We start from the raw sequence: 68,447 nt of genomic DNA on the forward strand, positions 1-68,447 counted from the left end.
CTCCATTCTGAGATATGGGCACATCTTTGCCTGCTACTGCATTTCTGGCCCATGCTTGGACCCCTGGCCTATTAGACTTATTTGGGCTTAGATGGGAAGATATCATAGGAATTTATCCTGGAAGCTGCCTTCCTGCTATGTCTCGTGTAGTGCTGAATTGCTAACTGCTTGCAGACAAAACTGAAGAGTAAAAGCCAAATATCAATCACTTTCATAATTTTAGTTTTGGTGAATAACTACTGAACAGTTAGAGACACAGCATGCAAGTGATTTAGGCCATTATGAAGTTAGTTATAACTCATGTCATTACATATGTTAACATGGTGAGATTTCACTAAATTTTTCCATTACCCTTGCCTCCTCATCCAAGTTCTCTATTGGACCATAACCACTTTGAAAACCAACATTAGTAGGAAAAATTTGACTTTTACTAACCCAAATAATATTGGCATATGAACTGGTAAGATTTAGGTGCTTGGCTAAAATAAAATGGAAACTGACATGAATTTACAGTGTGAAATATTTTCCATAGATTATTTTTGTTTCATTTAATAGATATTTTGAAAAAAACAAAATTGAAGCAAGTGGTGAATTTTAAACAAAGTTTTAAGTACATTTCAAACGAAATCACTCAGTGTTCCATTCCAAATGGATTCCCTTGTTTCAGTACATTCTGCAGTTGGGCCTCTAGGTGGCACCTGTAAGCTGTAGGAAGATCTAGGGAAACCGATGTCTGGATCTTCAGGTAATAAAAAACATAGTAGAAATTCTGTATTAGGGTCTTATAAAACCAACAGAATACAATTCCTCTTTCTGAAGTCACTTAAAAATGAATACATATAAATTGACATCATGATTAATATTTTCCAGATTTCTGGAGGTAATTTTCCAAACTAAATATTTATAACATGTGATGTGAGTAATTTCTTCTGCAAATAAACTTGAAGAGACTTAAGGAGAAATTTTAGAAGTTTAATTTGACAATGGCATCATAGTCCTCAGAGAAATATTTTTGATACTCTCTTTTACAAAAAATTGAGAAACAGAGGTTGAGTCACAGTGAAAATATGGGAACAGTTCAAACTTTATGTGCACAAAGAAATAGATAATACAGTATATCATACTTTTAAATTATTTCTTTTGAAAGATAACATGTAAAGAGTTTCAGCATTCTTGAACATGTCTATTTTAACTATCTCATTGGAGAAAGCTAAGAAGTCATGACAGGAATAATATTAATTGTATAAGAGATAGGGAGTTCCTTCTATATCTTTTATCCCTCTTCCCAGAGTATCTAGTAAAGTGCTCTATGTGTGATTGGCTTTCAGTAAGAATTGTTTTATTTTTTATTATGCAGAAAACATAGCTTTATTATTGTTTACCCATTGATTTTAAGAAGCAATCCAGATTTTATATTAACTGTGTGACTTAAGCCAGCTGATTAAACACTCTAAGCCTCAATATACTCACTTATAAGACAGGGATAATGATATTTACCTCGAATGATTGATTGTAGGGATTAAAATGATATAGTGTTTGAAAGTGCTTAGCACAGTTCTTAGAACATAGTAGGTGCTCAAAAAATGGTAGCTATTATAACTATTGTAATTAAACTATAATCTTGTTTTAAACAATTGGTACTTGATCATAATAGTTTGAATAAATATTTTTGAAATGAAGAGATAATTAGACTAACAGAATGGACTGGTTTCTTGTTTAATGATGACTCCTCTTGGGAGGCTTCCGTGACTCCCTCAAGTGGATATAACATCCTCTTTTCTGAAATTCCTTACCATCTAAAAAAAAAAAAAAACAAACTTAAAAAATTTTTTTCAGAAAATCATAGATTTACATACAGTTGTAAAATATAATACAGAGAGGTCCTGTGTATCCTTCACCTAGTTTCTCACAATGGTAAACATCTTGCTTAGTTAGAGTATAATATAACAACCAGGAAGTTGACATTGAGATAATCCTTCAATCTATCAATTTTATTCAGATTTCACTGGTTTTAAAAACATGCAATTATATGTGTATGTGTGTATTTAATTCTATGTAATTTTATCATGCGTGGGCTTGTGTAACTACCACCACAGACAAGATACAGCATAGTTTGATCTCGAGGATCTCTCAAGCTACCCACAGCTACCTGGTTTCTCCCTATCCCTGTCCTCAGTCTCTAACTCCTGGTACCACTAATCTGTTCTGTATCTTTATAATTTTGTCTATTTAAGAATGGTATATAAATGGAATCATACAGTATGAAACCTTTAGAGGTTAGCTTTTTAACTCAACATAATTTCATTGACATCAATCCAAGTCTTGTGTCTCAGTGGTTCATTCTTTTATTGCTGAGTAATATTCTATGGTAGGGATGTACCACAATTCGTTTAACCATTCACTCACTGAAGGGCATTTGGGTTGTGTACAATTTTTACTATCATGAATAAAGCTACTATGACATTTGTGTGTTGGTGTGTAGGTTTTTTTTGTGAACATTCATTCCTCTGGGATTAATAGCTGAGAGTGCATTAATGGTCATTTGGTAAGCACATGTTTAGTTTTTTAAGAAACTGCCAAATTCTTTGCAACTGGTTTCTTAACATTTTTTTAATCTCTCTGTACATACACTCTCCCCATGGCTTTTAGATATGTATGAATAGATCTGATTTCAACAACTAGTCCCCTGAGGTAGGGACCATGATCAATTCATTTTTATAACCTTCACAGTTCATAGGAAAGTATATAATTTATGGTGTATACTCAATAAAGATTTATTAAATAAAGAATGAAGGTAGTAATAAAATTAAGCAAACATAGAAATACATGAGAAATTTTTAAAAAGGAATTACTTTGAGTAGAAAAAAAATAGCAGTATGGGGGCGCCTGGGTGGCTCAGTCAGTTGAGCATCTGCCTTTGGCTCAGGTCATGGTCCCGGAGTTCTGGGATCAAACCCCACATTGGGCTCCCTGCTCAGTGGGGAGTCTACTTCTCCCTCTGTCTTTCACCCTGCTCCTGCTCTCTGGCTCTCACTCTCTCAAATAAATAAATAAAATCTTTAAAAAAAATAACAGTATTGCCTTCATGAATGTATTATGCCGTAATTTTTATAATTCTGGGCTTTAACACAGTACCTCCAAGTGTCTCATATTGCTTGGTAAATAATCTTGCTCTCCACACTTTCCCACGTGGTACACAATCAAATACAGATTAAAAGACATGGATTATATGATGATCCTATCCTTGTGACTGTTTATTTCCTGATACATAATGTCTTTAATGGTTTCCTGACACATCTGTATCAATTTCTATGCTGTACTTGTGGAATGGATTTCAGTATAAGGACATACTTCGTAAATATTTGTTGGTCTCAATTTTAATAACCATGACTATCATTTTTTTGTCCTAATAAAGTTTTTAGTGTACAACTCTCAAGGTGGAGTGGAAGACAGAGGCCTGTGACATGCAATTAGGAGATGTTCCTTAGCACTGATCCATTTCCATTAATCAATACCTCTTTGGCACAGCTGTAGCCAGCTTAAATAAATACCACAGTCAATCACTATAATTACTACCCTGCACATACCTTTAACTTCCGTACTTCTCTCTTGCTTCACCAACCTATGACACTTGCTTTTTACCACAACCCTGATAAAACCCAAATCTCCACCTGCCATTGAACGTGTTTGGAGAAAAATACAAAACCACACTGAAAGGTCTAACTTTAAATTCAGGATCACAAACCTCCAGTACACTCAGTGCTTCCCCAGCATCATATGACCCTTCGCTGTTCACCCTCCCATTCTTTTAGATGTCTGTTTCACATCTTTTCTTCTCCTCAATTCCCCTAACACCTCCTTCTCCATCCCCATTCTCCACAGATGATCTTGCTTCTCACCTCCTTCACCCAAAATTGAAACATTCTGAAGAAACCCTCCACCACCTCTATTCTCATGTCAGCAGCTGCTCCTGCACATTTGGCCTTCCTACCTGTTCCCCCAGGTGCTCTGATCGAAAGCCAATCCCTCCATCTATACACTAGATCCCATCTTCTCTCACCTACTTAATTTGTTCCAGCAACTCTTCCCTCCCTTTCCTACTTTGTCATTTTCTTTTTGTTACGTCCTTGATCTTAAACAAACAACAAGCACACATACACCCCAAAAATTGTCTTGACTCCACTTTCTCCACCAGTCGCTGCTCCAAGACTTTGCAGGAAAGCTTTTTGAAGAAATCGGTCTATATTTACTATCTCCTATACCTCTTCTTCCGTTATTCCTTAAGCACATTTCAATCAAACTTTGGCTCCAAAATTTCACTAAAACTGCTCTTTGCAAGGACATTAATAGTCCCCATGTTGCTAAATATAATGGTAGAGTTCTCATCTTAAATGTCTCATCAATAGCATTTGGCACAGTTGATCTCTGCTTCCCCCTTCCTAAGCCTTTTTTTTTTCCAGGGCACTGCATATTTCTGATTTCCTACTACTCTCAGACTTTGTACTCACAGACTAGTCTCATCTTCTGGTTGCCCTCCTTATCCTTGACCCCTAATGTTGGTTGACTCCAAGGCTAAGACCTTGTAACTCTTCTTTGATGATCTCATTCAGTTTCATGTTTTGCTTTTTTGTTTGTTTTTTGTTTTTAAGATTTTATTTATTTATTTGACAGAGAGAGAGAGAGCGCACAAGCAAGGGAAGTGGTGGAGAGAGAGAAGCAGACTCCCCGCTGAGCAGGGAGCCTGACATAAGGCTCAATCCCAGGACTCTGAGATCATGATCTGAGCTGAAGGCAGATGCTTAACCGACTGAGCCACCCAGGCACCCCCAGTTTCATGGTTTTAAATACCATCTACATGATGACATTTCCAGATTTTTATCTCTAGCCTAGACCTCTCTCCTCAAATCCAAATTCCTATGTCCAATTGCCTATTGTATCTCCATTAAGTTATCTAGTAACCACTTCAAATACAATGTTTCTTGTCTCCAAACATGTGATACCCACTATCTTCCTCACCTCAGTCAATGCCATTCTTCCAGTTCTTCAAGCCCTAAAGCTCTTGACTCCTCTCTTTCTCTCATATCCCACATCTAAAAATTTTCTAGTATAATAACATTCTCTAGAATTTTGCCTAAACTCAACCTCACTTGTCAATTGTTTGTAAATTAATCATCTGCTTCCTTTTGAAAAGACTATCATTTGCTACTTATTTCATTCTCTGAAGCTCCAAAATTCCAGAGACATTAGCTTCATTTGTTCAGTAATCATTTTCAACTGTTCTTACTACTGTGGAATAGAGTTCATTCTGGAAAAATAAATGAGAAAACATTTATAGTAGCACAGTAGCTTCCTAAAATCTTTCATTCCATTTGAGCTTCTGCTATTTACAATTAGCTTCCTGTTCATGGTTGTCAAGGCACCTCAGTCTGCAGCTTACTTTGTTTGTTTACTGAAATATAGTTGCCACACAGTGCTACATTAGTTTCACGTGTACAACATAGTGATTTGACAAGTTTATACATCATGCTATGCCTACCATGAGTGTAGCTACCATCTGTCACCACACAACACTATCACAATACCATTGGCTATATTTCCTATGCTGTACCTTTCATTCCTGTGACCTACTTATTTGGTAACTGGAAACCTGTATCTGCAGCTTAGTCTGTTTAGACAGCAATTGGAATAATCAGCTTGTCTGGGCTTTTAGTGACAATAATCGGTCTCTAGTTTTCTCAGCTGCCAAAATTTGTATTTCCAGCTACAACCTTTTCAGTGAATTCCAGTCTCATATAAGCAATTGCCTATTCAACAGCTCCCCATAGACCTAAAAGCCCTCTCTAATGGAGCATGTCTAAAAATGAGGTCTTGATTTCCAACTTCCATTCCACATTTTTTCTGAGTGTTACCATCTCAGGGACATCACCATGCACCCAATTGCTCAGACCCCAAACTTCCCACCCCATTCCATCCATCAGTGGATCCTACCAACTCTACTTTCAAATATACCAGACTTCAACAATTTCTTACTACCTCTGAGCAGTCCCAATAGCCATTTTTCTCACCTGGACAACCACAACAGCCTTTTAACTTTCTGTCTCTTGCTCCTACTCAGCCCTGACATTTAGTTTCTTGCTGCACACAGCTGCCATTTGGAGCCTTTTGAAATATAAGTTTGATCACATCATTTTCTGTTTTAAAACCTTCTAATGGCTTTCCACCAAACTTAGAATAAATTTCAAAGTTCTCATTACATTCTATAAGGTTCAATTAAAAAAATTAAGCCAAAATAAGAAAAGTGACTGTCATCTCTAGATCAGTGCTATCTAAGAGAAATATACTGTAAGCCACACATGTATTTTAATTTTCTAGTAGACACATTTAAAAAAAAGTAAAAAGAAACATGTGAAATTAATTTTAATGATGTATTCTAAATCCAATTGTGTTATTGTGATTTATAATAATCAATATATATTTGGATTCATAAGGGCCAAGGGCAGGTGGTCGCAAGATGGGCCACCTTGGCATGAAGATTATTTTGAATTAAAAAGCAACCAAAACCCAGCAGATTCAAGAAGAGCTCTTTATGTCCCCCCCTCAACTGCCTAAAAAGAATTTAGAAGGATCAACTGAGGTGCCTTGACAACCATGATAGATAGAGAGCTATCACCATAACTTCATTATACTATGAACTAGGTATGGTAGAAAGGGATGAACCTAGAAAAGCCTTCCCTTTATTTCTTCAGACTTGCCTAAGGGGTGCCATAGTTTGCTTATCCTGAATTGCAATTTCTCTACTACTCCTAATAAACTCTTTTTGCTGGTAAAATAACCGGCCATTTTATTTTTAAGATTGACAATACAGCCACAGTACTTCAAAATACTGGGCTTATTTTATTATTTCTGCAATAAGATTTACTGAGGATTATTCAAAGGCTTTAGTAGCTTAAAAAAAAACATTTTATTTCAAATTAATTTTTGACTTATAGAAAGTTGCAAAAATAGTAAAAAGTATTCTCTTGCATTACCCGCCCCACCATGTCTAAGGCAAATATTTTGTATAACCATAGGACAACTACCAAGAACAGGAAATAACATTAGTCCAATATTATTAGTTAAACTACAGACTTTATTTGGATTCGTAAAAAATCTGGCAGCTGGGTACCCAAGGTATACTAATAATTTCTTTTACTACTTGCAGTACCTGTCCAAAACCACTGGTCTCATCCTTTCAGGGTTAAAACCCTTTACAATTTTAAAGGAAATACAGTAACTTCTTTAGCTCCTGGGTTTTTGTTGTTGTTGTTGTTATAACTCATTTGAATACTCTTAGAACAATGTTTTTCACACTTTGGTGTCTATAAACTTACCAGGAATATTTGTCAACAATTTGTCTTGGACCCCATCCCCAAACCCACATACAGTTGGGCTAGGGTGCCTAGGAATGTGCATTTTAAACAATCATTTGCTGGTGGATCACTCTTTGATGAACATGGGCTTGCAGGCAGATTTGGCAGAAATCAATGTAGTACACTGGAGGGGTTTTGGAAGATCTGTCATTAGTTATCTTTCAACTTGATTTTTTTAAAGAATGACTCACTAATACTTTTTAAAAGAAGTTCTAATATCAATTCTTATATTTTACTATTAAAACAGGCATGCATTACCTGGTTGAACACATTACTTATTTTTTTTTCCTGATATAAATTGTCATCCTATCAGGTAGCTACATGATTCAAGAGAGAATGGGGATAAGATACAGGGTAGAACCCCAGTAGCCACAAACCCTGTAAAGTGTCTTCAAGGCAATAAAATCAATCCTGTTGGCAACCCAGCCTCCAGAGGTGGGGAAGAAAATAGCTCACACACAAAAGAAGTTAGTATAGCACCAAAATGTTTGTAGCTTCCCATTTTTTCCTCAATCTTATATAGTCTACTATGCAAGTACACATCAGTTGTTGTGTATTTATGCACCTCCTTTGGTGCATAAATTCTACATCTACATTTTGCTGCATTGTCCTCCTATATACTTACTGGCCACTTAGAAACTTTGTAGGGCCAATCACATATTCGAATACAATAAAGCACCATATTAATAACAGGACTATTATCTTAATATATTTTCATGTAAGCATATATAACTTAATAATTTAACTTTGTGACATTCAAGAAATTCACAAAACATTTTCAAAGAAACAACTTGTGGCAGAAAACACACACAGCAATGATGCCTTTATCAGCACTAGAATATTTCTATTAGTGCTAGCACTTGTGGTGGTGCAAATGAATTGACACTACTGATATTCAGGTTTCTTCCTGAAAAAGGAAGCAGACTGAGGAGAAACACAGAAGCTATTTTATAGTAGATGCTAAAAGACCACATAACACCCATAAATGCAGATCCCTCTTCTCTTAATATTTTAGGTATTTAATTATTTTTCTAATTTAATTTCCATTTCTTAGGCTTCTAAACCATACTAAACATAGGAATAATGAAATAAAAGTTTCCAGGATTTTAAATAAGAAATATATTATTCACTGAAATCTCACATTTTCAGCGGCATCTATATATGATGAAACATGTCTGAAGAGAGTGTGGAGGAGAGTAAAACTGCTGCCTTAAATTGGGAAGACAGTATTGGCAGAAAATGGAGAGAAGGGTAATCTTCACTATTTACTACTGATGTTAATTCTTGACATTAAGAAGCAGATTCTAGAATTCTCTTGGATTTTGTTTGAAGTTGGAAAGTTCTGTTTGTCAGACATGGTTCATTTTAACTTTACCTGGTAATTAGGGTAAATCTGTGTTAGCTAATTGGTTTTATCCAGAGAAAAGTGAAACTTTTCCTATCTTTGTGACAAGATGTTGTTTTGCAAATAGGAGCAAGGTGTCACTGAAGTTAGCCTTCTACCCTCCCACAGAAATTGGGAGATGGCAGTGTCACCTCTTCTATTTACATCTCAGAGATAAGGCTCTCAGGTCTTTGAGAAAGGCATTCCTGGATCATAAACCTGACAAAAAGGCCTATGTAGTTGTCTTATGTAACTTAGGTGTAGAAATGAACCAGCAACTGCTATAATATAAAAAATAAGACAAATGGTACAGTATCTTTAAGCCTTTTTTGTTATTATCTCTTTCCTGAACAAAGGTATGGTTTTTGTTTGGTTTTGTTTTGTTTTTTTTGAGTAGATGAAGATCATGTGGCTACTTTTTTAATCTTCAATTGATCTTCAATGAGGATCAATGGGGCATGTATGTGACGTTTGCTTTGTAAGTGCCATTAGGTAGATTTACTATAATTTATTTAACCACCCCTATATTGATAGATACTTCAGTTCTTTCTGGTTTCCTCTAACTGATAGAATGCTGCAGGGAACATATTGTATTTGCTAGATAACACAAAACTGTTATAACATTCAAAACAAAAATGCATAATGGCTCAAGCATAATAGAATTTTATGTCTTGCTCACATGATTGTCCAAGGCAGGTGTTCCAGATCATCAAGTGGTTTTCTCCAAAAAGTGTTTCAGGGACCCAGGATGCTTCCATCATGGAGCTCTACCATCCATTAGGACACTTGTCATTTTGTATTCAGCCTGCAGAAGAAGAAAGTGATCATGGAGGAGGCACACTTGCTTTTCTTTTCTTTTTTTAAAGATATTTATTTATTTATTTGACAGAGAGAGAGATAGCAAGAGCAGGAACTCAAGCAGGGGGAGTGGGAGAGGGAGAGGGAGAAGCAGGCTCCCCGCCCAGCAGGGAGCCTGATGAGGGGCTCCATGCGGGGCTCCATGCGGGGCTCCATCCCAAGACCCTGGGATCATGACCTGAGCCGAAGGCAGACGCTTAATGACTGAGCCACCCAGGTGCCCCACACTTGCTTTTCTTAAAAGTCCTGCACTAGAAGTGCAGTACACATCCATTCTGCTCACATACCACTGGAGAGTAAATCAGTCACACATTCACACTTAAGTACAACAGTGGCTGGAAATACGCAGCTAGAAAGAGAAAAGGATTTTACTGGGTAGCTATTAGTCTCTGCCATAATACTTGTAATACATTTTTATGCATATTTGAAAACATTTAAATAGGATTGATAGCTATAAATGTCATAAAATAATCCTGTATAGATTTTAACAACCTAAAAATGCATGATAATACTACTTTCCTTGCATTCTCAACATTTTCAATCCCCCCATCTGATGAATAAAAATAATGTCCTAAGCTTTTTCAACTCAATTAAGGCAAAATAATTTCCCAAAATTTTATGGTTCAATGTACTTCTGTGAGTTTTCTGTTTATAGTGCTTACTGGTTTTTTTTTCAACTGGGTTATTTGCCTTTTTCATACTGATGTGTTGAATCCCTTTATATATTATGGAAGTAATCCTTTTTCTTTTTTCTTTTCTTTCTTTCTTTCTTTCTTTCTTTCTTTCTTTCTTTCTTTCTTTCTTCTTTCTTTTCTTCTTTCTTTCTTTCTTCCTTCCTTCCTTCCTTTCTTTCTTTCTTTTGTTCTTTCTTTCTTTCTTCCTTTTCCCTGAGAAAGAAAGAGCACAGGCAGGAGGGGCCGAGGGAGAGGGAGAGAGAATCTTAAGCTGACTCTGCACTGAACATGGATCCCGATGCAGGGCTTAATCTCATGAGCCTGAGATCACCACCTGAGCTGAAACCAAGAGCCCCACACTTAACCAACTACACCACCCAGGCACCCAAATCATCCTTTTTCCTTTACATATGCAGTAAGACTTTTTTTTCCCCCAGTCTGTCATTTCTCTTTTAACTTTGTAAATGATTATTGCAGCTTCCTTTTTTAGGTTGTCAAACTAAGTTATTTTCCTTTATCACTTTTAGGATTTGTGTCTTGCTTAGCAAGTCTTTTACATTAAAAAATGTATAAAGTTTTCTACATTCTTTTCTATTATTTTTATCATTTTACTTTTTACTTACATTTAGCTTCTAAAATTTACTTGTGGTATGAGTAGAGCTCCAAAGTTGGCATTCAGGTGGTAAGAAAAATATATAGGTTTTTTGTTGTTATTGTTAATGAACACTACAAAAACTACCTAGGATCAAAGAAAGAGAGATTATTAAAAGGAAAACCTGGTTAACTTCCAATAATTTTCTTGTATAACATGCAAACAAAAAAGAATTCTGAAATTAAAATCTCAGATTATTATAGTTAACAAAGGGTGCTAAAATTCTTTTATAGATAGTATTCAATCTAGAGAATGATGGAGAAATATGCTTAGATTTTTACTAGAAACTTACAGGTAATTATTACATAAATTGAAATAGGATGTAATTTCTAAGCCACCTAAGAAATTATGAAAAAATAAAGAAATATGCTCAATCCATTATAAAAAAAGAAATAATAAAAGCAAATTAAGCATAGCAAAATCATAAAAATGGCAGAAACAAACTTAGATATATGAGTAATCATAATAAGTATAAATGAATTAAATTCTTTTAAAAGCTAGAGATTCTCTCTCATAAGTCCCCAGAAAATAGACTTTATGACAGAGACTTATGTATATGTGTTTATTGGATAGGCCTCACTGAAATAACACCTCTAAGACAGTGAGGTAAGCAGTACTGGGAAGAGGACAAGTTGCAACAAGGTTTTCAATCAATGTCACAGAGAGCTCTGAAGTTGACATATCTCCTTAGACATACACTGGCCTCTCTAACATGTCCTAAATGGAAACAAAGAATCTAGGGCTTTGAAACCAACTCCTTCTCTGCTCATTGGCCAATCATTGTAGTCCCTTTGGGCTGCCATAACAGAATACCATAGACTGGGTAGCCTATAAACAACAGATAATTATTTTTCACAGCTCTGGAGGCCAGGAAGCCCAAGATCAAGGTGCCAGCAGATTTGGTACTTGGTAGGAACTTGCTTCCTGGTTCATAGACTGCCATCTTCTCATTATGGAATTACATGGTAGAAGGGGCAAGGGAGGTCTTCAGGGTCTCTTTTATAAAAAGGCATTAATCTCATTCATGAGGGCGCCCTCATGACCAAGTAATCTACCTGGACTTCTACAATTACTTTGTAACTGAGCTCTCTATATCCTCTCTTGCTGCCCTCCACACAACAGCCCTTGTCTAGGCAGGGTGATCTCCCTAAAACACAAAATTGATTAGATCATTCACCTGCTTAAAATATCCAATTACTGTACCTTGGCTTTAGGATGAAGAAATCCTAACATGGCCTACCAGGTCTAACAGGATCTAGTCCCTAACTATCTCTTAGCTTTATCTCAGGCCATTGTCCCTTACTCTTAATGCTAAAAGCCACATTAACCTTCCTTCAGAGGCTCTAGGGCGGTATCGACTCCCTTCCTTTTCCAGTTTCTTGTGGTTGCCACACATGTTGGCTTGTGGTCACACTACTCCAATCTCTGTCTCCATCTTCACATGCCTTTCTCCTCTTCTGTGTGTCCAATTTCCCTCTACCTCTCTCTTATAAGGACACTTGCAGCTGGATTTACAGCCCACTTCAATCATCAAGGATGATCTCTGCATGTCAAGATCCTTAACTTACAACTGCAAAGATAACATTTCCAGGTTCCAGGGATTAGGACCTGATATCTATTGGTGGCCATCATTCAGCCTACAACACCTTCCATATGAATCCACAATACATCCCACATGGAGTTATAGTAACATACAATTTGATTTCAGGGAGCAAAGAGGGATAATGATTTGGAATTGGCAATGATGAGCAAGGAAATATCCTCTTCACCTATATGGACAGTGGTAAAAGGAGTTGGAGAGAAAGAATAGCCACCACTTTAAATGGTGGCGAAGAAATCTTTATGCTGGAGGAAAGTCAGGTTCCAGTTAGAGCAAGAAGATGATGTTTGGAGAAGAGATTCATGAAGATTTTGCAGAAATCATACTGTGACTTCCAAAGAACAACCAAGCGGGCTTTTTAGAGAGTTGGAGAAAGGAATGAGAAGGACTCATATTAGAGAATGGGACAAGCCTGAGCTGGGAGTTTAGAGGTTCCTGAGATGAGTGAAGCGAACAGGTATAAAGGGCAAGAGGGGATTAAACATGATGGCTTCCAAGGCAATTTATGGTGAAAGGTCTGTGAGAATTGGGTTAAGGAGAAAGAAGGTGGGAGGCTCTCCAAGAATATAAGAACCAAATGAAGAAAATATCCAGAAAAACTGAGTTGAATCCTTATCCGAATCATGTGGGGAAGAATAATTTCTTTTGTAATTGTTATTAGTTACATATACCATATGAATTTATTAGTTTTGTCTTATTTTTATTGTTTAAATTAGCTACAGTGCCTACAAAGAGTAATCTTATATTTAAAAATAAATATGAGGACAGGACTAAATAAATTGTACTCAATGTGCCATTTAAAAACGGACTTTTTTTTCCAAAAAGAAATATGTAGGTAGGACTCCAGATGGAAATCAGAGTTTAAACCAGGAATGAAAATTTGCCTCTTCAAGTGAAATAATTCTGGGAGCACAATTAGGATATCTATGTTGGAAAAAAACTTATATAAGAAGAGAACTCAATTGCCATTTGTGAAAGCACTCTTCAAAAAAACAAAACAAAACTTGTGAAGTAGTATGAAATATTCACATTTTCAGAAAGCTGAAAATATATTGCAAACTATAATAAAATGTATAGTATCTATAATCTGAGTAGTTCTTTCTACAATACTTGGGAAGTACTTACTACTAAGGAAAATTTAAAATGTTTAATTGTATGAACAAAATCAAATTTATCACATAAATATATTTACAGCTATAAAGATTGAGAATAGAGGTTTGACCATCAACAGCATGTTTAAATTTTATGTTTTGTTAATAAGGAAATAATGAATACTCATTTTCTTTTTATGAAAACTCCATTTGAAAAGTGCATTGGAATATGTTATCTCTTGGACATGTCAGTTTTCTTGGAAAAAGTCATTTAGTTATTATAATATTTACATGTGTTAAAAACATATTTGATTTCTTTTACCACATGTAATCTTTTTAGGTGGCAGATAAATTCTTTTCTCTATCTTTTATATCTACCTCCACAGTACCTTATAAGGTGCTGTGCAGTATAGTAAATTTTCAGTACATATTGTTTGCATGCTCTTTATTTTGCTTTCATACAGAAATAATTCCTTTTTTTAATAACTTACATATTATTCTTTTTCCAGAAATTTGCTGTGGAGGATAACACACATAGAAAAGAATACTGAAGACAAATGTATAGATCAATGAATTGTCACAAAGCCAACACTCATGTAATTACCACCTAATCAAGAAAGAGTGCACAGCCAGCATGCAGAAGCTACATCGCACCCACCCCCTCCAAAAAATTTTCCCCTAAGCAATGTGCCTTTTCCTCCAAAAGGCAAACACTATCCTGGACCTTCTAACTTCATAATTTAGATCTAAGTGTTTGAATATTACAGAAATGGATAGTACATATTATTTTGTGTCTGATTCTTTCACTTGTGAGAGTCATTTATGTTTCTGCATGTCTCTGAAGTTCTTTTACTTGAAGTACTGTAGAATATTTTATTGTATGAAAATACCACAAGTATGTAGCCATTCTGTTGTTGATGGACATTTGGGTTGTTTACACTTTGGAGCTATGGTGAATGCTGTTGCTGGGAATGTTCTTGTACATGGTTTTGGTGCACATGCATATGCCGTTTGTGGTGGGTTTAGAATAGGAATGAAATTGCTGGGTTAAAAGGCATGCACAAATTCTGCTTTAGTAGAAACTGCCAAGCCGTTTCCCAAAGTGGCTACACCAATTTACACTTCCATCAGCAGTTACTTAATAGCTCCTCGTCCCCACCAACCCTATTACTTGTTTTTTTTAACTTAAGCCAAAATGATCAATATATACTGGTTTTAATTTCCATTTCCTTGATGACTAATGAAGTTGAACATCTTTTCATATGATTATGGACATTTATATATCTTATTTTTTTCTGAAGTGTTTAAGTTTTTTTTTCTATTGGGATGTCTGCCTTCTTAAAAAATTGACTTATGGCAGTGCTTTATCTATTCTGCATATAAGTTTTTTTTTGTCAGAAAAATGCACTGCAAAAGGTATTTTCCATTCTATGGCTGCCTTTCACATTCTTAATGGCTCTTTTGATAAATAGGAGTTCTAAATGTGGTCTAATTTATCATTTTTTTTCTTTTATGGTTAATACTTTTTGTGTACTTGTGTAAAGACTGCTTTCTTCAAGATCATAAAGATCTTTTCCTAAATTACCTTCTGGAGAATTATTATTTTACCCTTTACATTAAGATTTATGATCTCCCTAAAGTAGGAATATCTTTTTTTTTCCATAAAGATATCAAATTTTAGGCATAAAGCATATATTTACACTTAGGATGTTGCCTTTCAAAAGTCCAACTCCAATCATGGTGAAGGTACCAACCACTCTTACCCATAGCAGATCCTGGATTCCATTTTTGACCTTGTTTCCTTGATACTGTCAGATGCCCTCTTCAGCTTTTAAGATTCCCAGCATCCGTTTTTCAAAAATAGCAGCTCCAAATAAGAGACTAACTTCTTTGGGTTTATCTTCCCCTAGATCTTGGCCCTGGAATTCTTCATTGTCTTGTTAGGTCTATGATCTCTTCAAAATAATTTTAATTATATGTTTCATTCATCTTTCTTACTATAATTATCAGAAGTGTTGGTCTAAATTGCTTAGTCCATCATTACTGGAAATTCCAGTCCCATTTATTTAAAAAAATTAGTCTTGATTTTACTCTCACTATCTATGTAATCTTTGACAAGTAATTTAAACCCTGTGAAGTTCAAGACTATTTTTTAAAGATTTATTTATTTACTTGAGATAGAGAGAGAGCACATGAGTGGGAGGGAGGGGCAGAGAGAGAGGGTAAAGCAGACTCCTCACTGAGTGCAGAGCCTGATGCAGGGCTCGATCCCAGGACCCTGAGATCATGACCTGAGCCGAAGGCAGATGCTTAACCAACTGAGCCACCCAGGCACACCTAAACTCTGTCAAGTTCAATTTCTTCACTTGTAAATGAGAATGACAGTACTTCTAGAATTGTTGAAAATTTTAATATGAAATGGTGTATATAAAAACATTGGAAGTGATGATACAAGGCTGCTGGTATACCTTTGGTGAGTGGCAGCTATTATTTTTATTATATGAATGATGATAATAATAATTATTAAGATGATGATGAGAATAGCAGTACTTCTGCATAACTCTATCACATTGCCCTAATCTTTTTTTTTAAAGATTTTATTTATTTATTTGAGAGAGAGAGAATGAGAGAGAGCACATGAGAGGGGGGAGGGTCAGAGGGCAAAGCAGACTCCCTGCCGAGCAGGGAGCCTGATGCAGGACTCGATCCAGGGACTCCAGGATCATGACCTGAGCCAAAGGCAGTCGCTTAACCAACTGAGCCACCCAGGCACCCGCCCTAATCTTCTAATCTAAAGGGGATATAGAGTTAATCTGACAACACATAGGCTTCAAGCAATGATTGTTTCCAATTTTTAGATTTGCCCAAGGCAAAATTTCAATAATTTATTCTGGATTTTGTTTTTAACCTAAAATTGATGTCAGACTCAGGGATAAATGATTTTAAATATCAATTTTTCTTGGGTAAAAAAATAAACTGTATCATCTCTGTTCTTATATTTCTCTCATTTTATGATATATCAAAATTCCGTGGACACTAGTTATAACACTGCCACAGTTTCACTTGTAAGTTCTCTTAGTAATTCATCTTACAAGAAGACTGAAACTCATTGAACAGCAGTTTGGTCTTTTATCTTTTTAGTAATGTTGGGCTTCAGTTCACTATATTACAAGGGCTGGCAAGGCATGTCAATTTTCCCTCAATTTTCCTCCATAGGAACAGATTATATAATTAAATTGTATTTTCAGCAGCAAGAATTACCAATGCACAAGAAATGGTGTTTTACTCTAGAGGACTTACAGGAAGTAGGCAGTCAAGTATTAGAATATTTAATTTTGATACATATACATTGCTTATTGAATAAGAGGCCTATTGACTAGGTTACACAGTTTTCTTGAGACTATGTAGCTAGTTTCCTAGTTACAGATTTTATACACAAGGAATAGGGTGGCTCCCATTCTGTTAGCTAAATGACATCTTGGCCAGACATGTATGTCTCATGAGTTTGATAAATATGAAACAATTCCCTACAGCTTGATCATATGGGCTTTATTGGTAAACCTGACTTCTAATTTTGCTGTAATTAAAAAAGATCTGTTAGTTCACCAGCTAAGCTAACCCAAAATATTACTGCAAATGCAAAAGAAAATGGTATTAAGAAGAACCAAATACTATGTAGGAATGAACAAGCAATAGAAAGAAAGGAGAAGTTCTTGCTTTCTGTTCCATGTTGTAAGAATCAGACAACCTGTAAGTGTTTATTCAGAATCTGGAATTGGGATGCCTGCGTGGCTCAGTCAGTTCAGTGTCAGACTCTTCAGCTCAGGTCACTATCTCCTGGTTATGAGATCGAGCTTCCCATCAGGCCCCATGTTCTGTGTGGAGCCTGCTTAAGATTCTCTCTCTCCCTTTCCATCTGCCCCTCTGCCCATGCTCTCTCTCACTTGCTTTCTCAAAAAAAAAAAATCTGGAATGTATGAAAAATTAGTATAAGACATAAACCCTATACTTCAGGTCTTTAAAATCTACTTGGGAAAATAGATATGGCACAAATAGAATAGTAATTAATAATAGAATAGTAATTAATAATTAGTTGTTACTACCTCAGTATGTGAAATTTTATCACAAAAAATAATAAAATTACTATGGGCCAGAGTTTTTGTAGAAGATTCAGTAGAAAGTCTTAAGATGGTTTTGAAGGACTTTGAAAATAAATGGATATAGATGCAAATAACAAGATAAAGCTTTTGGGGAAAATACCCAAAAAATACCCAGGAGGAGGAAGTACCATCATGGGTGGGTAATTCCAGTTGCTGCAAAGCATTTGAATAATTCTTATCCAGGCTGACATTGAGACTTCATGGTTGAATTGAAGCTAGGACATGATGTCTCTGGGAGTGTCCTTGGAACAAATGTACATTCTGTAACTCAGTCATTTAAAGAATGATTCAACAAGACAATAAATATAACATTACATCCTTGCTCTTCCTTTAAGAACTGACAGGACTTTTGTGATTATGGGGCTGAGAAGAGAAAAATGGCATGAGTACTGAAATTTTAGGCCTTGTTCAAAATGGGAGAAAGGTTTATCCTGTTTCAGCAGCAATGCTGTTCATCCATGGAAAGCTGGACACCAGTCCACAGTTTCTATTTCTGATACTAGAAGCAAATCAAAAGGAAGAAGAGATGCATATGAGAGGATTGATATTTAATATAAATACTTTCAAATCTTTAAGTTTTGTTTTAAAACTATAAGTTGATAGTAAATATTATATAACATTTGTATTTGTTACAAATGATATTTCTACTATTAGCTATTTCAAGATTCCTGAATCTCAGTGAGTTGGTAAGATGGAAAGTTTATTTCAAGTTTATGAAAAATCCAAAATGTAGTATACTTGCAAAGGCAGGTAGTAATTCTTATAGTGGTGATTATGTCAGTTTTGGCAACTTAAGGTTCTTTTCTTTTCTAGGAATTTCTTTACTTCATATAAATTTTAAAATTTATTTGCAATAAGTTATTTCCCACCTTGTTTTATAAGGCCAACATAACTTTGAATACAAACTTAACAATGATATTAAAAGACAGGAAAATTGTGCCATCCTGTCTCCAAAGCATGGAGGCAAAAATCCTAAACAAACCAGCATATGAAACCCAGCGATACATAAAATGTATAATAAATTACAATCAAGTTGTGATTATTCCAGAAATACAGAGTTGGTTCAATATTTAAATATCAATCAATGTGACTTACAACATTGATCAAAATAAAGGTAGAAAAGAGGTATGATTTACCTCAATTATGCCAAAAAAAAACATTTGATCAAATTCAAAGTTCCTTTATTATAAAATACATCAAACTAAAAACAGAAGATAACTTCCTTAATCTGATAAAGTGACAGCAAACATCCTATTGAATAGTGAAACACTGAAAACCTCTCCCTGAAATTGAGAACAAAGGAAGGATGCCTGCTATCGTCATTTTTTTTTCAGCAATGTACTAGCGTTCTAGGACACAAGGCTGAAACAATGAATCAGTCAACAATCAACCAAAACAAAATAAAAAATGTAAGCAATGGAAAAGAGGTAGTAATTCTATTCTTATTTGCAGATGACTTGATGATGTAGGTATATGATAAATATTCAAAAGAATGTTCAAATTAAAAAAAATAAATCAAGTTTTCTGGAAAGAAGGTCAATATACAAAAATCAATTTTATTTCTATATGCCATCAACATGTATAACATGAAATTTAAAGAATAATACCATTTACAATAGGACAGAAAAATCAAATACAGTTGATCCTTGAACAACCACAGGTTTGAATTGCACAGGTCCACTTACAGATTTTTTACAGTAGTGTAAATGTATATTCTCTTCCTTAAAATTTTCTTAATAATAATATTTTTTTCTCTAGCTTACTTTATTGTAGGAACATGGTATGTAATATATATAACATACCAAGGTATGTTATGTTCTCAGTAAGGCTTCCAGTCAACATTAGGCTATTAGTAGTTAAGTTTTGGGGGTTCAAGTTATATGCACATTTTCGACTCCACAGGGGAGTCAACACCTCTAAGCCCCTTGCTGTTCAAGGGTCAACTGTATATGCATTCAATGCTATAAATTTCCTTCTATTCACTGCATCCCCCAAATTTTGATAAGTTGTATTTTTGTTTTCATTTAGTTCAAAATATCTTAAAATTTCTCTTGAGAGTTCTCTCAAATGACTGATGTTATTTAGAAGCATGTTATTTAACCTCCACATAAGTTGGGATTTCCAGTTATCTTTCTGTTATTGCTATTTCTGATTTAATTTCACTGTGGCATGAGAGCTGACAATGTATGATTTCTATTCTTTTAAATTTGTCAAAGTGTATTTTGTGATCCAGAATGTAGTCTCTCTTGATGAAAATTCCATGGATCTTGAGAAGAATCTGTATTCTATTGTTGGATGAAGTAGTCTATAGATATCAATTATATTCAGATGATTGATGGTGTTAAATTCAACTATGTTCTTACTGATTTTCCACCTGCTGGATCTGTCCAATTCTGATACAGATGTGTCTCTATGTATGTCTCCAACTATGGTGACAGACTCATCTATTTCTCCTTGCAGTTCTATCGCTTTTTGCCTCATGTGGTTTGACACTATAGTTAGGTACATACACATTAAGTGTTATGTCCCTTCAAAGACATTCTTCATTTCTGTTACAGTGTTATTGAGGGTTTTTTTGTTTTTTTTTTAAATCTCTAGCATTTTGGTTCTTTTGTAGGATTTCCATCTCTCTACTTACATTTCCCATCTATTCTTGCATGCTGTCTACTTTATCCATTAAAGTTGTCAGCATATCAATCATAGTTGTTTTAAATTCCTGGTGTAATAATTCCAACATCCCTGCCATGTCTGGTTCTGATGCTTGCTCTGTCTCTCCAAATTGAGGGGTTTTTTTTTCTTTTGTTTTTTGCCCTTTGGTATGTCTTGCAAATTGTCCCTGATAGCTGGGCATGATGTACCAGGTAAACAGAACTACTATAAACAGGCCTTTAGTAACGTGGTGGTAAGGTGTAGGGAGAAAGAGTGTTCTATAGTCTGATGATTAAGTCTACTCTTTTAGTGAGTCTATGCCTCTAGACTATGAACTTCACAAGTGTTTCTCAGTTTTTTTACCCCATGTTCTCAGGATGGAAGAATGACCTGAGGTTGGGTATTTCCCTTTCCCAGGTCAGTTAGGTTCTGTTAATACCCCAGTATGTTAGGCTTTGATTAACTAGTTGTCTCCAAGGGCAGGCCTTGTTAAGAGAAGAGAGTGCTCTGGAATATTTCAAAATGTTCCCTTTTCTGTCTCCCTGCCAGAAACCCAAATGGACTTTTCCTTCAATATTTACTGTGGGAATCTGGTTGAATTTCTGGAGGTAAGTCTCACAATACTTTGGGCTTCCCCCTATGACTGGGTCCCTCTGGAGTTTTTAACTCTCAGAGTTATCCGTACCAAATCTCCAGCAGTTTATCAATAACACTTTAGGTTTTCCTTTCCTGACACTGGCTCTGCTCTGATGGTTTCTGTTCTTGAGTCTTGACTCAGTTAAGACTTAAGAATACAGTGAGTCTTGACTCACTGTATTAACTGTATTCTCTTGTCTATTTCTCCAGTATTTGGGGCAGTTGTTTGCTCTGTGTTCTCCCCTCTGTTATGGATCCAAAAAAAGAGTTGCTGATTTCATAGTCAGCATTGCAATATCCAGTATATATAGAAAACTCACATATATCCGTAAGAAAAAAAGATAAATAACCTAATAGAAAAAAATAAGCTAGATATATGAACAGAATTCTCAGAAGAGGAAACCTAGAATCAGAATGATAATTATTCTCACTGGTAATTAGGGAAATTTAAATGTAAATCACAATGAAATACAATTTTATTTACATCAGAATGATGGCAATATTAGTTATATTAAAATTGATACCTTGTGAAAAACCATTTGTCAGAAACTTCTGCCTATAGCTGATGTCAACTGAGGAAGAAGAAGCCAGTATAATGGAACTGGTTAAACACAAAGTTAGGATTATCTCAGTTTACCACAAAACTGTTTCCTGGGTATACCTTCTAGGTGACCAATCTAGGAGTAGACTATTATTTTTTTTAAAATAGCCAAGTCAAGGAAGTTTATGGTTCCCTTGATGACTCCTATATTGAAACCATAGAAATATGGTAGTCATTAATACTAGTCAGACAAGTTTCATTATATTTGTTCTCTACATTTCACCCAGCCCGTAAAAACAAACCAATCAACACTGGATGTAGCACATAAACCAGGGAAATACTGATCTCCTTAAAAGCTACACCAGAAGGCCCTTATTTTAATTATCTCTATCATTGTCACCACCACCATCATCATCATCACCATCATTGTCCCTGACAACACCACAGCAATCAGAATATTATGTACAGGTAAATGGGATTTTATTTGGGAAATTAAGTCTACAAAACCTAGCAAGTTCTTAGAATATCTTCTAGCTTTTTGTTAACTGCTTGCTTTCTATAATTTATATTTTTATTTCTGTACACTGCTAAAAAACATGCTATTGTATCTGAGGTCCAAAGGCTCTGAAAAGTCTCTGGGAAAGTCTCCGGCAGTTGGAAAAAAAGAATCCAATTCCAACAAAATTTTGCTTACTTTTTTTTTATAAGAACACTACCATTTTTGTTCTCTAGCAATGTAATTGAAATAATATTTTCTAATATGAAAATATTTTCTTGAAAATAAAAATATAAATTCCATTATAGATTTTTGGAATAATGTCCTTATAATCCAGGTCCTGAATTGGCAGCTGGCAGACTGCAGAGGGTCCTCAAAACTTCATAGATGTTCAAATGAATTCCCTCTGTAGGCTCTCTGCTTTTCCAGAATTCCAGGGGAAAGTTAAAAGTGGAAGCCATTCAACCCATCTGATCATTAATTTCTCTGTTCCTTATTCACGACTCTTTCCCTAATGACTTAAAGTCTTCTATGGAAAAAAAAAGGGTTTTCTTTATAAAATTTGGGGAATTTTGCACTGGAATCTAGCTTTAATACTCTTCACTGTCTAACAGAATTCAGGTGCATCTAATTCAAATGGTCTGTAAATTAAATTCTAATAAATGAAAATTACAATTATTGTAATGCTTTGTAGGTTAACTGCTAATGCAATATCAGAAGGTGGTTATAAGAAAATCTAATCTAGGAAATAATACCTGGTATGGACTGTGGGGATAAATTATAGTGAGATTGATGCTTTAAAATTGTGAATCATGCAGTTACCATTATTTTTATTGACATTATTATTGTAATTTGATTAAGGGGAATGTTTGATTATGCCAGAATAGTGGTAAGACCTTACTTGAATTAGATTCAATACAAAAATGAGGCAGTTATAGTTTAATTAAATATATGGAGTTGATTAAATTCATTGAAGATTAATTTTTAACCTGTTTTCTTTGTTAAATGAGTTCATTCTGGAATGCAGATTTCTGTTTCTTTTTTTTTAAAAAGGCCAAAATTAATTTGGTAAATGAGAAAGTAAATTGTTTCAGGAATGGAACTTTTTAAATATTTAGAACATCATTTAAATAATTTCAGCTATTATTCAAAAATATAATCAATTCCTCGAGTCCATGCATCACATTTACTAGAGGAAGGGGTGAATAAAATATAAACCACTGTGATGTTTTAGATATAAAAGTATCTCCTTAATTGTTTATGATAGGAAGAAATCCATAATGAAGGGAAAAAAACCATCAGTGCTATAGTCAACAAAATGTATTCTCTAGCACTTCCCAGAGCTTCTAAAAGGAACTTTCAGTGAAATATATTTTATAAACTGTAATGTGTTGATTACTTGTATAGAAACCATTTCAGCTACTTTAGAGTCACTATTCAGGCTACATAATGTTAAAGTCCCTCAAATTAATTTGCATGTCTCAGAAAGACTAAGCTACCAGACTAAGTTACAACTGGCTAATCCAAAAAAATTTGAGACCTCAATATCACAGTAAACATTTCTAGTTATTAGAAGAGACTTATTATCAGATAGTCATAAGGTTCTAAATAGCTATTAATTACCTTAATTGCATACTCCTTTTAAAGTGTCATTCACCTAGTGTAAGAAACACAATACCTGAATAGATTTTTGCTCTGAGGATGAGATTAAACAGCAGGATTCCAGTATGGAAGCATACATGGAATGCATCTGAAATAAGGACTTTCTTTGAAGAGCTTTGACAAATAATTTTGGTTCTGGGAAACACTGATTAACAAGTCATCAAAGTGGTATAAAGAGGTAGGATTAAGAATAGAGAACAGAGCAGAGAGCGAATAAGACTGGGTGGAGTTACATAGTTGTGTCATAAGGTAATATTTGTTTTTTAAAGGAACTTCTCTGCCTAAAAATAAATTGGTCTTAGAGGGATCAAAATGAAAAGATTCTCATATTCATACGGAATATCTAATGTGCCAAATATATCCCCTGATTACAAACTCCTCTGTTTTACAAGTTCTGTTTAGGATGATGCAGAATATGGAAGATTGAAGAAACAGCTAAGGCTATTTTTAAATTTGAAATCAGATTTTTTTTTAAGATTTTATTTATTTGTTTGAGAGAGAGAGAGAGAGAGAACGAGCATGAGCAGGGGAGGAGGGGTAGAGGGAGCAGGAGAAACAGGCTCCCCACTGAGCAGAGAGCCCAATGTGGGGCTTGTTCCCAGGACTCTGGTATCATGACCTGAACCTAAGGCAGCCGCTTAACTGACTGAGCCACCCAGGCGCCCCTGAAATCAGAATTTTGTGTGTTTGTTATAGCTCTTCCTCGAAATCAGCAATCTCATGACATCATGTCCTTCAAAATATGCAGGATAGATAACTAGTGTCCAAATTTTATATATATAGATTAGACTGAGGGTAGCCATAAGACCTAATTGTAACCCTAGACCACTCCATTTGGATGATGCCAAGTCACTATATTTTCTGATTATTTGTCATCTAATTGATTGGCTTTGACGATGAAACTTACTTGTCTCTTAATTTATGTGATACAAATAATCCACGTTTATAGTAGAAACATCAGAAAATATAGTTAAGAAAAAAGTAAACAAAAAAGAAAAAAATCTACCTATAATCTCATAACATGGGATAACTGCAGTTGGTATCATGATATTTCCTTCCACATTTAATTAAAACTTATAAATCGTTAATATTATATATTTGTTTATAAATCTATATATGTCCATGTACATGATATGACTATAGTCAAAAATACAATTAGACCACAACTAGTGTTTTGTAACCTGCTTTAGATAAATAAAAAGAGCAAATCGATTTCTCTTCAGAGAAACCATGTGAATCTTGCTCACTGCTATATTTCCAGAAGCTAACACAGCACTTAAATATGATTTGTTTAATGAATGAGCATTAGGGTCTATCCTCTTTGAGATGTTTAAGGCTTCTATGTTTCATGCTAACATAGGGACCTAATCACAAATTATAAATTACGTTGAATGAGTTGAAGGAGAGCCAGGTACATTTAGAATGTCTATCATCTGATTTGATCCATTTTTTTTTTCCTTTCATAGGTATGGCATATCCTCCCAGAGAAGATCTTGGCCAGTATGGATGGTGATCCTTATTTTTCTTGGAGTGACAACCATCTTGGGAGTAACTGTTGGTCTCCTTGTTCATTTTCTGGCAGTTGGTCAGTATTGTCTATTTTTCACTTTCATCCCTACTACTAAATCTCCTTTTATTTTTAGATATTGATAAGAAACAACATGAATATTAAATTTCTTCATGGAAATTTTCTCATCTATTTACTATGTTATTTCAACATAACAATTTTCTATTATTTAATACCAAAGTTTATAAATTTTTTTGAATCAAATGCCTCCTTGAGCCACTCTGTAACTTATATTACCAACAATGAGAGGATGGGCAAGACTGAAAAGTTCAATATTTTGAGGCCCAAATGCATTGTCAATAAAGGAGCTTATGCAGTAGGTTAGTAGTTGAATTGTTATATCTTTTAGTAAATGTACCTAAAAATTTGGAAACTCCTACTCTGACTGGCTCAATTCTGGTTGGTTTATTTTTTTTAAAGATTTTATTTACTTGACAGAGAGAGAGAGACAGCCAGAGAGGGAACACAAGCGGGGGACCAGGAGAGGAGAAGCAGACCTCCTGCCGAGCAGGGAGCCCGATGTGGGGCTTGGTCCCAGGACCTTGGGATCATGACCTGAACCAAAGGCAGACGCTTAACGACTGAGCCACCCAGGCGCCCCTCAATTCTGGTTGTTAAGATATAATTGCTAAATAGCAATGGGTAATCCACAAATGTCTCATCTTTTCTTAAAAATTTAATTCAATTTAATTAACATACAGTGTATTATTAGTTTCAGAGATAATTTAGTGATTGATTCATCAGTTGCATATAACACCCAGTGCTCATTACATCAAGTGCTCTCCTTAATGCCTATCACCCTGTTATCCCATCCCCCCACCCACCTCCTCTCCAGTAACCCTCAGTTTGTTTCCTATAGTTAAGAGACTCATGTTTAGGGGCGCCTTCGGCTCAGGTCATGATCCCAGGGTCCTGGGATCGAGCCCCGCATTGGGCTCCCTGCTCGGCGGGAAGCCTGCTTCTCCCTCTCCCACTCCCCCTGCTTGTGTTCCCTCTCTCGCTGTCTCTCTCTGTCAAATAAATAAATAAAATCTTAAAAAAAAAAGAGAGACTCATGTTTCGTCTCTCTCTCTGTTTTTGTCTTATTTTTTCTTTCCTTCCCCTATATTCATCTGTTTTATTTTTTAAATTGCACATTTGAGTGAAATCTTTGATATTTGTCTTTCTCTGACTGACTTATTTCTCTTAAGGTAATACCCTCTACTTCCATCCATGTATTGCAAATGGCAAGATTTCATTCTTTTGGATGACTGAGTAATATTCCCTCATATATATACCACCTCTTCTTTATGCATTCATTGGTTGATGGACATCTGGTCTCTTTCCATATTTTGGCTATTGTGCACATTGCTGCTATAAACTTTGGGGTTCATGTGTCCCTACAAATCACTATGTTTGTATCCTTTGGATAAATACCTAATGGTACAATTGCTGGGTTGTAGGGTAGCTCTATTTTTAACTTTTTGAAGAACTTGCATACTTTCTTCCAGAGTGGCTGCACCAGTTTGCATTCCCACTAACAGTGTAAGAGGATTCCCCTTTCTCTGCATCTGCCAACATCTGTTGTTTCCTGAGCTGTTAATTTTAGCCATTCTGACCACTATGAGGTGGTATCTTATTGTAATTTTGATTTGTATTTCTCTGATGCTGAGTGATGTTGAGCATTTTTTCATGTGTCTGTTGGCCATTTGTATGTCTTCTTTGGAGAAATGTCTGTTCATGCCTTCTGCCCATTTCTTGACTGGATTTTCTGGGTTTTGGGTGTTGAGTTTGATAAATTCTTTATAGATTTTGGATATTAGCCCTTTATCCGATAAGACATTTGCAAATATCTTCTCCCATTCCGTAGGTTGTCTTTTAGTTTTGTTGACTGTTTCCTTTGCTATGCAAAAGTTTTTTCTCTTGATGAGGTCCCAATAGTTCATATTTGCTTTTGTTTCCCTTGCCTTTGAAGACATGTCTAGCAAGAAGTTGCTGCAGCTAAGGTCAAAGAGGATTTTGATGGATTCCTGTCGCACATTGAGGTCTTTCATCCACACAAATGTCTCATGTAATAGTAGATAGTAGAAGTGACTGTATGTTTATATAAATTTGATCTTATTTTTAAAATTTTTGTTAACACTATTTTCAGAAAGCTTGGTTTTCCAATTTTTTTACCTTTCAGGAAAATAAAACCTTAAATTTGTGTAGCTATTTAGTGTTTTCAAAGAAATTTGACTTCCATTATTCCACTTGATCCTCACAATAATCCTTTGAGCTAGAGAGGGTAGGTTCTACTACTGTCTTTGTTTTCACATGCAAAAAATCAAGATTGAGAAAAGTCAAGTGCTTATTATTATAGGCTTTTTTTTTACATTTTTAAAAAATTTTATTTTATTATATTATGTTAATCCCCATACATTACATCATTAGGTTTTTGATTTAGTGTTCCATGATTCATTGTTTGCATGTAACACCCAGTGCTCCATTTACTACGTGCTCTCTTTAATACCCATCACCAGGTTAACCCATCCCCCCACCCCCCTCCCATCTAGAACTCTCAGTTTGTTTCTCAAGAGTCCATAGTCTCTCATGGTTCATCTCCCCCTCCTATTCCCCCCCTTCATTTTTCCCTTCCTACTATCTTCTTCTTTTTTTTAACATATAATGTATTATTTGTTTCAGAGGTACAGGTCTGTGATTCAACAGTCCTACACAATTTACAGCCCTCAGTGTCATAGATGAGCATAAACCCAGACCTTAACATTCAAGTGTATTATTCTACTTTATCATAAGTTTTTCTGTTTTATTCCTCTGAAATATATTACTCTATACAATAATGAAGTGTAGGATGATTTTCCTAATACTGTGACAATTCTAGCTTTTCCTTCAACCTGGCCTCTCCTTTGTTTTCTCTAACCATCTTTTTTTTTTTTAAAGATTTATTTATTTGAGACAGAGAGCAAGTAGGGGGAGGGACAGAGGGAGAGAATCTTCAAGAAGACTCCCCGCCGAACACAGAGCCTTAAGTAGGGCTTCATCTCACCACCCATGAGATCATGACCTGAGCTAAAACCAAGAGTTAGGCACTTAACCAACTGAGCCACCCAAGTGTCCTATGTTTTCTCTAACCATCTTGGTCTCAAATTTCAAAACTTTTCCTTCAGAAGGGTAATATATGCTTACAGTCCAGTCTCTTGCCTGCCATGTCTGTCCCTGAACTCTCTGTAGTCTGGATCCTTCTGTCGTCTGTTTGATTCTACTCATTAAAAAATAACATCCACTACATAATTTCTCTTTAAGGAAATTTGCTCCAAGTTTACCAAATCAAGCATCGTGAAGAAGCCCAGTAGCTTAATTAGCTATCCTTCCAAAATATAATTTGTATTTTAATAGGTCCCTTCTTCTGGATAAACAATGCATTCATGGACTGGAGTGGTACAAAAGGGAGAACTGCAGACATCCTCGCTCAAGCAGGACATGTGTGGGATGAAAATTTGCCCTTGACTTTCTCTACATGGTCAACCACGTACAATTTCAAATACAAGGCTAGGTGGGCTTATATTACCTGAAATTAAGTTATTTGAACTGGGCTCCTTGTGAAGTAAAAATATGCACTCAAAACTCTGTTGTAAAGGTCGTCTGGAGTCAGCCTGAAAGATGGGTTTGCTCTAGGATTCTGACTTAGGAATGAAATCAGTCTTTGTTAATAATACTAAGGGCAACTTGAGTTGGATGACACCTAGAGTAATCTCTCATTCAAGTGGTATGAAATTAGTTTCTCTGTCTGAATATATCTATTGTTTTTAAGACATTATTTTTGAGTTTCTACTTCTTGGATTAACTCAGAGATAAATATTCCACAAGGATCATTATTCTAGAATGACTGGTTCAGCTCTTTCTTAACTATTTTATTTAACAAAACTATTTCCAAAAGCTTACACAGACATTTACAAACAATTGCAAAATCCTTCAGATAGTTTATCTAGTAGAGCTAAACCCTTGCTTTCTCTCAGAATCACCTGTGGAACTCTTCTAAAGAAGTGTCATCCCTTAGGTTTTCTGTTTCAGTGGAACTGGGGTAAGACCCGCCCATGTATGCCTTTTAGAAGCTCTGTAGTTATTCTAATACATAGATGGTGTTGCAATCCTTGGGTCTAAAGCATTGTTTTATGAGGTAATAAAATATATTTCTATCTTAAGATAGATTTTATTATAAACTTTGGGATGTGGACAGATTACTGTGTAAATACTGATCACTGCTATGTCTGTAAAACTGATTATGATTTTAAAGACCACAGTGTAGGGTACAGATAGATTCCCATTCAATTTATCTAAATAATTGTATTATTCAGCTCAAGCTGCCATAACAGAATACCACACACTAGGTGTCTTAAACAACAAATATTTATTTTCTCACAGTTTTGGAGGCTGGAAGTCCAAGATCAGCATGCCAGCAGGGTCACTATAGCCTCACATGGCCTTTTTTTCTGTGACATATGGGGTTGGAGGGGTATAATTTATGGGAGAGAGAAGGAAGCCTCAGTCTCTTATGTCTCTTCCTATAAGGCTACCAGTCCTATTGGTTTCTGATTTAATTCTATGACCTGATTTATGATCTGATTTAACCTTAATTACCTTGTTAAAGGCCATGTCTCTAAATATAGTCACATAGGGGTTTGGGCTTTAATATATGAATTCTAAGGGGACAATTCAGTTCATAAAAATAATCAAGGGAAAATAAACTTAAAAATCGCACCTCAAATCAATCTAATTTTCCAGTAATATAACTAGAGTCAGATATCTAAACATCATGGTTTCTTTAAATATGGACATGACAGATATTACTTTTGACAAATTAATCTGCCTACCTGGAATGCGTGGGTGGTTCAGATAGTTAAGGGTCTGCCGTTAGCGCAGGTCCTGATCCCAGGGTCCTAGGATCAAGTCCCTGCTTCTCCCTGTCCCTCTGCCTCTCCCTCTTGCTTGTGTTCTCTCTCTCACACTCTCCCTCTCTCTCAAATAAATAAATAAAATCTGCATAAAAAATAAAATAAGATAGTTTCCTAAAAAAAAAAATCTGCCTACCTATATATACCCAAGTTCAGCATACTAGATGTAACACAAAATTAGCAGATTCTAGTTGTTTGCTCTTCTATTTGATGATAGACTTCACAGATCAAAAACATGAAATGATAAGAAAGAAGATCTTTATTTTTGCAATTTAGTCTTTGTGATTAGTGAAAAAAATTGCAGAAGGCTAAAGTGATATACCAACATGGCATAGCCAATTGGTGGCAGCGTTTAAACTACTTCCTCTAACCTCATATGCATTATTCTTTCAGAATGACCTTAGGAAACTTATTAGATAGAACCTAGCATTTGCTTTTCATATATACCAGTTGCCATAAGGAAAAATATAGGAGACCATTGGAAGATAGGAAACTAGTTTTTATTTTAGATTGAAATGATATTCCTGACTTCCAGGATAATGAATTATTTTAGCTCAGAGATCACATTTTTCAGTCTATTACTAGCATTCCTTAGAGGCTCTGTGGTACTTTTTAAGATGAATCAAAAGCACAATTGTTCTCAAAATATATGAATGGCTAATTGCTTAACCAAAACAGGGTACTATTTCATATTAGTTCCTATTTTTATTTATTTTATTTTTTTAATTTTTATTTTAATTCATTTAATTAACATATAATATGTTATTGGTTTCAGAGGTACAGGGCTGTAATTAATCAGTCTTATATAATACCCAGTGCTCATTACATCACCTGCCCTCCTTAATGGCCATCACCCAGTTACCCCATTCTTCCACCCCCCTCCCCTCCAGCAACCCTCAGTTTGTTTCCTATGATTAGAGTCTCTTATGGTTTGTCTCCCTCTCTGGTTTCATCTTGTTTTATTTTTTACTCTCTTCCCCTAAGATCCTCTGTTTTGTTTCTTAAATTCCATGTAAGAGTGAGATCATATGATAATTGTCTTTCTCTGATTGACTTATTTCACTTAGCATAATACCCTGTAGTTCTTCCACATCATGCATGTACTTTTAAAAATAGGAATTAGCCATTTGCAATGACGTGGATGGAACTACCTCTAAGCTTGTCTTGTTTTAAATTACAGTGGCCTAGTATATTAGACAAAGCAGTTTACATTTGGGGACAGGAAGAAATGGGGAATGTGAGACCTTGTGATGCTCACCAAACACCAGACACCACGTGCTGGAGGGAAGTGAAAAGGCAGTTGGGCATTCCTCAAGGAATTACTACAAGAAGTACCAAGCAGGCTGATAGGCAATGAGGCAGAAGAAAAATTATAAGAGGATGTAGATCATCCAGAAAGTGAAGGGGAATGTTTGTAATGTTTCCTGTATCAGAAGTGCTTAGAAAGAGTAATTAGGTAATCACTAGGCTAAGAATTTAGATTACATATGAAAAAGAGGTTTCATCTCTAGTGCACACTAAGGTGGATTTTAGCGGCTGCCTGGATTAATGTTTTGAGATGGATGCTGAGGATATACTTGGCTTCAGTGGGGCAGTGACATCTGTTATCATATGAAGAAAGGAAGAGGATCACTTCATGAATGCTGGGTAGTTGCCATTTCCAGAATGAGTGGATATTCACTACCTTTCATTGCTTTCATCTTCCTTTCTCCCTCCCTCTGATTACTTAAAAATCTGGGTCAAATGTTCATTTTGAGAGAAAGATATGGAGGGACTTGAGGCTACTTGTTATTTTAAAATTCTTTGAGTATTTCTTTGTTTCACAGGAAAGATTTTCTATTACCAAGGTGATTTTCATATTTCTGGAATTACATACAATGATAGTTGTGAAAATGGAGCTTCACAAGCCAGCACAGATCTGAGCAAAAATATAGAGACTAAAGTAAGTCAAAGATTTAATAATTTCATAATGAATTTGATTGAAACAGTTATGGTAGCTACTTTGTTTTTTTCTCTTGACAGATGTCCGATGCTTTTTAAAATTCTAGTATATATAAAGAATATATCAACTCTCAGGTCACCAAAATTCTGTAAGTACAAATTCAATCCAAATCTTATGGAAAGGGAGAGAGATGATATGTCACATCAGCCATGGTTTTAAATAACAACAATAGAAAAAATAGAAAGAGAGAGAGAAGGAAAGAAGGGGAAAAAAGAAGGAAAGAAAGAAAGATCCATAAATTGTCATTACAGTTAACAAATTTCTGTTCAGAGTAGAAACTGTTCTGTACAAATCTGTAATCACCACACTTGAAGAGGAATTATAAGGTTGTTGGTAGCAGCCAGTCCTAACTGACTACTATGATGAAAGATAATTGTAACTCTGTGAAAAACAGAGTCCCATCTGATTGTTTTGCTACTAACTTACTAGCCTTCTCTTCTCCCATCCATACCCATCTGTCCATACCTTTCCTAAAATAATCTTTTGGTGTCTTTAGTAATCACTACCACTATAATGACTGTGAAGCAAAGCGAATTTTAGTGTCATTTAAGATAACATTTGTCTAAATAGGTCTTTGAAGTATGCTTGAGTATGGTGGTGGTCAGGAGGGATGCAGGGAGGAGGGTATCATGGAGCACAGGAGATGAGTGATAAAGGGAGAAGATACTTGTATTTTGGTAATTGCCAATATCCATTTTGGGGAATTCTGAACTTCCAAAACAAAACAAAAAATCCAGAGACCCTTGCACTTCATATGTACTGAGATAATATCTCTGTATTGTTCTTTAATACATGTAAAGGAAATACAATAAAATATAGGAAATTCAATGTGTTCACAAAACGTCTATAAAAATCAAGAAACAGCACTAGAACATTTCTGTTGTTTCTAGTCCTGATCCCAATGGCTCAAGTGTACAGTTACAGCTGACATTCAAATTTCCTCCAGCAAAGAGGGATAACATGAAGACTGAAATTGAAGTTATCTTACATCAGATGCTGAAAGACAACATGGCATTCTGGAATGCAGTCCCTATTTCCATGAGACTCATAGGTATTTCACTTATTTCCATTATTTTCTATTACATAGGTTTCTGGACTACTTGGAAAAAAAAGTACTAGAAAAAAAGTAAACCAGTAGTTTCAGGAATTTGCTTTGGGAGAATAATATACTTCTCAACATCTGGTACTCCTACCAATGAGTTGGCATGAAAGGGGCAGTGCCATAAAATCTTTGAAGAGTGATAAGAACGAGGGCTAAAGTGTGGGCATGCACTTGAGCTTGGAAGGCTTCATGTTTATGTATGAAAAGGGGGGTGAAGGACCCTAACTGAAGCATTATTCCTCCCTTCCCTCTACTCTTGTGAGGATCTCATTATAGAAAACAGGTTTAGGGCTTAGTTGATCACTCAGTGTGGAGACTGCTGGGTAAGAAGGAAGTTGGGGATACGGAGTTCTCACTGCTTCTTGTGGAAGAATGGAAGTGATACTAACAAAGAAGAAAATTGTCTGGAATCATTTCCTAGAAAACAAGGGAAGAAAATGATAGGATTTTGACCCAGTACAGAAAGTCAAGTCTGTAAAGATCTTGAAGATCCTGCAAAGGTCTTGAAACTCTCATTTGGATTATTAAAAGACCTGTTAGGTGATAAGCATGTAGTTCAGAGCCCAGTTTTGTGGTTCTTCCAGACTGAGAGTTGATCCTAGTGTCCTTGAAGGCTATCAAGGCTGACAACTGTCAGTTATAGCTCCTTTGCCTCAGAATACCTGTCACCAATGGACCACTCATGAGAAGTGAGTTTGAGGTAGAGCTCCTCAAAAGAACAATACAATTACTCTGTGGGTAGCTGTAGGGAAAGAAGGCTGCCCCTCTATGTCTTAGGGGTTTAGTCAGCACTTGTTGGTGGGTCTTCTTGTAGTTCCCTACTCTTTCTCTTTCTTTCTAAAGTCTCTTCCCAAGGACACCTGTGTGGCTCAGTAGGTTAAGCATCTGACTCTTGGTTTCACTTAGGTCATGGTCTCAGGGTCATGAGATCAAGCTCTGCATGGGGCTCCATGCTCAGTGGGGAGTTTGCTTGAGATCCTCCCCCCTCCCTCTGCCCTTCCCCCTGCTTGCACGGTTTCTCTCTCTCTCTAATAAATGGGTGAATCTTTAAAAAATAGTAATAATAATAAAAATAAAAATAAAGAATAAAGTCTCTTCCCAATAGAAAAGAGACTTGAATTTAAGTTAAATTCACAAAATTTCATAATTCAGTCATAGTAATGAGATGACTCTAAAGAGATAGGCCCAATGAAATAAAATTTTAATTAGAATTTTTTTCTTTATAGATAACTCTGAGTATTTCAGAGAGATGAGAATTATCATAAGGAAAGAAATCCAAAGATAATTAATGCCCAGTCCCTCTTTTAGTGAGAATGTCAGCTTCTCACCTCAGTAAATATTTTACTGCAACTATCACAAAATTGAGAGCTTTGTTTTTTATTTCTTTTTCCCCTTTCCTATACTACCTGGTAGAGATGTGGAGAGATGGTCAAAGTATAATAAGTAGGAGGGAGAGGGGCTGATAACTGATATGTGAACCAGTCTGAATAATTAAATGTTGGGTGTAATTGGGCTAGGAAAGTTAGCATGTACGTTCCTGGATTGAAGATAATTGCTTGATGATATTTTATTAATTTTATGTTTTTTTTTTAATTTCAGAAATCAGCAAGGCTAATGTTGAAATACTTACCAACAACTGTAATTTTAGAAACTATGATAAATTTAACACATTCACAAATATTTCCCTATCATTAGTCTAAAAAGTGTCTTGAAATATATCATTTGGAAATCCATTAAGTAGTCTTTCAAAATTATTAGATATACCAGATATATATCTGGAATTTCTTTTTGAAAAACACTGGCCTATGAATTTTAACATTTGTAAGGAGTTGTCCAAAGGATGAAATGAAAACTGATCTCAAAGAATGGAATCATGAGTGAAAAATATCACACTGAGTAAGTTAAAAAAAGATTGAAGGGGAAAAAAGACAACTTAAGATAATAAGAAAATATAAAAGTAGGCTATATCAAATACATTTATTATAAGATAAAAAATAGTTCTGTATCTTTTAAATGAATTTTCTTTAGAGTATCATGTTGCACATAAGATATATCCATGCATTCATTCACTCAATGGACACTTATGGTGTATTTATTATCCACATGGGGCTTTAGAGATAGCATTTCATATTCTGTGCAAGATACAGACATAATGAAGTAAAGTCTCCACCTTCAAGGAATTTGCAATCTACTTGGAGAGATGAGAATTATAACAAATAGATAAAATAAAAGTTGAAAGATGATCGAGAGTGAAAAATAAGATAAGTAAGTCACCCAAACCAAGATGGAGTCGGGTACCATGATCACAGTACATTCCAGGAAAGACACAGCGTTGCTTAGTAGCTGCTGGACAATCACTGAAGGGTTTCAAGTAATGTTTTAAGATGTATTTCTTATAAAGCATCATCAAAGATAGCTGCTCTTATATAAAAAAATCCTTTCTTCAGGTTGTGGAAGATCGGCCAACAGTATCATACCAGGCAACCAAATTGTGAATGGGAAGAATGCCCTGGTGGGTGCATGGCCATGGCAAGCCAGCATGCAATGGAAAGGTCAACACTATTGTGGGGCATCTCTGATCAGCAGCCGATGGCTATTATCTGCAACTCACTGCTTTGCTGAGTAAGTGTGAAAGTCTGACTAACTGTAGGATTCTGGGTGCAGGCCTATTTTGGGTCATCTGTGGGGATTGACCTAAATGTGTGAACATTCACCAAGGTCAAATGAAATTTATAATTACCTGCATAACTGAAGGGCAGCAGAAGCATTTAAATTTGTCAAAGAGGAACGGCACCTGGGTGGCACAGTTGGTTGAGCATCCTACTCTTGGTTTCTGCTCAGGTTGTGGTCTCAGGGTGGGATGGAGCTCAGCACGGAGTCTGCTTAAATTTCTCTCTCCCTCTCCCTCTGCCCCCCCCCACCATGTTTGTGCACATTCACCCTCTCCCTCTCACTAAAATTAATAAATAAATCTTAAAAAAAAAATAAATTTGTCAAAGAGGAAAAGGTGAATAGAAGTAATTCACATTTTCCAAATACAGGGTCCTGGGATCGAGCCCCGCATCGGGCTCCCTGCTCGGAGGGAAGCCTGCTTCTCCTTCTCCCACTACCCCCTGCTTGTGTTCTTGCTCTCACTATCTTTTTCTCTGTCAAATAAATAAATAAAATCTTAAAAAAAAAAAGAAATAACAAGTGTTGGTGAGGATGTGGAGAAAAAGGCACTCTCATGCACTGCTGGTGGGAATGCAATTTGGTGCATCGATTGTGGAAACCAGTATGGAAGTTCCTATAAAATTTGAAAATAGAATTATCATATGATCCAGTAAGACCACTACTGGGTATTTACCTAAAGAATACAAAAACACTAATTCAAAAAGGTATATGAACCCCTGTGTTTATTGCAGCATTATTTACAATAGCCAAGATATGGAAGCAACCCAAGTGTCCATCCATAGATGAATAGATAAAGAAGATAAGATAAAAAAGATATAATGGAATATTAACCACAAAAAAGAATGAGATCTTGCCATTTGCAACAACATAGATGGAGCTAGAGAGTATTATACTAAGTGAAATAAGTCAGTCAGAGAAAGACAAATACCATACAATTTCACTCGTATGTGGAATTTAAGAAACAAAGCAAACAAACAAAAAAAGATTCTTAAGTTCAGAGAACAACCTGGCAGTTGCAAGAGGGGAGGTAGGTGGGGAAAGGGTGAAATAGATAAAGGGGATCAAGAGTACACTTATCTTGGTGAGCACTGAGTAATGTGTAGAATTGTTTAATCACTGTATTACACACCTGAAACTAATATAACACTGTATGTTAATTATACTTCAATTAAAAAAAAAGAAAGAAAATATCAGGGTAGAGGTTACTTTTGGGGGAGGGTGGGAGGTTAAGGCTGTGATAGGGTACTGGGGGAGCTTTTGGTGTGGCAGACAAAATTCCATTTCTTAACAGAGATGGCAGATACATTGTGCTTGCCTTATACCAACTCATTAAACTCATTAAGTAATATACAAATAAAAGGAAGGAAGGAAGGAAGGAAGGAAGGAAGGAAGGAAGGAAGGAAGGAAGGAAGGAAGGAAAAGAAAAGAAAGCACAAGTACTGATGACATTGCTGCAGCCTCCTGACACCCACAAGCTGGTCTGGTCTCTGCCTACCCTAAAATTGTTTCTTGGCTTCCAGAAAGCTGAAGAATGGACAGTGAAATGCTGCTACAGGAAACATCATATATCCATGAACTTTTACCAGCATAAATCCACAAGATGCTTTAGAAGGCTTCTGACATGCTTTTCTCTTCTGTTTCTTTTTTTTCTTTTACATCATTAGTTTTTGATATAATGTTCAGTGATTCATTAGTTGTATATAACACCCAGTGCTCATTACATCTCATGCCCTCCTTAATGCCCATCACCCAGTTACCCCATCCCCTCCCCACCTCCCCTCCAGCAACCCTCAGTTTGTTTTCTGGAGTCAAGAATCTCATATGGTTTGTCTCCCTCTCTGATTTCTTCCCCTTCCATTTTCCCTCCCTTCCCCTGTTGTCCTTTGCACTATTCCTTATGTTCCATACTTGAGTGAAACCATATAATTATCTTTCTCTGATTGACTTATTTCACCTAGCATAATCTCCTCCAGTCCCATCCATGTTGATGTAAAAGTTGGGTATTCATCCTTTCTGATGGCTGAGTAATATTCCATTGTATATATGGACCACATTCTTTATCCATTCATCTGTTGAAGGGCATCTCGGCTCCTTCTGCAGTTTGGCTATTGCGGACATTGCTGCTATGAACAGTGGGGTGCACATACCCCTTTGGATCACTACATTTGTATCTTTGGGGTAAATACCTAGTAGTTCAATTGATGGTTCATAGGATAGCTCTATTTTTAACTTCTTGAGGAACCTCCACACTGTTTTCCAGAGTGCATCTAGCTGGCAGAACCTAAACTGCAGCCAGAATTCTAACAGCAAAGGAGTGTGGGAGATGTCATTTTTAGTTTTCCAATTTTCCAATCTCTTCAGCAGAAAAAGGGACCTTAGAATGAAGTATGAGTAAGTCAATCCACCATATTTACTATAATCTCGTTTAACACCTAAATAACATCCCAGAATATTGATATGCCATAGTTTATTTAACCAATCCACTACCAATTAATAATTTGTTTCCATTCTTTTTGCTATTGCAAACTTTGTAATAAACATCCTCATATATTCCTGTTGGATTACCTATGCCAGGATAGAAATCTAGGTGGATACCTAGGAGTGAAACTGTTGATTACAGGAGATATAGGTGTAAAATTAAATAAATGCTCCCTTTAAAGTTTCTGCCTCAATTCTAACTCCTACCATCAACATGAGGGAGCCCATTTCCCCACCTGCTTACCAAATCTTACCATCCACAGGACATATTTAAATAGAAAATCAATACAACATAGCAGATAATTAAATCTAAAATTACTAATTTTATAATTTATAAAAGTACTAATGACAGTAAATATTAAAAACCAGAAAAAAGAGATCAAAGAGAATAATGCCTTATAGGGAAAGCTTCATGAAGGAAGTGGCAATTAAGTTGGACTATGAAGCATGAATAAACATTGAATGGGTAGAAATGACAATCCTGAGAGTATTAAACAGCATGAATAAAAGCATGGATGTAGGAAAACACTTGCCGTTCAAGGAATGGAACTGTGAGAAATGGCTCAACTAAAGTCATACTTTAGACAAAGACATCGTTAAGATAATACACTGTCCTGAATATTGTGCCAAGCACTTGGTATACATGACCTCAGCTGATATAACACCTTACAAGTATGACACCATTAGATTGCATTTTTACCTATAAGAAAGCTGAAGCTCAGATTATATCATGCCCTTTGTTTAACCAACTACCATGGAACAACATAAATAAAAAGAGATGACATTCTAAAGAGCCTTGAATATCAACCAGAGAAGTTTATATTTTATTCTGAAAGCAATTGAAACTTTTGAAGATTTTTAAATAGAGAAATGTCATGAATATGTGTTTTAGGAAGATGAGTCATGCTAATTAATATTATAATCCAGTTCTCTGTTCAACAGCCTCCTCCTCTGAGAGGCCTTTCCTGACCACCCTAAAGATAGCCACCATCTGCCCTCCCAACACACACACCACTCTCTACCCAATTACTCTGCTTCATTTTTTTATGACATATTTCATATCAAATTATGCATTTACTATTTTCTTGAGTGTTTGCCTGTTTTTCTCATTAAAGTGTAAGCTCTGTGATGGCAAGGACTTTATTTTATTCCTTGTTGTATTTTCACTACTAGGCACAATACGTAAATCTCAGGAAGTTTACAACAAATATATATTAAATGAATGAATGGAGTGAATAGATGGTTAAAGATAAGAAAGATGGTGCCAAGAATCTAGATATTTGTATCCAAAATATCTTAGTGACCTCCTGACTTTTTGTTTTTATAAGAATTTGATGTCACCCAAAAACTTAATCCATATTCATTTAGTAAAACAACTCTTGACTAAATTAATTAGTTCCATTTCCTATAAACAATTGCCAAAAGAGAACTGATATTTCTTACACTAAAACTTATCTCCACCTGTAAATCCATTTCTTTTTTTTTTCCGGGCATGATAGCATATCTATTTTTTTAAATGCAAATGTATTTTTAAGTAGGTAATATATTAACATGGTTTAACACTTCATTTTAATTTATTTTTTATTTATTTTGTTCATTTAAAAATTTATTTTATTTCATATTTTTTATTTTTATTCATTTTTAGCACTTCAATATTTTATTTAAATTCAATTAATTACATATAGTGTAAATCCATTTTTACAAAAGTATGTACACAGTTCCAGGAAGAATTTTTAGACTAAGCACAATTCAAATGAGTAATGCTGTAGTAGAATTTAAAATATATATATATATATAAATAATATTAAAAAAATATAAAAAAATAATGTATATTTAAGTCATTTGTCAGAGACTGCTATGGTGGATACAGATGGTTTCAGCAAGGAGGAGTTCTACTACATGAATGGGCTGGATGGGATCTGAGTCAGAACACTGATTCACCAATCTGTGGTGGTATTTCCTGGGTGGACCTCTCAGGCAACCAATCCAAGTTATGTCTATTTTTTTTCTAAGTACTCAACTCAAATGGAATTTTCATTTCTTCCTTTTAACCACAGATCTGCAGATGTCATCAACACTTGTTAAACGAGTTTCCTTTTAATTGCTTTCTGCTATTGCACCCAACCCTTAAAATCCCAAGTATCATTGTGATTAGCACATTTACCTGAGAACCACTGACCAGGACAAAAGAAGTGCAGAAGTTTCCTTTATCTTATTAACACCAACAGCCTAAATTGTATCAGCGCATTATGTATAGGTAAGTGGACATTTGCTTGCCCAAAATTCTTGCCCAAGTGTTGCAGTAAAATAACTGAGTTTAGAGGGGGATTTGTAATTTTTTTACAGCATTTTGGATTTTCTGCATGGAGACACCCCTGTAACACATGTGCATTTGTGTCTGGAATCTGCAGTTTTATATCATGCTTTGGAGAATGTTTCAGAAGGGTGACAAGCAGCTTAACATCCTGTGAATGAAAAATGACTGTGTGACTGTTGTAAAGTACAAAGGAGGAAACAGAGGGAAAAATTCTCTCATAAATCAAATGTTAAATTGTTATCAGTAGTGATAATGATGATGACTCCTTTGTATTTGTTTAATATCTTGTGCTTTCTAAACTGCTTTCATAAATACTGTCTTGAATCTCACAGTACCATTGCTTCATAGGTGTTCTTTATAGAATCGTTTATAAACCATGCATTTTTATTATTCATGAATTAGAAGAGAATCATGTATAGACATGTGCTATTTATTTTTAAAGTATCTAACTAGATAATTATTATGTTAAGTGAACAGTGATTATGAATGCCATTTTATTTATTTATATTTTTTAAGGGTTTTATTTATTTATTTGAGGCAGAGAGAGAGAGAAGCACAAGCAGGGGGTGGGGCAGAAGGAGAAGCAGACTCCCCACTGAGCAGGGAATCTGGTGCGGGGCTCCATCCCAGGACCCTGAGATCATGACCTGAGTCAAAGGCAGACGCTTAACTGACTGAGTCACCCAGGCACCCCAATGCCATTTTAAAAAAACACTTTCAGTTTACAAGACATTTTCATTAAAATATAACAAAATAAAGTGAAACTAATTATAAAATATTTAATGTTCAGATAACTTTAAAATATAAATGCATGCTTTACACAAATATTTCTCTAAAAATTTGCATCTTTAGTCAATTTTTTAGACCTTTAAGACTTACACACGCACATATATAATTTGCAATGTCACTATTCATGTAAAAATGTGACTAGAAAGAGCACACTCACTGTGATGGAATATAATAAGAACATTTTTTTGAACTAAAGTAAATAATTAACTGTTGTGCAAATTCTTTATTAGATATGTCATATTATTCATAACCCTGATGTTTTCTTATTGGCTGCATCTCTGATCTGTCAGTAAAGGAAAGGATGATCATACACATTTAGTAAGTGGAAAGTAAACAGCACAATTATTTTGTTATTGTTTTGTCTATAAGACAGACATCACTTTTATGCTGGATGGATGTGCTTCTTTTTTTTAAATAGGGCCTTCTCCTTCAACATTTTAACACTTGTGTAAAGTCTTCACCTGAAAGATTTCAAAGGATTAATCCACTGTTTCCAAGTACTCCTAGTTACCTAGGAAAGGTTCAAGCCATAATTTAGTGGTTAACTTCACAGGCAGAGGCATTAATCTGCCCAAAAGAGCTTGGAGGGATTTGGAAACATGGTTGACTCTGCAGGTGTTTTTGAGGAGACCTTAGTCAATCTTGTGGTTCCATATGGGTTCCTGAATAATGAATGGCCAAGAGGAAGAACAGGTACACTAGAAGTAGAAATAAAGACTTCAATGCTATATTTTATCAATTTCAATTGTTCTTGGAGTAGTTTTCTAGGACACAATGGAAAAGGTCTCAGGAGAAAGTGGTGTTTTAGATCCTTGCCAAGGTGGCATTGAGATTTCATGGCCAGAAGTTGTTGTTGTTTTGTTCTTAATTTTTATAGCAAGATACAATTGATATTCTATGTCCTCTTCCAGTAATCCCCCTTATGTGAGTTTTCAGAAGAATTTATAGTGTGGAGTACCAAAAATATTGGCTAAATACTTGAGTGGTTTTTATGTGTGGGAAGTCTGTCATTTTTAAACAGATATTTAATCTGTGTCATGGTGTGTAAGATCTTTAGGTTATCAGTTAAAGGTAGCTGCATCTGAGAGAAGCATCTGAGCTGGTGACAAGCAATAATCGAAATGGAAAAGGAGGCTAGGGAATATAACTATAAAATTCTACAGCATTTTCAAAGGAAGACAAATGAAAATGAGGAAGTTATTTCAGTCTTCTTTCAAACCATAGTGTTTGGATGAATTCTAAGATATCTTATTTGATCATATTTTAATAGATTTAGATTTATTTCTGTTCTTATAAGAACACCAACCCTAAAACAAATTGTAAAGATAAAAGAAAAAAATTTGCCCAAATCTATATGAAGTCCTGTCCTAAGGTAAAAACTTAAAAATAAAACTAGACAAAACAAGAAATGTATAAATATATCCCCAGTTGAGAGACTTCTAGGAAAAGAAAAGTAATCAATGACAATTTATGGGAGACAGAAAAGTAAGGAAAGGGTGTGGAGAAAAGATTAGAGAACCAAGTGGTCAACAAGGTAGTCTTGGTGGAGCTGAATGCCTAGGAGATGAGGTAAGTGCTTACCCATCACTGCAAGGTGGACGAGATTTAAAATTTTATAGTTAAGAAACATGCTGACAATATGAAGTCTTTTGAGTGATGTTGAATAACGAGACTGTGAAAATCAAGTAAGGCATGAAAAAATTGAGATAATTAGTTGTAGTTAGAATGGAAACAAATGTTTGCCTCAGAAAGAGAAATATCAATTTTCTACCATATTTTATATAACAAGCACTAAACTTACTAATCCAGTTTCACAGCTTTGGTTGTTCCCTGTTTTTGAATGACACCTAAGTTAAGCCCAACTACGGTGCCTCAGTTAACTACCAGTCTGACATCTCCATTTGTGTATTGGAAATTTAAATGTCTCTTAAATTCCAGATACAAAATATTTATCATTTTTCCCCCAAGTTACCTTTCCTAGACCTCATTTGACTCTCTTTTACTTCTCAAGATAAAATCTTGTGTCATCTTTGACATATCCCTATCCTTTACCAAGATAGTTAATTAACTACCAAGTTCTGACAAATATTCTATTGTAAATGTTCTCAAATTCATCACTTTGTTTCTTTTCTCCCTCCTTTAAACTATCATCATGCGGACTGCGGATTCATCTTCCTAAGCACTGCATGTCCTCATGTTAGTCATTTCCACTAGATAAAGTCAAAAACTCTTTTGATTGGCACTGAAGGCTTTCCATAATTTGTATCCCTCTGATCTATTTATCCTTTATAATCTAGTAGTCCTCAATATCCCTTGGCTTCATTTATTCACTACTTCAACAAACACTATCTATAATGTACTAGGCCCCACAATATGGCCTGGGTATAAAGTAACAACAACATCAGCAATAATTAATGACATGGGCCAGACCATAACATGGCCTCGACTAGAGGTGAAAAGACTGCCATGTAAAAGTACAAAATACCCTCAGTGTAGATCCATATTAGGGTGAGCCATGGAAGACCTCAACAAAGAGGAAACGACAGAGTTGAGTGATAAAGTCTGAGTGGGAGCTCACTGGGTAGACTTGAGGTGGACATTTTAGACAGAAGAACCAGAGTGTGCAAGGACATGGAGGTGTGAAGGAGTTTGGTTGTCCATGGAACTCTGAGTAGTTTGAAATGGCTGGAACATAGATTAGAAGTAGATTGGAGAATGAGATGAGATGATGGCAGGTTGCCTTAAGACAGGGGCACAGTTCATTTACAGAAACATGAGGAAAAAGCAGAGTGTGGGGTACAGATGAGAAGTTCACAAACATGATGATGGAATTGTAAATATTCTCTTCTGATGCCTTTAATTTTCTCAGTGGACCAGGAAGTAAGGTTATCAGCTAAGATTGAGGATGAGGTAAAAGGTGCTGGAGGGTTGAGGAAAAAAGAAGTATGGAATAGTTTTTGAAGAGAGTGGAAAAAAAAAAATCAACAGAGGATGTATTAAACACACACACACACACAAACACAACCTTGTTCTCCTGAAAGCATCAACGCAATTTATTTTTATCTGAGACCTAATACATCCACATACTCCCCTCCAATGCTACTTCTTTTTTTTTAAGATTTTATTTATTTATTTGAGAGAGAACACACTAGAGAGACAGAGGGAGAGCTTGCTTGGGAGCGGGGGGAGGGACAAAGGGAGAGGGAGAAGCAGACTCTCACTGCAGAGCAGGGAACCCAATGCGGGGCTCCATCCCAGGACTCTGGGATCATGACCTGAAGGCAGATGGTTCACTGACTGAGCAACCTAGGCACCCCTTCAATGCCACTTCTAATCTGAAAATCTTGGTGATAGGCCTGGCTAGATTAAAGTTTTCCAATTTTGCTGTGAAGATAGCATATAGTTTAGCAAAAATCTGCATCACTAAGAGTGTTAAACTGCAAATTCTCAGACCCTTTCAGGAATTTGAACTCACTAGATCTGAGGTAGGATACCATAATCTGCGTATGTAATAAGCACTCCCAGGTGATTTTGATAAAAGCTGTCCTCCAATCACACTTGGAGGAGCCTCAATATTTAAGACAAAATCTCAACACCTTTGTGTAGCAACAAAGCCCTTGTTGTTGCCTCTGTATGAGGATTTTCCAGGGAAACAGAAACAATAGGATATATCTTTCTTTCTATTTCCTCTTCCTCCTCCCGTCTCTCTTTCTCTCCTTTTCTCTCTCAATGGATAGCTAGCTAGATAGGCATATAAATATATAGATATATAACCATGGGATCTGTGTATCTAAGATAGAGAGGTTTATTTTAAGGAATTGCTTCATGCAATTGTAAGGTTGATAAGGCTGGAAACTCAGGCAGGAGTTCTACTCCCAAGGCAGAATTTTTTTCTTCTCAGGAAAAGCTCAGTTTTAGCTCTTAAGTCCTTTAACTGATTGGATGAGGCCCACCCACTTATAGAGGGAAATCTTAAAGTCAACTGATTATAAATGTTTATTATAGCTACAGAATACTTTCACAGCAACATGCGGACTCGTGTTTGACCAAACAACTTGTCACTATAGCCTAGCCAAAGTTGACACTTAAAATTAGTCATTATACTGTCCAGTTTCATCTTTGGCCAATCCATGACACAGTTTGCTGCAAGAAAATTGAATTGCTGGCCATTCTTTGAACACTGCTTGTTATTCCCTCTTCCTAGACTGTCTTCTCATGCCTCTTTATCTGGAAAGTTACCCCAAATTCCTATTTCAATTTAGGCAATACCTATTTGTTGTCTAAATGAAGCATGGTGAAAATACCTAACTTACTGTAGGTTGAACACAGCATGCTTCTCTACAAAACATTTCTTTGAACTACAGCCATAAATAAACTAGTAGGAAAGATGGACACTGCTCTCACCCAATATAGCACTTCATATTGTGTGTGTTCTTTGTATATAATAAGGACATAATAAGTAAAATAGAATGATGATCATACTTCAAAAATTATGATAGGCTTTGGCATAAAGAACTTCTAAGAAATCTCTGTTTTCCTCCCTCCTTCCTCCCCAACCTGGCAAGGTCTTCACTTATTGATACTAACTCTGTCACTGGTGAGAGGGAACTAGACACCATCGTACTCCTGAAAAATAATTTCATAGCATAGACCCAGAGAGGTTCAATTTTAAACTTCTTTCCTTCTTTCTCTTCCTCCCCCTCCTCCTTCCTTTTCTTTCCTTTCTTTTCTTCCTTTCTTCCTTTCCTTTCCTCTCCTCATATACCTTTGACTACTATGGTGTCTAAATTGAGCTTCTGGGGGTGAGCAAGAGGAAAGAAATAAAGATTTAGAATGACTGTGACTTATTTCTGATATAGCTTTTATATTTATATCCTTTACTTGCAGACCAGTCACAACCTCCCGTCCATCTTTGCCACTATGGATGATTGCCCTCATTGTGTTTGGTGTGTTGGCAATCCTGGGAATAACTATTGGTCTCCTGGTTCATTTTCTGGCAGTAGGTTGGTAAAGAATACATTTTTATTTATTTATAAAGAGTACAGTTTGTTGTAAACTTCATTTCCATTTCTACCAAAGACAAAGAGATAATTGCAAACAATAAATTAACTATCTTCCTTTAAAATGGCTATCAATGACCCAAGATTCCAGAAATACACATTTGCCAAGCACTCTATTGCAGACATCTTTTGAATATACAAATGTAAAAGAATGTATACAATATAGGGACATGAATGCACAGATAGATAATTTATAGGCAGAAAAAGTAATCTACCAAGATGGTATTATATGACTTTATAATTAAAATATTAGGATAAGAAAGACAAGAAAATCAGCATATACTTATACTTCTCATTTTTCTCCAGACTTCCCAGTGGTTTGTTAGCAGTATTATTCTTTTTATATTGTCAACATTTATAACACTTCATTCTGGTTTGTAATCATAATTACTAGATGTTTTCTAAAGAATACTATGGGAAGTGAATCTGAGGGGTGGACCACAGGGAGTTTGCAGCTTATATTTTTACTTATCTCAAATATTCTCTTATCCAGTGTGATTTTTTTTTTAACATCATGAAACACTTATCTTCAGTTTTTAACACAGAAGCTGGGGTAGCCTTGAAGAAAGCTCCTTAATTTACAGACTCTCTGAATTATGATATAGTGATCTTGATTTCCATCCCGTGTTCATCCCAACTCACCTCTAGAACGTTGCCTCAGCTGTGAGATTAGAACATATACCCAAAAATGGCACATTAGTATGGTTTCACTTTTATTTTCACTGCTGTCATTCTGCAGGGTCAAAATAGGACTCTATGGAAATATTCCTTGTCTTTTTTCCAGATCCTGAAATCTCATTACTCTAATCATAGAATCATTGAGAACTTTCAGAAAGACCTTCACCTGACTCAAGTTGTGAGGAGATGTATCCCTGATCTGTACCATTCTTCACCCTAGTGTATATTTCACATTTAGGGGAATATTTGCTTCATAGTTTTTAGTCTGGGGTTGTCATTTTCTTTTGTTTCCTTGGAAATGAGCTCTTTACCCTTGTCTTTTGGTCTTTTTAAAAACTTAGAGGAAGGAGAATGTAAAAGAAGTGTTTTTACTCTGTCAAATTTAAATAGAACTCTTCCCATAATTCATGCTTAAGCTCTGTTACTACACTCCAGAACACTCTCTGTACAAAAATAAAAACGTGTGTGTGTGTGTGTGTGTTGTGTGTAAGTTGTAAGTTTTCTTTACAGAAATAAGTTCTAAGTCATGGAAACGTCGTAAAACAATTCTTTCTTTCTGTCCCTTATCTATCTTTCTCAATTCATATTGTCATTTGAACCACTTAGAGAAATGGGAATGTTAATCATAAGGTGCAGGTGTGCCTTATGGATATCTCATCCCCAAGGGGTTGTTTTCATTTCACGAGGTACCAACAGAGCTCACTGACTGATTTCACAGTGACCTCAGCATAGTGAGCCATCTCTGTGGCCATTAGGATTGCTGCATACAATTAAATTAATACTCAATTCCTTGTTCTAGGGTGTAGTTTCTTAGTCTTAAATGTCTTAGACATAAAATGTTTAGTTTATCCACTGGCTCTTAGAAAAGTGCCTCATGCAGTTGTAATAAAAAGTTTGCATATTGTCAATTTATTAGTTTACACTGGGGAATATTCATGGCAGCTTGATTATCACAATAGGTAGAAATATCTAGGAATCTAAATAAAGAACTGAAGGATGCACTGTAAACACTGAATTATAAAAAAGAAAGTTGAATAGTTTCAAGATGTATTTTTTACTACTTACGGTAAAGTCTAATAAACTACCATTGCAAAGTTTGGTCTCTATAGTAAAATATCCATGACCCCCAGACAAACAAACTACAATTAACAATGTTGGTTCACAAACTATTATTCATAAACAAATGATTTCCAGCATTTTCTTTAGAACTTTCTAACTGTTTGTCCCATCGCATAGTCTTCAAAGGCAATGATCATATTGCAAAATAGTATTAATATTTATTTAGTGTATACTATATGCTAGATGCTATATAACAGCTTAATATCTATCACATATTAGGGGTAAGACGTATCATATACCAAATGGCTTAGTGTCTATGAAAATTTGGGAAGGAAATATAATGGATTAGGTGTGACTTTGTAGTCAAATCAAATTTGATTCTTGGCTCTTAAGAGTAGCTATATGATATTAGCTAAGTTACTGAATATCTCTGAGACCACATTTCTCCTGAAAAAAAAAAGTTATACTTCATATATGTTTTATAAAGTATCTTCCCATGGTACATAATAAATGGTAACTATTTTTAGTCATAGTCTGATGATTATGGGACAAAAATCTCATTTTTGTATATAGTCCTATCTGTCTCAATTAAGACATTACTCTTTTTTCTTACCTTTGTCTATATCTATATCTGCTGCATTATGGGTCCAATAAGCACTTTTCACAATGCCCAGGATATCTAATCAACTGTGCCAGAAAGATTCACAGGTTATCAATGTCAAATATGAGCACAATATTTACTAGTTGGTATTACTATGTAATCTATATTTGCATTTGAAATCCATTTCATTTAAATAATTCCTGGATCCTGTTTTTATCTCACAGAAAATACAACCTACTATTACCGAGGTAGCTTTAAAGTGTTGGATATCCCATATAACAGAAATTATCAAAGAGAGACATCACTGGAAAATAACCATCTTAGCAAAATTCTTGAGACCAAGGTAAATTAGGATTTTCCTGTATTTATTTCATTGTTAGTTCTCTGAAATATAAATATATTATTGGAATTTGATGCTTGACTCTATGTTCTCTTTAACAGATGGTTGATGCATTTCAAAGTTCTAGCATTTACAGACAATATATCAATTCTCAAGTCATCACACTGGTGTAAGTAACTAATAACAGCAGTTAGAAAAGAGATCAACCCATTCATACATACATACATATTTCAAATACCTTTGTAAAAAGAATTTTGAAATATTATAGTCATTAGTCAATAAATTACTAATAAACAGTATCAACCTCAGCTAAATGTCAGAATAATTGTTCAATATAAAACCAAAGCAAAGATTGGGCTATCTAGTTTTATTCATTAGATCTATTGAGAATTTATTATTTATTAAATGCCTCATCACTCAAATTTCTTAAGTTTTTATGTCCAGCAAATAGCAGATGATCCCTTTGACCAGTGTTTGATAGTCTAACATTTTAGCAGTAGTGTAAGTACAGACCCTGTTTTCTCATGTCTTTCCGCTTGCAAGTCAGCTAAATACCTTGTGGAACTATTCTAGAGTTCTTACAGGCTAAGAAAGAGCATATCTACACCAAACTTTGATGACAAGGAGGTCCTTCTAGTCCACAAGTGAAATAGGCTATGTGTCCTCTGCATGTGGGCTTAGAGTAGCATGGAATAGCAGGGGAGCCCAAGAACAGGAATTACTCAACCTGAGCCCAGCCTTTGCCACTTAGTAGCTCCAGAGCCTTGGGTGAGTTACTATAACACTTTGAGTCTGTGCACCTATCCGTGAAATACTAATAATAGCACCCTCATTGCCTCTCTCATAAAACTGGACTCAGGAGATCAAAGAAGATATGTATGGAAAGATTTGCAAATAAACACATTTCCAATGAAGGCAATTTTTGCTTTTACCTTCATCAATGCCACCAGACCATATGCCTGCCCTTCTTCCCCTGCTCCTGGAACTCATGGGCCTCCTGGAATTGCAGAACACATCAAGATCTCAATTAGAATTAACCTTGAGGGTTGATTTGAGTATTATAAAGGGATGGGAGGCTAAAATTGAAGGGCCCAGGTATCTTTCAGAGATCATTGCAACCACCGGAGAGCTTTTGCTTTGTTTTCCCATGCATGTAACTTTAGGTATCTATAGGAAGTGTGGTCCCAAAGGAAGTGATGGAGAGGCTGCAGGACAGAGGTTTTCATTTTGGTACACCCTCCTGTGATAATCAAACCTGTGTGTGTTGGGTGCTTCCTACTGATTTATATGCCATAATGATAGTCATCTGTTAGGAAGAGCCAAAGCATAATAGTGCCACTTCAGACACTAGCCTCAAAGCTGCTTGACAATTCCTACATGTCCATTGGTCAACCTTGCTCACCCCTTTCTGAATTCCAAACCAATTTTTCCTGGACACCACAGTCAGGTTCATCTTCCTCAAGTATGGTTTTATTCAACAACTTCTCTTTACTGCTACCCCTTGACTAGCATTAAAAGTCCCCCTCCATCTGCATCCCATCTCCTAGACATTGTTGTCTCTGTGACTGGGCATAAAGAGACAGTGCAGTATAAAAATCCTGGGTTATAGAGTCAATTGTACTGAATCTGGTCTGAGTTTAGTAGCTGTGTAATCTTAAGCATATTAGGTAACCTCTCAGAGCTTCCATTTTTCCCTACCTATAAAATGAAGATAATGACACCTATGTTGCAGGGTTGTTATGAAGTCTAAGTGTGATAATAAATCACAGAAGATGCCCAGTAAATGCTAACTAATTATTGCTGTCCAGTTATTCTGGTAGTACTCTTCCTCTCCTCTGCCTGATGAAATTTTCTGCTTCATAATGAAGTAGTGATAACAATACTCTAAGGTCCAGTAGTATATGTCACCTCTTCCATGAAAATTTCTCTGATTCTTTAAGTAAAAAATGACTTACCTTTCTATCTGCAGATAAGATAAAATAAATATCATCGCTTCTGCCTAATATACTATAGTAATTTGTATACATGTCTTATCTCCTAGAAATCTGTAAATTCCTGCAGGGTAGGAACCATGTGTTAGTCATCCTTGCCTCACCTAGTAGCACCTACTCCAGGCACTTGTCTATAGCATTTGCTCAATAAATGATCGGTGAATACATGAATGTGAGCCCAGTTCTTACATGGTACTTCTTTTTTTTTTAAAAAAAATTATTTATTTATTTCTTTTAGAGACAGAGAGAGCGAGCATGAGTGGAAGGGGCAGAGGGAGAGGGAGGGAGAATCCCAAGCAGACTCCGCACTAAGCACAGAGCCTGAGGCAGGGCTTAATCCCTCTTATCTGGTACTTCTACCCTGTGCTTCAGGCCTTTCCTATTTTTCAGATTTATAGAACTATTTGTCCTCTAAGATGAATACTATAGCCGCATGCTTACTGTCACCAAATAAATGTAGGCAGATGGATGATCCTGTGATTAAACAAAAGTGAAGTTACTACACAAACCCATAAAAAGTCAGAAGAAATAAAAATATGAAAGATCAGGGAATGAGGAAGTAAATGTTATTTTTTTAGCAGTGTATGAAATATGTTTATCTCGTTGAAACATATTTCTCTTGTTTCCAGTCCTCATAACAACAGTGTCACTGCACATATATGGCTAGTATTCAAGGCTCCCAGATCAATGAAGGAAAACACAAGAAGAAGAATTGAAAGCATCTTACATCAGATGCTGAGGAACCATGCAGGCTCTCTGACTACAGATCCTAATTCTCTTAGACTCATGGGTAAGCTTATGTTTTAAATAGGAGCAGTGTTACTCTTATCTTTTTATGTCTAACATATATCACAAGTACCATGCACAAAGCTGATATTCAATTTTTTAAATGAATATGTCATTATTTTATATCAGAGTAATAATTTGTGTTCTTTACTATTGAGAACATAATAATCAAATCATAATAATGCCATAACTGAAAGCAGTTCTGGGGGGAAAACTGCTTCTCAGTATAAAGCAAATAGTAAAACTTTGAACAGTCCTTAAAAGTAATGGTGTGTACTGTATATTTTTTCATGATCTCCTATAACATTGAAAAATAGCATACAATCTGCCCTTATAAGACAGATCACTTTTTAAAAGTTATTTTTGTGGACTGACAGGAATCACGTTCACTTGGAGTTCTTCCTGTTCTTCTGAGAAAAGATACTGGCAACCATCCACCTTAGATGATATAGAATACAGTTCCAATTAAATACAAAAGAAGTCTCCCATGTGGAACTATGAAGGTGGTATTTCCATATCATACACTCACATATGGTAAAAGAACAATTCAAATAAACCAATATTCTCTCCTTTCTACTGACATTTTATCCTGAGATTCAAAATTATTTCTGGACCCTCCAGCTCTGCTGAATCTAGCATCTTACTTCATTGGCCCCAGGGTATTAGGTGCTAGGTGTTATATTTACCATGAGCTTTTGTTCTATTTCAGAAATCAATAAGGTTCATGCTGAAAAGATTATCAACAACCGTAAGTTCAGATACTTCTTAATTAAACGTGTGAGATGATCTAAGACATAACAGTCAAGATTTGTTATTGTTAGCTAGGCACAATTCTAATTAGATGCTTTACATACAAATCATTTAATACCACAACGATCCTAAAGATAGATGTTATTATTATCATCCCATTTGAGAGATGGGGAAACTGAAGCACAAAGAAGTGAAATAATCTGCCCAAGTTCATCCAGTTTGTGAATGGTATGGTCAGAATTCAAACCAGGGTTGCAGAGCCCGTGGACTTAACTGTGACTTTATCTGCCTCCCACAGTTCTCATATTCTCCAAATGTTGAAGAATCTTGGAGATACTATGCTGGGTATAGAGGTGATCCAGGGGCTGCTAGTGATTCCCGTGCAAATTACAACCTAGCCCCTTCAGTGCAAGATATTGTCAGATAGAGCTATACAAGAATAACTCAGCTCACTCTCTGCTTTATAATCAAACAAATGTTATATTCCTACTCTCAATGGAACAAAACTGACTCTGACAGGCTGTGGGACACGAGCAAGGATGTCAGCTACGTATGATAGAATCAGGGGGGGTTCCAATGCTCAGAAAGGAGAATGGCCGTGGCAAGCAACTCTCAAAAAGAATGGCCAACACCGCTGCGGGGCATCTTTGATCAGTGAAAGATACCTGGTGACTGCAGCTCACTGCTTTCAAAAGTAAGTTCATCATGTTGCCCAAGGCTAGGGAGACCAAAGACCTTGGAGTTCCCAGCTTCATTATCAGTAGCACTCTCATCTCAAGGGTCTGGGTTCGGAAGACAAATTATATAGGAAGCCAATCTAAGATTTTCCTGCATTACCTTTAAGAATGCAAAGAGTCATTCATTCTTGATACTACATTTTTTTTCTCACATGATTCTTATCTCTCATCACTTTATACTCCAGACATCCCTAACTACTCATAGTTTTTAAAACACGTCATCCTGTTTCATACCCTTCTCCCCCACTGCATATGCCTGTCCCCCTCTCCTTATCTTTTAGGCAACTATGACTCAGCTCTATAGTCTTACCCAAAATGCTACTTTCCCTAAGAAATCTCTTCCCTAGAGCATGCAGATTTAAGTCTACCTGTTTTGTTGTCCCATTAATTATATACAAAGCACTTAAGCAATTATAACTATCTGTGTTTATGTCCATCTTTCATTAGATTTAAGTTTCTTGAAGGTGTAGCTATTAATTTTTATTTCTATATTCCCATTACTTTACATAGTATATGGTATAGGGACTCAAGATTTTTTTAAATGAATTTAAAAAATCAGACTATCACTGCTAATGAGCTATACAGCAAAGGAATATTAATGTCATGAAAAGAGTACAGTAGATGCAGGCTGCATTTCTATTATTTTAAAATAAATACATAATTTTTGCTTCTTTAGGACAAACAATCCAAAAAACTATACTGTCAGCTTTGGCACCAGAGTAAATCCCCCTTATATGCAACGTTATGTTCAACAAATTATTGTTCATGAAGACTACATCCAGGGTGAACATCATGATGATATTGCAGTTATACAGCTCACTGAAAAAGTCTTATTTCAGAATGATGTACATCGAGTTTGTCTTCCTGAAGCCACACAGGTTTTTCCACCAGGTGAAGGAGTTGTTGTTACAGGATGGGGAGCATTTTCATATAATGGTAAGTTCAGTGAAGGCTTAACATAGTGTTTGAGTACAAAAGCAGAAAAAATGGTGACCAAGGTACAGAGTCAAAGGCATCATTTACTTCAGGATGCCTAGTTCTCACAGGCAATGTCTCAGGAAATGATGCATATGGAGTATGGCTTTGCAAATTGCCTTGGTTTGGAATGTTCTGTGGAGACCAACTGGTTGTAGAAACTCCGCGACCTGGAGTAACTAACTGAGCAAGTTCTGGTTCAAAGATACAAGAAGAGAGATAAGGATATAGAAAGGCAGCATTTAAAAGATTTCAAATTATTCTTTGAAGATTTCTGTTTCATTGATTTGGGTGAGGGAACTGAGTGGGTTTTTTAATCTTAAAAATAGTCAAGAGTCAAATGTAAGTTTTAAGCACAGAGGACAAAACAAGTTTTCCATCCTGCTCTATTTCAGAGCAGCTCTTTTACTGGTAATGTTTACTTCCTTTAGGTAAATACCCAGAGGTACTTCAGAAGGCACCTGTGAAGATTATTGACACAAACACTTGTAACGCTAGGGAAGGATATGATGGTTTGGTATCAGATACGATGCTGTGTGCTGGGTACTTGGAAGGAAGTATAGATGCCTGCCAGGTAAGTCTGGACACTAATCATATTGACCACACGGTGTACAAAAAACTGCTGTTATTTTATGAAAATCATCAATATGGAGACAATCCTATGCTTCAGTTAATTTGCACTTTGACAATTCTGTTAAACTCCCTCCAACTTTGGTGCTAAAGTAATTTTCCGCTACATGCAACATATGTTTATAAGTATTTAACAAACACATAAGTTGGACTTACTCTGAGCCAAGCACCTGAATGAAGTCTTTTACAAACAATTCATTTAATCCTCATCACAGCCTTGTGATGTATATACTATCGTTATCATTCTACAGATGGGAAAACTGAGTCAGAGGAAGGTAAAGTGATTTGCACAAGAGCACACAGCTAGTGAGTGGAAGACCTGGCACACAAACCAAGGTAGTCTAGCCTCACAATCCATAGTCTTAACCGTATTTCAAGAAAGGATGAGTCTCAGAGAATTTCCAACTACTTCCAGCCCATTTCTCTTACCTTCTTAGCCTCCTCATGACTAGGGTTCTAGTTACTTTTCTCAGATATGAAGCCCTGTTCTCCAAGTACATCTATAATATTTGTCTCCCAAAAGCTTTCTCATAGAACTAGACCTTATAGGGCGCCTGGGTGGCTCAGTTGGTTAAGCGACTGCCTTCGGCTCAGGTCATGATCCTGGAGTCCCGGGATCGAGCCCCGCATCAGGCTCCCTGCTCTGCAGGGAGTCTGCTCCTCCCTCTGACCCTCCCCCCTCTCATGTGCTCTCTCTCTCATTCTCTCTCTCTCAAATAAAAAAAAAAAAAAAAAAAGAACTAGACCTTATAACTTACCAGTTCATGCCTTCAAGGTTCAAGTCAACACCAAAGAGCCCCAGAGAATATATTCCAGCCAAAGGTGGTGTTAAGGGTGATGCAGGGATTTACACCATACATTTTCCCTATGGTCTGTATGAAGCATGAATCACAAACTTCATCTGGGCTTATCACTTAGTAAAGTATCTGAAAGTTAATTCTCATTATGATTAATATTCTTTGTTTTATTCAGGGTGACTCTGGAGGACCACTAGTTCATCCCAATTCTCGAAATATTTGGTACCTTGTTGGAACAGTGAGCTGGGGAGAAAAATGTGGTGAAGTCAATAAGCCAGGTGTCTATATGCGAGTGACTGCCTACCGCAACTGGATTGCCTCTAAGACTGGTATTTAAGAGAAAAGCATCTTGTAGCAACTATCTGAAGTCATTTTTGCCTAAGGTTACTCCCAGCCTTATCTAGCATGCATTTTAAATTAGTGTGTACAATGGCTGTTTTGAAAGAATTGTGGTCCTGAGGAAATATTTATGAACTTTAATTTCACAAAACAACAAATCTCATGTTTAGTCAAGAAGGCCTAAGCAAAGAAAACACTCCTATCAAAAAAGGACCATTACTATTTCTCTATTGTGTGAGCCCACATCATGGTTGTCTTACCATAGCATAAAACTCTTGGTTTTAGTCACTCAGACTTTCTGGAATTATGAAAGTATGTCCTTTTCCATTGCAAGTTATCTGGCAGAGCTGTGAGAGACTGGAACCAACACTTTCTGAGGGTTGGATTGGAACATGCTCTATCTGCCTTCATTCATAGCATTTGAGGAAAGGGTATGGTTGTAAACTGACTCTGGCCAGAAGTAGGCACTGAATTAGAGTCTCTTATTGTATGGGGATCTTGATCAACTCTTGAAATCACTGTGAAACAATTTCACCATCAGCAAAACTCAGCCAAAAACATTTTAGACCTACAGAAACCAGGTACACTAATTCTTCAGTGTTGATACAGGTTTTTGTGGAAATTCTTCATTTGTAACACATACAAAAAGGAGTAGCTATGAACCATGAAAATGTATAATGTATTTTAATTAAAACAAATTTGAAAGCAGACTGTCTTTGTACAATAACAAATTTCTTTCTTTTTGTGTGTGTGGTTTTCTTGTTTTATTTTTTGGGTTTTTTTTCTTAATGGTCTTTTGCAGGTAGCTTTTTCTTTTTTTCTGTTGTTTCCTCTTGGTCCACGGGTTGAGTGAAGGCTATAACGTAGTTAAAAAGCTACCTTCAGGCTGGAGGGAGAGGCTCAGGCACACCAACAGGGATGCAGTGGGTGGGTCCCTCATAACTAGATGGAGGAGGCTCCCAGTCAGGCATGAGGCCAGCCCAGCCAGGGTTGAGGCCTGCCAGCCTGAGAAGTTTGGTCAGGTGGTTGCTCATCTTTTGAATGAGGAGTAGCAAGGCAAAGGCAGCTGTTTTATATAAAATTTTATTGACTATTTAAAAAAATCAAGTACTGCCAATTAGCATCATGTCCACTCATACACTAATTAAAACAGATAATTTGTGGATTTTTTAAGTGATAGAGTAATGTAGGTAGTCTACTATGTTAACTTTGCCAAGTCCATATCCTGGATCCCAGATTATATCAGTGGTTCTCAAATTTTGAGCTCTTAGGATCCCTTAACATTCTTCAAAATTACTGAGACCCTCAAAGAATGTTTCTATATAGCCTGTACCTAGGCATACTTATCATACTAAGCACTAAACTGAAAATTGTTTAAAATATTTAATCCACTAAAAGTAACAGTATTAAACTCATTACATGTTAACATAAATCACAGAATTTTTATTAAAAAATATTGATATTTGCCAATGGAAAAAATGAGAAATATGGCATTATTTTAAAATATCTGGCTTAATAGAAGATGGTTGGTTTATCATCTCTGCTTCTTCATTCAGTCTGTTGTTTTGGTTGAAGTATATGAAAATATCTAGCATTACCCGGGTACGTAGTTGAGAAAGGGAAGAGAATGTTAATAGTGTTTTCAGATATTTGTAGATGTTCTCCTATGAAAATACACCCAAACTCAACAAGTGGTAGTTTCTTCCATGTGGACTTTTAGTCAGATTGATGAGAGAACAGAAGGCAAGCTGAGGACAAGGCAGAAGCTGACAACCCACAGCCCCCCCCTCCCCATGGGATATATGTGACATTCCTCAGGCACTCCTGGCTGCCCTAAAGCTAAGGAAAGGAAAAACAAATAGTTGACTTATAGAGGTCACAAGTCTGCAAGACGTGAGTCTCCCTCAGTTTACAAATTAGCAATCTACAAGAACAAAGCATTTCTATCAATAACCTGGCTTCCAGAAGGAAATGTAGATACAATTAAATGTCCTTACAACCTTCAGCCCATTGACAGATACTTGAAGAGGGCAGAGTGTAACGTTCCTCCAGGAAGTTCCCAAGTATCTTAATGTTAATACCTCGCTAGAGGGGAAAACAACCTTAACTTGACAATGGCAAGGCCTCTGGTATCTTGCAGGTCCTCTTTAGCATATGAAAGTTCTTTTGAAAACCTCCCTTTTTCCTTCCTCCCCCAACCCCATAGTATATAATCAGCCACACCTCATACCCCGTGCAGCCCCTTTCTGCCCACAGGTCCTGTCCCTGTGCTTTAATAAAACCACCTTTTTGTACCAAAGACACCTCAAGAATTCTCTTTTGGCCATCGGCTCCGGACCCCAGCTCACCAAACATCACCTAATTCCAAAACCATATCAAGATCAATGAACTTTTTATGCTTTGTTATATTAAAAACCATTAGTATGTCTTGAATTTTCAATGAATCTTTTATCTGTGCATGATTTTTTAACAGTATTTATTGGTCATTTTGAGTTATGCAGATGTTCCAAATGTTGACACATAATTAATTAACATAAAAATAATTAGTAATAATTCATTAATATCAAAACTGATCCCATCATAAAGTCATTAAGTATCAAGGGGCACATATAAATTCATCAAAATTTACTTTAATGCTAAATGGTAAATTTTAACATTAGCAACAAATACTATCAGTTGTTTTCCTTAGGACAAGTTTCCTTTACTTATTTTCAAGATAATGTTTGCCAAATACTGATTTTAATAACCAAGTTTTGTCAGTCATTCTTTTCAAATAAAATGCTGCTCCATGACCAAAGTGGTGAGTTCAGCATGTGAGTCATACAATTGTTCAAGGCCTTTATTCAAGACAGCCATTTTAATTCAATATGCAGCAAAAGTGCTTATGTATACTTCTCATTTGGTCATTCAAAATATTACAAAGACATACTCAGCCTCAAGATTTTATAATTTTTAATATTTCATCCAGGGAATTCTTTTTTTTTTTTTAAGATTTTATTTATGTATTTGACAGAGAGAGACACAGCAAGAGAAGGAACACAAGCAGAGGGAGTGGGAGAGGGAGAAGCAGGCTCCCCATGGAGCAGGGAGCCCAATGCGGGGCTCGATCCCAGGACCCTGGGATCAGGACCTGAGCCGAAGGCAGACGCTTAATGACTGAGCCTTCCAGGTGCCCTCATCCAGGGAATTCTTTAATGAAGTTAGATTCTTTCCCCACTGTGAATGTGTGGCAGTGAAGAATATGATGATAGGATGACTCCTGGTAGGGTCTGATGCCAGAACCTTGATTTACTAAGGTGCCAAAAGTTTTACCCACTATTGCTCTTGCACCACTGGTTTGATTTCACAGACCTCTTGAAAGAGTCTGAGAGACCCGCTGGGGTATGCAGGCCAAACTTGAAACCACTAAGCTATGCTAATTTTTCTAAAGAGAAGTATCTATAACAACCACAAAATAATTTTGTCCATCCATAAATAACCAGGAGTCATTCATCCATACATATGCACAAAAGAAGCATGTTGAAGAGGCAACGAACCCAGGAAGAGGGATGGGGGCAGACAAAGCTGAGATAAGCCCTATAAGATGAACAAGAAGAAACCAAAAAAAGACTTCTTGGTGAAGGGGTGAGGTACTTGGGTAGGGCATCCAGAGCAGAGGAAACACACTGTCAAACACCATGACTGAACACAGCATCATTTCTTAGGTTAGGCTAGATTGTATTGTTGTAACACACACCTAAATCTCCGTAGCTTAATGTGTCACAATTTATTTCTCACTCAGACTATTGCCAGTAGGATGACTCATCAAGGCAGCTGTATCAACAATTCAAGGCTGCTTTTATCTGTGGCTATGCTATGTGAACATGTAGCCTCCACAATCTCCATGGCAGAGAAAGAGAAAGCTGCTAATAGATCTACTAACAGAGCTGAAAATATATCCACTGATGGTCTTAGACCATTAGACAGAACTTCTCTAATGACCCCTTAAACTTTAAGGGGGCTGAGAAATGGGAGAGAGCACTTGGATATTTGGAGAGGCATAAATTAAATTGGCCTAACCTAGTTCCCGTAAAACAGACCCTTACTAGTACAAAGAATGGATAGTTTCTATAGATAAACAGTAAAGTGCTCTGTTAATCAACCCAAATGATAACTAGTAGGCAGATTCACACAGAAGTTTTCAGGTCAAAAAGGAGTAGATATAGAGCTGGAGGGCTTAGACAGTAAGCAAGAGATTCTTTATGGTATAGTGATCAAAAGTTCAGTCTGGTATTGGAGAGCTAAATTTTTTCCTTAAGAGGGTAGAAGAGGGAAAAGAAAACAGGTACATGCATTTGCTTTCCACAGATGTGTTCATAAAATTTGTGTTAATGCAATTTTTATAAGCTGAATTACACTTTAAATTCTCTAAAATAGCCTGGTATTTAAATAAATATATTATTTTGAATTATTTTTCTATATAGGATATATATGTATATATGTATATTTACTTAAGTAACAATGAGCTTCCAATTTTTACCTCTGAAATCTGGGTTTATTAGAAAAGAACACCTATGTTCTATCACTTCTCCCAGCAGAGGGCACTATAACCCAAGTATCAAGTTTCTCATAGTTCCCATAAATGTCAAGCTTTCATAGTGACTTGACAACTTTCATAAATGGGCAAAGACTAATTCCATGAGGAGGCAGGGGAAGACAAAGTAAAAACTTCCCTTCCAGTCCTTTTTTTTCCTGGTAAACAAAAAATATAAATTGAGATGATTTGTGCATGTTCTTATCAATTTGTACCAAGTTTCAAATAAGTGGAGACAGCTAACAGCCCAAAGAGCACAGTTTCCATAAGGGTGCCATCTCATCTAGGAGGGGTTAAATATGGTTTGGGGAAGAGCATAGATTCAGTTCCATTTTAAAGGAAGGTGTCAAGAACATTCTTGCAAATGACAATATCAAGTTTCATGATAAATAAAGATGTACACACTGACTAATGGATTCTGTTCTAAAAACCACATGACCTAGTGGCGGGAAAGTGTAAATACACAGCAAATTCAAATACATGACGGCAGTAATAATTGCCAGGTTTAGACCTGGAAACGGTTTCAAATCTCCAGTTGTCTCTTTGACCACTCCAAACAATTCAAAATAAACTTAACATCAGTACACTTCATCATCTGACTCACACATGTGTTCCCCTTCCATTATTTAATGGCATTACTGTTCTCGTATATTACACCAAATTCACCAAGTTTAAAGCCAAACAACACACCTAGCACGGTAGAGGCACACTGGAATAGTGGTTTAAAGCACCTACACTGGAATCATTAGACCTGTGTTGGAATTCTGTCCCTGCCGCTGCCCAGCTGTATGAACTTTGCCAAATTTCTTAAATTCCCCAGGCCCTCATGTCTTTGTCTACAAAGTAGAAATGATAATAGTTACTATCAAGGCTTGTACATAATGTAATGAATATAAGGCATTTAACACAGCGTCTAGCATATAGTAATCCACCCCCTCACCCCAAAGAGTGGTGATTTATTGTTACAGAAGCTAGGCCTTGGTGGGAGGGGAGAATTTTTGGATAGGCACAGGGGGTGGGAAAGGGCTGGCTTTCAGGTGAGGGGAATATTGAACTTGAACAAAGCAATGAACATGACACCTTTGAATGCACTAGAAAAGGAATGCATATTCAGAAGGAGAAGAATAAGTTTGGGCATATGGGATTGATCTAGAGGAGTGGTACCCATCTTTGGAGCCCTAAGTGAGGGAGTAAGATGTGCAGTTATCATATGGAATCCTCAAATCCGTTAGTGCTCCAAACAGTGCTCTTAAACTAACTATATATATTACATACCACTTTCAAATATGTATGGATGCTGTTGAAATTTATAAAATACAAATTTATTGAAAGTAGTCATTAAATTAATAAGTACTTAAAAGTTTATCCAAGAATACCATTATTCAGGTCTCAACTTAAACCTTACATCCTCAGACAGGCTTTTCCTTGTTCTGCTACTTAAAGTAGTGCCCATGCCTTCTTATAGTCCTTAGTCTGCTTTAACTTGCTTCATAGCACCTGGAGTTATATTATGTAAATACATAATTTGTTTACTCTGTCTTCTCTTTTTGACTATAAGCTCCCATAAAGGCAAGAACTCTGTTGTATTCACTACTATCACTCCAGCGTCTAGAACAGTATCTCTACATGGTGGGCCTTAGGTAAATATTTGCTGAATAAATAAACACATTTACAAAGTACTAGTTTCAAGCACATACCACAAGGCATATTAATTGATTATGTTATATGCATTCATTTTCAGTGAATAATTCAAATTAAAATAGCATCAGAGACTCTTCACTTCCTCTTTATAGTTATCATTGGCTCTTTGCCTGAAAAGAGAATTTCTTATTAATGTAAGAGGTGCCACAGAAGAATTGTCCCAAATTATGAAACACATAAGAGGGAAATAAGTCTTTGTTCTAGAAGGATGCAGCTTAAACATGCGAAAGAACGCTGCTTCTGAGATATAAGTACATAGCATAGCTATTTGTTTCAGTGCTCAAATGATAAAGACATTAATCAGAGCCTCCTCTAACCCAAGACAGGTTAAACCTCTAACATGTTATTTAAAATTAGGTAATGTGTATTGTCACTTTGATGCTGAGTCACCTGAGTGACAATACATTTGAACTCCTGCAACCTCGGTCATCGTAAGACAATGAACACATGTCATAAGATCGCTTAAATGCTCAGTACAGCAAGAAACAAGATCCGTGTTTATGTATAAAGCAAGCAGGTCATCAAAGGATATACTGACAATTTGATGAGAAATTTGGTATGACCCAAAGAGCTCAATATATAGTATTATGCCAGGAAATACCTGAGTTTTTAATGTGTTACATTATTTGATGCCCTGTCATGTTTATTGGGTTCCCTGACCTTTATTCTCACATTTGCACACACATATCAGTTAGATTACCACTAATTATAGGGCAAAAGTTGACAGTTCCACTGAAGTATTTTGGGTGTCTGAACTTTTTTCTCCCAACACTTTGATAGGGTCCACTTCATTTTCTTCCTATAAAAGGAATGGAAATGCGGGACGCCTGGGTGGCTCAGTCGGTTAAGCGTCTGCCTTCGGCTCAGGTCATGATCCCAGGGTCCTGGGATCGAGTCCTGCATCGGGCTCCCTGCTCTGCGGGAAGCCTGCTTCTCCCTCTCCCTCTGTCTCTGTCTCTCTCTCTGTCTCTCATGAATAAATAAATAAAATCTTAAAAAAAAAAAAAAAAGGAATGGAAATGGTGGTCATGCTGTTCTCCTTTCTTCTCTCATGACTGGCTATTATTCTTTAAACTGTATATTAGCAAATTTTCTCTGGATATTGACCATGAATGAATAGTATGATTAATATAAATCACAATAGTAAGCAAACAAACAATAACACATGGGACAACCTGTTTATCCATATACTCACCTATCGCTATATCAGAATTATTTCTTATATGTCTGTCCCTAAAAAATCCTAAACTCTACCTCCTGCAAATCAAATAAGATATTTTCAGTGCTAATGACTTGAATAGTTGCATGTACAACTCCCTTCCACCCACCATGCCTATGAATTGCAGAAGTCGGAATCAGGAAATTTGTCATGGTTCTCCTAGCAGCAACTTCCTCTGCTTTCTTGGAGCCCAGTAAATAAGATGTTCTTTTTTGTTCCTCTTCAGCTTCTCAATCAAATATAGCTATAACCAAGTCCAGAAAGATTCTGTTTTTACAGTTTAAAACTGTTGATGATCTTTAATATGGTGAGTAGGATTTGACTTCAGGAAGGAAAGCTAATGGTAGGGGATCTTAGGATCAGCAACTATCCAATGAGAAAAACTGTATTCCAATTCCAATTCTGTTAGTTATATTGTGGCTTGAGAAATCTACTCAGTCTCCCTGATCTTAGTTTCCTTTCAGGATTAATGGGAATAATAGTGTACACTTCACAGCATTGTTAGAATTAAGGAAACAAAATACTGAAAATGCTCAGTACAGCAACAGGAAATCAACAAATCTTGGTTGAGTTAGGAACTGCTCTGGAGCTATATTTTGTCTCATCCCTTTTTCCTCAAGTATTTATTTCACATGCAAATATGTATGCCAGTATTTTCTACCAGTTACATAACACCAGTTGATTAGATCTTTTTTTTTTAAGTTTTTATTTTAATTTCAGTTAGTTAACAGATAGTGTTACATTAGTTTTAGATGTACAATATAGTAATTCAACAATTCCGTACATCACCTGGTCCTCATCACAACAAGTGCCCTCTTTAATCCCTATCATCTAATTAACCTATCCCATCCCCCACCTCCCCTCTGGTAATCATCAGTTTGTTCTCTATAATTAAGAGTCTGTTTCTTGATTTGTCTCTTTTTCCCTCTTTCTCCTCTTTTTGTTTCTTACATTCCACATATGAGTGAAATCATATGGTATTTGTCTTTCTCTGATTGACTTATTTCACTTAGCATTATACTCTTGAGCTCTACCCATGTCATTGCAAATGACAAGATTTCATTCTTTTCTATGGCTGAATAATATTCCACTGTATATATATCACATCTTTATCTGTTCATCAATCCATAGACGCATGGCCTGCTTCCATATTTTGGCTATTGTAAATAATGCTGCTATAAACATAGGGGTGCATGTATCCCTTTGAATTAGTGTTTTTGTATTCTTTGGGTAAATGTGATTACTGGATCCTAGCATAGTTCTATTTTTTACTCTTTTTTAATTCTCATTTTTAGTTTTTTAAATTTTTATTTAAATTCCAGTTAGTTAATGTACAGTGTAGTATTAATTTCAGGTATATAATATAGTGATTCAACAATTCCATACCTCACCCAGTGCTTATCATAGCAAGTATGCTCCTTAAGTCCCATCACCTATTTCACCCATCCCCCTACCCACCGCCTCTCTGGTGACCATCAGTTTGTTCTCTATAGTTAAGAGTCTGTTTCCTGGTTTACCTGCCTCTCTTTTATTCCCTTTGTTCCTCTGTTTTGTTTCTTAAATTCCATATCTGAGTGAAATCATACGGTATTTGTCTTTCTCTGACTGACTTATTTTGCTTAGCGTAATACTCTCTGGCTCCATCCATGTCATTGCAAATGGCAAGATTTCATCCCTTTTATGGCTGAGTAATATTTCATTGCATACATCTACTATCTCTTCACTATCCATTCATCAGTCAGTGGACATTTGGGCTCTCTCCATTATTTGGCTGTTGTAGATAATGCTGCCATAAATATAGGGTGCAAATACCCCTTTGAATCAGTATTTTTGTATTATTTGGGTAAATACTTAGTGGTGTAATCGCTGGATGATAGAGTATTACTATTTTTAACTTTTTGAGGAAACTCTATACTGTTTTCCGGACTGGCTGCACCAGTTTGCATTCCCACCAACAGTGAAAGAGCATTCCCCTGAATTAGGAGAATAAAAAACATGAGAGATATTTCTCCACATCCTTGCCAACACCTGTTATTTCTTATACTGTTAGTTTTAGCAATTCTGACAGGATATCACATTGTAATTTTGATTTGTATTTCCCTGATGATCAGTGATGTTGAGCATCTTTTCATGTGTCTGTTGGCCATCTGTATGTCTTCTTTGGAAAAATGTCTATTTGTGTCTTCTGCCCATTTTTAAATTAGATTATTCATTTTTGGGGTGTTGAGTTTTATAAGTTCTTTAATATTTTGGAATTCTTAAGTTTTACTGAAATATTCTATAGATGAGAACTTTTAAGAGCACTTTATCCTACTTTCAATATTTTAGGTTCTCCAATATGAATATTTATGTCTTCAGTTCTTAGAAATTCTTGGTTACTATTTCTTCTAATGTTTTCTCACTCTATTATATCCTTATACGATCCTATAGAATATGTTTTTCATCTTATTTTTATCATTATAGGTACTTTAAGTAATGCTCTTTGTCATTTTTAAATAAGAAATTCTTGGACCCAGAATTTTAACTACCATTGCTAAATGAGCCTTTGTTCTAGATGTTTATCAATAGCAATACCTAGAGATGTTCTTTAACTACAGACATTTAAAAGATGACAAAATATTAAAGGAGACTATTTAAAAATAGTATAAAATATCTTAAAAATATATAATGAATTATACATATCTTATTAAAAGTTACCTGTTTATAGGCTGAATACACAAATAAGCAATGGGCAGATTATATACAACTCTGACCCATTCAGCAACCAGCCCAGAAAGCCAACTCACTATCTGCAATGACCAGTCCAAGAGGCCAAATATGCAATTGTCCCCAGTTGATTACAACTTAATTAATAATGTGATTAATAGCTGAGAACATAGGACCAATCACAGAAAGCTAAATATGCACCCTTATCCAATCAAATAGGATGCCTTATTTTTATTTAACCCTTCTACTGTTTCCCCCTGCTCTGCCTGCCTTTGAGTCTACCAAACACAAGTAAATGAAAATGGCTGACTCTCTTCCTATAGAAACTCTGAATAAATAGGCTTTACTTGTTCTCATTTGGTTGGTCTTTGTGTGTGTATGTGTGTGTGTGCATGTGTGTGTGTGTGCATTTCTAGAAATAATATATACGCATATCACTAAGAATAATGTGTGTATGTGTGCATATATATACATATATATAATTTATAGGTATTATGTAGGGTGGTTCCAGCATTAATTTCTAGCACTTTATTATTAAAGAACTGGCCATTAGGTACAGCTAGTGAAGCTATCTCAAAAATTAGATATTATGTATACTGGTTATGTACAAAGTCCTTATGAATGAGTACTTGATTAATTTGTTACTTCAACAATATTTATAACTATGTGCCAAACACTGTTGTAAGCATTAAAAAGAGGCAAGGATCCATGTTTTCACTCTACTAATAAATTGATAAATTATTATATATGCATATACATACATATATGTATGTGATATATATGTAGACAGAGATAACAAGCTATAAATGCTAAGAAAAACAAGTAATCAGAGGTTGAGGATAAAAGCGATGGAGCCACTATTTTAGAGAACATGGTCAGAAAAGCGCCTTTGATGAGGTGACATTTGAGTGGAGATATGAAAGAAATGAAGGAGCAAGATTTGTAAATATCTCCAGGAAAAGTTTCAAAGGGGAGAGTATAGAAACTACAAAGGCTGAGGACAACACGGCTGGAATTGAGTGAAAATGAGGTTGGAAAAAACAGAGAAGTAGTAGGGCACGATTAAATACGGTTTTGTATGCCAAGATAAAACTGAATGTTATTCTAACTGTGTTGAAATGGCATTTGAGGGGTTTACGCAAGGCAGCAACATAATCTGACTAGTATTTCAATGAGACCACTCTAATTGTTGTATACGGGATAGACTGAATGGGGTCAATCATGGAAGCAGTGATGCTTAGGAGGTAATGCAGCATTTCAGATGACTGATGATCAGGTTATTGATTAGGGTGAAGATGGTGACAAGTGATCAGATCTGAATTTTGAAGATAAAGACTAGGATTTTCTTTTTTTTTTTTTTTTGCTGCTTATGTTTTTTTTTTTATTCTTATATTAATCCCCATACATTACATCATTAGTTTTAGATGAAGTGTTCCATGATTCATTGTTTGTGCATAACACCCAGTGCTCCATGCAGAATGTGCCCTCCTCAATACCCACCACCAGGCTAACCCACCCTCCCACCCTCCTCCCCTCTAGAACCCTGTTTGTTTTTCAGAGTCCATCGTCTCTCATGGTTCGTCTACCCCTCCGATTTCCCCCACTTCATTCTTCCCCTCCCGCTACCTTCTTCTTCTTCTTTTTTTTTCCTTAACATATATTGCATTATTTGTTTCAGAGGTACAGATCTGAGATTCAACAGTCTTGCACAATTCACAGCGCTTACCAGAGCACATACCCTCCCCAGTGTCTATCACCCAGTCACCCCATCCTTCCCACCCCACCCCTCCAATTTTCCCAACACCATTTGTTGAAGAGACTGTCTTTGTTCCAT

General features: G+C 36.0%; 1 protein-coding gene across 1 annotated transcript; it reads left to right on the top strand.

The window, feature by feature from the left end:
• The first annotated feature begins 21,034 nt into the window (after positions 1 to 21,034).
• Positions 21,035 to 56,412, top strand: LOC110591359 (transmembrane protease serine 11B-like). The gene is given in 12 exon segments (XM_021702273.1): positions 21,035 to 21,085; positions 22,011 to 22,122; positions 23,558 to 23,702; positions 25,279 to 25,397; positions 32,137 to 32,252; positions 32,333 to 32,400; positions 33,203 to 33,363; positions 35,014 to 35,052; positions 35,862 to 36,036; positions 54,350 to 54,609; positions 55,080 to 55,222; positions 56,251 to 56,412. Coding segments are annotated over 12 exon segments (1,551 nt in total).
• Positions 56,413 to 68,447: the final 12,035 nt, after the last annotated feature.

Source organism: Neomonachus schauinslandi, chromosome 2, assembly GCF_002201575.2.
Source record: "Neomonachus schauinslandi chromosome 2, ASM220157v2, whole genome shotgun sequence".
NCBI lineage: Eukaryota > Metazoa > Chordata > Mammalia > Carnivora > Phocidae > Neomonachus > Neomonachus schauinslandi.